Raw genomic sequence first — 72,089 nt, 5'->3', positions numbered from 1 at the left:
AGGCTGTGGTAAGCACATGGTTTCGGTCTATGTGAGACTGTGGTAAGCACATGGTTTCGGTCTATGTGAGGCTGTGGTAAGCACATGGTTTCGGTCTATGTGAGACTGTGGTAAGCACATGGTTTCGGTCTATGTGAGGCTGTGGTAAGCACATGGTTTTGGTCTATGTGAGGCTGTGGTAAGCACATGGTTTCGGTCTATGTGAGGCTGTGGTAAGCACATGGTTTCGGTCTATGTGAGGCTGTGGTAAGCACATGGTTTCGGTTTATGTGAGACTGTGGTAAGCACATGGTTTCGGTCTATGTGAGGCTGTGGTAAGCGCATGGTTTCGGTCTATGTGAGGCTGTGGTAAGCGCATGGTTTTGATCTATGTGAGGCTGTGGTAAGCACATGGTTTCGGTCTATGTGAGGCTGTGGTAAGCACATGGTTTCGGTCTATGTGAGGCTGTGGTAGGCACATGGTTTCGGTCTATGTGAGGCTGTGGTAAGCACATGGTTTCGGTCGCGGCTGAGCTGCTCTCGGTAGGCTGTGCAGGACATCCTCCCCCTCCAGCACCTTCATTCTCACTCGCCGCTTGGCGTATTTCCTGCCAATTTCCTCTGGAATGACGTTTGAATTTCATGGCTTCTTTCAACTTCATTTCCTAACTCTGCTGCGCAGTTGAACATCCTCATTCATTAAATAATAAGAAACTGAATATAATAACAATAATCCACTCGTCTTCCAACCTCCTGCATGTGGGTGTTTTCTACCAAAGTTCCAAAAACACATAGTTTAGGTAGATTGGTGTCTGTAAATTGCCCCCAGCAAATGACTGCATGTGTGGGTGGATTTACCCTGTAATGGACTGATATCAATAATAATAATAATCAGAGCATAATACAAATGAAAACTCCACAGTCCATCCATCCATCCATCCATCCATCCATCCATCCATCCATCCATCCATCCATCCATCCATCCATCCATCCATCCAGGTACAAATGCGTGCAGGGTTGCTGTTTCGGAGCCTTTCCAGTGGTGTAACTGCTAGTGATGTCACGATCAAGGGCCTCAGAAGGGCATGGATGCTATGACAGATTCAGGAAGCCAAGCACTTTGTTAGGGCCCCCTGAGCGATTGAAAGTGGCAACCCAAACAGGGAGTCCACGGTGGTCCGATTTCTGTCTAGCTGCGATACCCCAACGTTGCCACAAGGAAAGTGCATATATCAAGTCTGAACCTGACGGTGGTTATAAGTACTTTTCTACACCAAAGACCGTTTTCAAAAATTTGAAGTTTGGCGTGGATTTGATCGTGCGCAAAATCTAAGATCAAATCTGTGCATAAGAATGTTTTATAAATGAGGCTCCAGATATGATGTCCGAATAATTGCCCAGTATCAGGCAAACTAATACATCAGGTATCTATATTTTAATTTCATATAGTTTTTATGCATTTTTTGGGTGGATATGTTGAAACTGGGATTACAGTTAGTTCTGTACATGCCGTTGAACAAAAGTTATAAACTTCGCCGGTGTAAAGCTGTCTAAGTTTAAGAGACATTTAGAGTTCATAGCACTTGGCTGGAGGCCACAGACAGTGATGACCAAAGGTGTATTCCTGCCAGAAGGCAGGCGGCTGAACGTTAGCATGCAGCTAAACATCTGCACTGGCTTTGCGTCTCTTCACCTGAAGAACCACAGTGCCCCAGAGGATGCTGGGAGAAGCCATGCACAGCCATCTGCTGTAGCAGCGTTCCCATTTCCCCACATGCTGCCTGGCACTGGCTGTCATGAAAGCCCCTCTCTCTGCCTTTTTGAACTTATACTGTATCTCCCCTTCCTATTGCCTGGGACCAGCCCTCTGAGTTTCACACTGAAAACCAGATGTGAGCACAAGAACATGACGGAGATCTGTAGGAGAAGCACCCCCATTAACTTAGCAGAAACTTTTATCCAGGGTGACTCAGAGGTTTCGTGAAAGCAGGGTCAGCTAGTCCCTGGAGCAACTAGGGGTTAAGGGCCTCGCTAAAGGGCCCAAGAGTTAAATCAGTGGGATAGGACCCTGGGATTTGAACGTACAGCCTACTGATCACAGATATGGGAGCCTGAGCCACACATCATCCCCTGAGGAACTATGAATGTATGACTTAACGGTTTATCTGCTAGTTCATAAATGTTGTCACATGAACTCATTATCATGATGTACACCATCCACAGCATACTAGCAGCAGGACGCCGTTCTGCTGCTATACCAAAAGCTTCTTCGCTTATACCATTTTGGGTTCCTCTGTATGTGCACATGTCACCGGAGGCCACGACTCCCACCCAGGAATCCCTCACCCGTGCCGATAAACGTCACCAGAGCAGACCGGCAGCCACTGGGCCCCGTGAGATCCGCAGAGGCTGCGCATCACATTTATTTATATATTTATTCATGTGAGAGCGACTTGGGTGAGGCCAACTTCAAGTGCCGATGAAATATTTATTAAAAGGGTAACTAGACAAAAAAAGATCATTTAAAACATTTTGCGCCTTTTTTTTAAAAAAGATTTGGCTGTGAAGATTAATGCCAGTGGGAAAAGCATTGCAAAATTACCTTATGCATTATACAGAGACGCATAAATTTTATATCGTGTGGCTTGGAATAACTCAGGCGTGCTTGTAGCGCGGAGGAGCGGGAGAAGCATCACTGGATAATCCACTGTTTGTTTGAATGAGCGGACGTCAGAGGGTGCGGCATTATTCTCCTGTCGATCAGAGGCCCATCCGAAAAACCACTGCGACCTCACATCAGGGTTCAAAACCACAGCCTCTGTGCGGCTGGGAGCCAGCTATAGCTGCCCACTCTTCCGGCAGATTCCGCAATTTGCATGCTCGACGTACTCTGACCTCTCGTGCTAATGTATAGGTGTTTCCAGAGGAATGTCGCCAGTGGAAAAAGAGGAACTTGAACCTAACCAGCACGCATCTACAGGCACAGAGGAATGTTTAAAAGCACCTGGAGGGGGTGCGAGCAGCCGGGTCACTTACCGACGAGGGGAGAGTGAATGTTACATCACCAGGCTCCGCATCTCGGTGCCTGGCCTGCCGCTGACCTGGATGTAAGTCTTCATCGGGAGCGGTGGTCCCCTCGAAAGTGAACCACGGCCTGCCATTAGCGGCACCTTCACGCGGCCGCAGGTACATGGTGAGGCTGCTGGGTTGTACACAGTGAGACCCGGCGAGACCCAGTGAGCCCCAGTGAGCCCCAGTGATCCGTAAAGGCAGCCCTCACTCCCAGACCCAACACGCCACGACTGGTAAAGACACAGCTGGCAACTAAAGAGCTCTATTTTTATTCTTATTTATATATCTAAATCCATCCATCCATCTTGCTACCAACAGAGGGCTGCGGGGGTATATCTAAATATTTAGTTTGAGTATTTTCCATTTTGCTTTTTGAGGGAGGGCACATCCGGTCAGTAATCACTAGGTTAGACATCAATTACAGACTTATAGTGATTCCAGTGCATCTTCAATATGGAAGCGTCTTAATTTCACTTTCAAATAACGACGTCTCCCTGTTCATCCACACCCACACAGCAGGCCTCTCCAATTTTCTGCCTCTCACAACACAAGTTTAATTTCTCGTTTTCTCTGAAAGTGTTATTTTTTTATTGACCGTGTACGGAATGAGTCCGTAATATCCGAAAACAATAAAGACTGCATTTATAACTCCAGTAAGCCGTCAGAACAATATACTATAGGGATCTTCTTCTGTTCCCAAGGTTACCTGTTAGGATGTGGCGGTCAAGCATTACTGTCCATCGAATATTTTGGGTTTGCAATTAATGTGAGGTCCAAAAACGGACTGCAAAGCCTCAGCAGAAGAATGAAAAGACAGACTGGGGGAGGAAAGCAGACAGATATAATTAAGTCTGTTCATTAGACCAGAACACATTGAATTAGATCAGTGATGCTGACAGAAGTAAGTGTAAGAAAGTAAGAAGACCAGTGCAGCAAGGGTTAGGGTTAGGGTTAGATTTAAGGTTAGGGTTAGGGTTAGGGTTAGATTTAGGGTTAGGGTTAGATTTAGGGTTAGGGTTAGATTTAAGGTTAGGGTTAGATTTAGGGTTAGGGTTAGATTTAGGGTTAGGGTTAGATTTAAGGTTAGGGTTAGGGTTAGATTTAGGGTTAGGGTTAGATTTAGGGTTAGGGTTAGATTTAGGGTTAGGGTTAGATTTAAGGTTAGGGTTAGGGTTAGATTTAGGGTTAGGGTTAGATTTAAGGTTAGGGTTAGATTTAGGGTTAGGGTTAGATTTAAGGTTAGGGTTAGGGTTAGATTTAGGGTTAGGGTTAGATTTAGGGTTAGGGTTAGATTTAAGGTTAGGGTTAGGGTTAGATTTAGCTAGGATCTAAAACATGACGTTGAAGGCCTTACCTCATCAGCAGCTGATACTAAGTAAAAAAATGCCTCAGTTGGACCCTGACAGAGAGAAATCTGCCTTTGGGCCAAGAAATTGCTTTGTGTTTCCATTTTCAGAAACCTAGTTTGTTTCCATATAGAATTTTCATATTAGAGGAGCATTAAACAGGAAGCTGGCATCTTTTGCAGTAAAATGATTACACATTATGAAGAACGCTGTGACTAATGAACTACTACGAGGACCAGTACGTTAAAGTGATGAGCTTACGTTATATGCAGAAAATATCCTTATGAACTAATCATACTAATCACAGTCAGAGTGTTACAATGTACTGTGAATGCGGCATAAATCAGTTTTAATGAGCGTGTCAGTAAATCATCATTTTCATATTTTTGGTTATTGGGGTCCTCAGGTAGTCTCAGTGCCCAAAACTCATCGCTAGGACTAATATGGGACATTTTCACAGCTGAAGTATTTATTATTGAAACAATAATCAGTAAGAATCAGTAAGAACAACAACATCAGTGTAACAAATGTGTATGAATGACAAAGGATATTGAGCATGCAAATGATACGAGAATCATCTGTCACTGTACGGTCCCATTTTGTTTGCTAACACTATAGCAAATTTGAAATCGTAAAATTGGCACAGGATTCATCTTAAGCGTGTGGGTCTTGGATGCAGCCTTCATGAGAGTTGCACCAAAAGCTCCTGGCTAATTGCATTAACATGGCGAAAATTAATTACCGAGGACAGAAAATGGCAAGTTTCCACGTTCCTCACCATTCGGATGAATGACACGCCAGTTGTGACACACCAGTTGTCCCTGGCATGTTTTCGGTCCGATGAGGTCAGAGTAGGAGATGCAAACAGTCACCTCAGATGTCGGAGGCCTAACAAAGAAAATGACAATGAAATGCGGCAAAACCACGGTGGTAAAAACCACGGCAATCGCACAAACAAAACGCCTCTCAGCCGAAAGTCGCCAGACACTGCGTTAAGCTTGACTGACTAATTATTGCTTATAATTTGCGTTAGGATTAATTAACTAATTAGAGAGGAATGTCTGAGGGCGAAGTTATGGCTCTGCTTGTCAAGCTGAAGACTTTAATTATTCTGATATTTTTAATTATAATCAGCAAACTGAATAAGTCGCACCCTGTCAGCTGCGGCGGGAAGCGGGTGGATGAGGGCAGTTAGAGCCCACATTACCCATAATCCTCAGCAGCACAGGTCCGTCATGAGGTCAGCCTCGGCCTGGGGTTGGGGGGGGGGGGGGGGGGGGGGGTTTCAGTGATGCTTCCACAAACTGGGAGCTGAAGCTGCACCTATTAATGTGTCCCACTGACCTTGGGGTGGAGGATGCAGGAGTGTGACGGCAAGCAAACACTGTGCCCAAACCAGCATTTGCGACCTTGTCAAGGCTACTGGGATGATGCCTTGTGGCCGAATGTGAAACGCTGTATGTAAGGCAGACAGACACAAGCAGTATTAATGAATCTGCAACTAGTGACTTAGTGGTTAATACTTTCAGGTCCTGTCTGGGGGCTCTTCTCTGTTTTGACAAATCCTCGCAGGGAAAAGCACAAAGCTGCCTTATTACTGTTCCTGTTTACAGGTCCAAACCCGCCCTTCGAGTCCAGATTCAGCAGGGTGCGTGATTCTTGGGGGTATGGCCCGGCGTTCCGAGCGCCGATCGGAGGCGGGTAAATCTGCGGAGCGCCACAGAGAACCGGAAAGGTCAGCAAGGGCAGCGTTTAACTGCTCCCATCACATGGGGCAAACTTCGTAAACAGGCAAAACTAATGAGTGCATTTGGAGATCTTAGGAGAGTGCGGGGTGGGGGGGGGTGCAGAGCACAACAAGCCAAGCTGCACCTGATGGAAGCTGCTGGAAGACATCAAAGCTGGAAGGATTAGCGCTCTCACAGTGTTAAGAAATGGCCAGGGGGGATTCGCCAGCTTATTATCCACATGCTGGCTAATCCTGTTATCTGCGAAATATAGCTGTGTTTAGACGCAGCCTCCACCCCAGACACGCGGCAGTCTAATTCCACATGTACATGGCTCCGGCAAAGTCAATTTAGATCCCCGCAATCTATCAGCGCCCGAATAAAATTATTATTATTTTTTTTATATACGTATGAAAACTCGAATTATACGACTCTTTTGAGAAGCTCGGCAGGACCATGCACCCTCGTCCTTTTCCAACGAACCAGACGGATCGAGGCGCACGTCGTTCGGAGGCGAGGGTTGGAGAGGGAACCCGCTGACGTCCCCTGACACGTTTTCCTCTGGCTGCTCCCCGTCTATGAGGAATCACGGAGGCCTTTTCTCCTGTGACATGGGCGAATCTGATCTCCTAATTGCACTAATCGCCATCTGTATGGCTCCCTAAGTGTCTGGTTTCGTCGTGAATCACACCGCAGGCTCTGACGGTGGCCTCCGCGCTGACAGCCGCCTGTTACCCTCCTGGCTGTTACACTTTTCTTTTTCTTCTAGCACTTGACGGTTTACAGGGTCTGACCATGACTGTGTACAAGTGCTCCGGGCTGCGTATCCCAGAATTCAGCGGGGCTCCTTTGTTCCCATATGGGTGTTGGGCTCAGGGGCGGGATCTGAGATGCACAGTTTGCATCGGTAGGCAGCGGGCGATCCCAGACGCACCGGGGATGTCTGCCGAGCTCCGAGACGCTGTCTTTTACGCCGTTGTCCATGTTCTCAGGCATCATCGCTATATTTTTCATTTCTGAAGGCCCGGTAATGATCGTAAGCAGGCAGTCGGCCGAAAAATTAGGCTTTGGTGAAATGACACCGAAGCTGGAGAAACTGGATTTTCCAGACAGATAGAAATAGACTCGCCTTTAGAAGTCTGCAAAGTGAACAGTGACACATTTTTGTCAATAACAGCAATTAATTTCAGATTATCGCCCATCACAATGCATGGCTCTTTCATAATCGCTATGTAATTAAAGGCATCTATGTGCTGAAATGAATAGTGAATGTTAACAGAGTTTTAGCAGCAGTTTGAATAGTTTATGTGACTAAAAACTGGAAATGTGGGGCATCTGTTTGGGCAAGATGAAACATTAAAAGTGTGGAGAATGGAAACCTTCACCCTGGTCTGCTTTGGTCTGAGTGCCACATGTTTAATCTTTTGGGCTAATCTCCTGTCTGACCCAAACACTGTTTTATTTGTGCCCTTGTGCGTTACATAAACCAACCTAGGGCCACCATTGTGCCCCCACAGACTCACTTGTGTAACATCATACAAAATAAATGGATCATGCCTCCCCCCCCCCCCCCCCCCCCCCCCTGCATTTGCGTGTGAGCTTCTAATCAAAGTCAGTTAAGTCACTTTCTCTGCAAGTTAAACCCGATACTTATGAGCTTTGTCTGGAACACTCAGCAAAAATGAGAAGTGGCTGTCGAGCGCCTGTGTCATCTGCAGCACCAGGGAATCATGGGAGATTTCCCTGGGCCAAGGTTCTCACCAGGGAGACCGAGAGGACTTTATAACACTGAGCAGTGTCAATTTGTAGGGAGGGCATGAAGGGTGTGTGTGTCAGGGTGTGTGTCTGTGTGTGTGTGAGTCAGAGGGTATGGGTGTTTCTGACTGTGTTTGTGTGTGTGTGTGTGAATGAGAAGGTATGGGTGTTTCTGACTGTGTGTGTGTGTGTGTGTCTGTGTGTATGTGTGTGTGAATGAGAAGGTATGGGTGTTTCTGACTGTGTTTGTGTGTGTGTGAATGAGAGGGTATGGGTGTTTCTGACTGTGTGTGTGTGTGTGTGTGTGTGTGAGAATACCAGGACTCTGTGGCTGCAGGTTGAGTACAAGCACTGTATGCGAGAAGCCAAACGTATGCGAATAGTAACAGCGAAAACCACATGCATCTGAATGGAGTCACAGGTGGTACCGACGCCTCGCTGCGGTTTGCAGGAAGATTTTTACCACATTTTGATTGTCAATTTTCTTAAATTATTAAAAACAGTTTATACTGGATGGGTAATTGTTGCATTACATTATACTGTACTATGTATGTAACTGAAACTTTTCCGATGCCATTGTTACACAATTGAACAATCACTCCAGTAAATTAAGCTGTTCATTATGTTCTAAATATCCATCAACCAGGCCGCAAGACAAGATGAATTGTTCTACCGGTGCAGTGAGCCACATTTTAAATGTTACCCTCCATGCACTAAAGTCCATTACGGCCTGGGGGGGGGGGGGGGGGGGGGGGCGTATATATACTATATAGCTTCTGCACTGAACCAGCTTATTACTTTGTTTCTGGTGGTTTAACTCTGGTGTTGGCATGTAAGTTATGTAAGAAGCACTTAGATCCTGCACGTCCTTCCTGCATGGGCATGTATACGTTACAGCTAAATAATTGGCTAAATCATTAGGCTGGGCCATGTGCATCCAATCAGCGGCCGGAGATAAACGGCGCCTTTGTTTCTGGTGTGTTTGGGGAGGGCGGAGGGCGGCGTGTCTGTCCAGAGACATCTCAGGTGCTCTGCTCACGTTCCTCCGTTACATAACGTGGTGATTTTTAGGTCAGGTCATCCCTTTTAAGCTACTTCCTCCTCGCTGAATCGATCCTTTCAGCAGCGATGCCTTGGGGTGCCTTTTGTCAATTATAACCCCCACCCCCCCCCCCCCCGCCCCATTCTCTTCCCCGCGAATTCCTTCCCGAATTCGCTCCATATGACCCCCCTCTCACAGTGCTTTCTGATTCGCTGGCCTCCAACCCTCTCACTCTTTTTTGTTTACTTGGAATTACGATTATGTTTCACATATGAAGATGCCTCGGCCCCTTTGGTTGGTTCTCGCGTTCCGAAGCTGCCCGTTTGTTTTACGTTCTCCAGCTGCGAAAGGAGATCCGGTCCTCAAAAGACAGAGCCGTATTCACACTCTGATATCAAAAGCAATTATGCTCGTTGAAGGTACCATGTTATTGTTAAACGGTAAGATGCGGAAACCATGCATCTATGAGATGCGGCGATTCTTTAGCTGAGCCTCATACGTGATGAATCAGACTCAGAATGGTTATATTCACCATGTACAAAAAAGTACACGGAATTTCTTTTGGTGACAGCAAGGGCGTATAATTTATGCATACAGAAATACAAGGATACATGAAACAATCAATAGCATAAAATTACAGATAAATCACTGGATAATAAGTTAATAAATAATAATAAATAAACAAATAAAGGTGTAGGCGAAAATAAGGGCGATTCGTATTGCCTATTTCCAGTGAAGCTGTACTTACTGAAACGACGACATCCCATAGGATATTGCTGTCAGTCTCTTTATGTCTGCTTGATCGATACCTTCTTTCAGTCAACAGAGAAAATGAAGATTTCAGGATCTTTACATGTTTAGTTTTTACCAGCTTCTCGTCTGAGTCGTTATATTCTCAAACTGACAGCACTGCAACACATGCACTCTATCAGCCCTGCCTGAGCCCCTTATACGCGCCTCATTCCCTAAAACCGGAATCCTCAGAAGTCGGCTAAATCACCAGAGAGTCATCATCATTTCACCACGCGTGTGCCTATAGGGCAGAGCCCCTGATGTGCTAAATGACAGTTCAGAACATCCTAAATAGTTATATTCCTGAAAAAATGCACGGCACCAGTAGTTACAATGGATCCCATAGCTTCAGGGTCACAAGCGTTTGGCGAACTAAGCAGCGAACTCCGCGAAAGACTCGGATAAACTAAAAATAGGGGAGAAACTGATGAGTTGCATCCCCTTAATGCATCTGCTGTTTTCTGATGCTGTACAGTTAATGCCATTTAGCATGTTTCATTGAGTGCCATTGTTGCTGAATGATAGTGTCCCACAGATTAATGAGCTCTGTATTTAAAAATGAAACAAAAAACACATTATACCGGGAAACCGTCCAACTGCACTTCAGCTAAATAACCTACAGTGTCTCCGAAGTGTCACTTTATCGGAAAAACGTATTTGTGAAACTTGTTATTTCTGTCTTCGGATCTACGCTCTAACCTTATTCACACCTCGTTCCCTCGACTCCGGGAGTGAAAGAGAGCCTTTCAACGGGACGGGAAGCTGGGAATCAAGTGCCGGCATAGCATCGCCCTAAAAATAGGACGTGCCTTGTAAGGCACGATCCAAATTCGATTCAAATTCCAAGCGAGACCGAAGTGAGAGTTATCGCATTGTCACACTTGACAGGGTGGCATTGTGGGACGCGGGAAGGGGTGATGGCGTGCCGCGGTACTCCTGGCCGCCTGATTGTCTGCCTCTCCTTGAACTCGCAGACATTGTGAATCAATTGTTACTCCAACCCAGTGACGGTTAGCTACAGAGATCAAAAAAAGATTGAATTTCCTTAGTGCTACATGGCCTAGGGTATAGGCAACAGCGAGGTGTATTCTTCACATACTGAAGATGTCATGGACAATTTTCTGGCAAAGAAAAACATAAGAGGAGGACTAATCCAGGTTAGTGTTATCTTACATGTATGTGGAACAACAGCCCCCAGTCGCCCCAAGAGAAAGGGAACAGGCCCTTCAGAAGTTTACAGTCATCGTTGGGGAATAGCGAGTGGGCCCTGGCCTCCACTATGTGGATCGTGACCTTCTGGCAAACAAGGCCACCACACGGATGGGGCCAAGCAGTCATTAAGGGGAGACGGTCTTCAGACTCCTCCTAGCCGCTTTGGACGGCGATCCGGTGTGTTACAACAGGATGGCGACGGGTTACGTTAGCAAAGAAAAATTGAATTTGCCGATCGAATTAAGATAACGACGCGTGATTGCGGAGAGCTGTAAGTGAAATTGTTTCCATGGATTTCCATTTCATTCAAGTGACTTTAAAGCATGTTTACATCTGTACATGTTATTTTGGAATAACTTGAGTTTAATGTGTAATATTCATGCACCGTAGTTTCACTTTGATTCGATGGTGTTAATTAACCGGTGGTTATACGCTGTTTGTTAATCTATGCAGTGTTTCTTTTAAGATTGAGGACATTTATACCCCCTGCCATTCCCAACCTGTCGGCCTCCCCAGCACCTAAGACCTTAACAGACTCACGGTGGTAAACCACTAATAACTATACTATGCAGTGGGGGTGGTGTGTGGTTCAGTGGGCTCAGTGGGTCGTCGGTTCATATCTCAAGGTCAGCTAGGTGGTTTTACTGGTGAGCCCTTGAGCAAGGCCTCTCTCCCCCCCCCCCCCCTATTGCCTCAGGGATTGGCTGACCCTGCCTTCCAAAAAACGTGCATCGCTTTAGATGAAAGTGTTTAGTAATGTGATGACAGCTTCTCTGGTCCCTTGCTTTGTGTGCATTTTGATTTTTGCCAGGACGTGTTACTGGTCCGGAATGCGGACCGTGGGCTGACCTGCTCAATAAATCCTGAAATCCCAGACAAGGACCAGAGCTGGTGTGAAACTATGCATTTCAGGAGGTGTCTCGCTTCACACACAGCTAGCCTCTTCTGCATACTTCATTGACAGTATTAACCTAGCCTGTGTATACTGAGCATATCCAAAAGACCCGTTTAATAACGTTTATGTGTTTACTGTAATTTATACTAAGCTTTCCGCTTCGCTTGGGAAGAAAACTCCTTCAAATGAAAATGAAAAGCCACCCCTGGTTTGATTCCTGAGGCGAGATCCACGCCGGACCCAAGCTGTGGTTTGACATCCAGCCTCTCGCTCTGATTGGATAAACCGGAATTGGGGCTGCAGAGGCGAGGCCGGCTGGCCTTGATGATGCCCAAAGCCCTGACAAATGCATTACAAACATGTCCCAAGCCACGACGTGGAGACTTATTTCCAGCATCACGAGCCGCCTGTTTAACGCTGTGGATCAAAGCGAATCTTAAACGGGGCGGAAATCAATCCAGCAAGCGGCGGGAATCAGCAACAGCCCTTTCCGGAACACTCTGAGCGGATTTGCTGACTTCCAGTTGGCAGAATTTGTTTAAAATTATTGCTCAAACTTTAGGAATGTTATTTGAAACGGGTGGGAAAACACGAGGTAGGTGAACACTGGAAAGGTGCTTGTTCTTTTTAATGATGCTTATGTTGAGGATCGGGACGGTTTCTGCGTCTTACCGCACTCTGGAAGGGCCGAGCCTTTAATGATTGCAGAACAATCTGAATGCAGTTGAAATATTACTGATTTCCAGATGGTCTAATTGCAAACATTATCATAGCATACAGAGCATGCAGTGAGTAAACAATGAAGCACCAATCACAGAAGAGACAGCGGGAGGTTAGCTGTTTCAAGTGGGCACCATTTAAAACAAACTCTAATTAAAGCAAGACGCATCAAAGCATCCGTCTTTGATAGAATCATTTATTCAAAACACGGTGGCAACCATGCCTGAAGAGACAAAGAAGTTACTGGAAGAGAATAATATACTCTCCTGGCCAGAAAGTGATTATTTTCAAATCTAGGAGTAAGATTCCCAGATTCCCAAACTCTACCCAGCGTTCGCTATCACCTTCCCAGAGCATTTTCCCATAATGCAGCCAAGTTTCTGAAAAACAATATACTTTTATTACAAAGTCTGGATTTCATAAAAGCTACAGCTTTGTCCCGACCCCTCCCTGAGACCTGCAGCTGGCCCCCCGCCCCCCAATTTCTCTGTAGATCCCCAGCAGTCAGCATGTCTGTCCTGAAAGTCACTGTCCTGAACCATCATGAGGTCATTAGTGCGACTTATGACAGCGAGCATGACAATATACCCACAATATACCCACAATATACCCACAATATTCCCACAACCCCATGGTGCCACATTACAAGACCAGCGATGCTCTGTGAGCCTCACTCCCGTTTCTCGATCCTTCTGGGACATTTGTCTGTCGCATCTTTATTGTAATGAACACTGATGATCTGTGACGACTCCTGAAAGTTTTGGACAAGCTCTGTACCAGGAGTCGGAAGCCCTTTCATGTGGGCCACTCTGATAATGTGTTCTGTGACTGGATAACTGAGCCCAAATCCAAACATTTACCTCACTCTGAAAAAACACGTTTTGTGTTTGCGAATGTCCCTTCCTGAATGTTGTATAACGCTGCAGCGAGCTGCATCCAATTAAAAGTCTGATGCTTTCCAACCAAGGTCAATCAAGGCAGCACAATCGTTATGCTACATTTCCTTGAATTTCCTATACCTGCTTGTTGGGGGGGCAGGGGGTCCAGAGCCCATTCTGGAAGCTATGCATTTAACTAATACTGCTAAATAAAGCTGTTGTTTGTACATTTTCATCTTTTACGACTGAGTTTCGCTGTTTTATATTGGATGTTACGCCACAAGATGGATTGGCTATAATAGCTAATCATTGTAACTGAGTTAGCTCTGTTAGCTCTGTTAGCTCTGTTAGCTCTGTTAGCTATGTTAGCCCTGTTAGTCATGTTAGCTCTGTTAGCAATGCATGCATCCTATCCCACATTAGGCATATTGATTACAGGCAGGCAGGTGAGGGACAACCAGGAGGGGGTGTGCTAGCTATGTTTGGTCGGTATTATGGTAATACAGTATACTGTTCTATTTTGAAACCCCCCCCACCACTGAATGTGGAGCGACAGATTGCCAGGACATTGCACACCATTTGCAGGTGACTGTTGTCAACCTGTAGGAGACTCCCAGGTCTTCAGGGAGGGATGGGGTGTCTGGCCTTGTTAGACATGTTAGTGTTCTCTTTACTAAGTTACCCCCTTCCCCAGCACTCGCACTGGGGGACCTCAGTCTAACAGACCAATACAGGAAGGGAGCCTGACTCAATCTCGCCTGTTCTTAGCTTAAGGAGCTAGTGGAAACATGTTGTCATGATCATGCAGCAGTAGACAGACAGTAAGGAGGCTGCCTTTTGACCCTAAAACTAACGGCTGCAATTTTAAAGATACTGGGCTCTCTAGCTTGTTCAGGTTGTGGGTTCACTGCCCATCTGAGTGTCTATCTGCCAACGGTGGTTGATGCATCTGCCAGGGGTTCCTCAACCATCTTCACGTGTGGCCTTTGGGGATGAGGAACACACGTCCAATGGACTGTGAGGCCTGAGATGCCTGTTTGCATCTCTACTGCCTTTCTTCCCCCCAAGTTTCATCCACTTTTGATTATTTAGGGAATTATATACATATGCATAGGAGATCAGACCAGAAGGTTCTAGATCCCAATCCCAGGAGATGCATACAGTAGAACCCCTAAGGGTAGTGCTTAGTTCCAGTGAAATATCCAGCCAGTGTGAGATAAGCAAAACCGTTAAAATAAAAACCATTTTAGCATGTGAAGTTTAACACGAGTTAGGGTTGAGGTCCTCTAACCTGCAGGTTGCTGGATCAAGTCCCTACTGTAGTGCCCTTGAGAATGGTACTTACACTGATTTGCTGCATCCAAGCACATCCTAAAGCCATTAATTAAGCAACCACTAAAAGTAAGCACATCGGCTTTTGGCTATCGCTTAAACGAACATGCTTGCTGTACCTGCAATTTGTACCACTTCCTGCCTTCTCAGCCCAAGCAGATATGGCATTACGCAGATAAAGGACGTCGGCCTCTCCGGGCTGTTTGAGATTCCCTCTTTTTCTGCACGTGCACGGGTGCCTTGAGGGGAATACTCATAGTCCAGGTATCGCCAAGCTCTCATGTCAATTATTACAGCAATTTCAGATCCCCCGATTCTTCGGGGTATGTCAGACAATAAGGAGATTCCCACTGAAATTCCAAATGTACACTAAAGGCAAGAAGGAAAGAACTCTGTGAAGGAGAATAATACAGAGTAATTGTAATTAATATTTTTTAAGAATCGTTTTGTGATAGAATATTATCATGCTGACAGAGATAGAGGAAGAAGTGCATCAGGGATGGTCGGCATGAACTGGGAGATGTTTAATTCTCCAGAGTATAAATCCCAAAGAGGAGACACGTTATGTGGGAAATATTCTTAATTAAAATTCATGGATTACTTTAATTGTGGACTTCACTTTGAAAAGATATGTTGAATGGGCTTTCATTGTGATTGTTAAGTAAGAAACAGGTATGTGTCAGTTTCGAAACGAATAAATTCAGTGATTCATGTGTATAATATTAAAGACCAATAAACTTAATTGGCTAATCACCGTATAACTAATTTCAAGTTACATTCCATCATATCTGTTTTTTTTTAAGGAAGGAAGGAAGAAGCCGACTGAACTTTGCTGCAAAATAAGTCAAGGGAAAAATGAAGTACTAATTAAGAAAGCCAGGATTTTATGCAAATGACTTTTTGCTGGAGATATTCTAATGAATGTGCCCGGAGTCAATCGGCATGCGCTCGCTCGCTCGCGAGCTGACAGCTGGCTTGGAGGAAGGTCAGGAGGAATCAGGCGTGCGGAGCGTAATCCTTCAGATTGGCAGCTCTGCCCCCTGGTCTGTGCTTCATTATCTCCCAAATTGCTGTATTTCACAGAGATAATGATTTTTTATGGTCATGGACTTGAAGACAACTGCTGTATCCCCAGGGTTAGCATGCAAGGAGACACGGACGAGCTCCGATTCGGAAAAAAACTTCCCTTAGTGCCGAAAAAATAAAACATATTAAAATACAGCGTAAAACAAGTGTGTATACATATTAATATGGATGCGCATGCTGTTGTTGTAAATTGGAAGGAATCCACATATTTCATTTTATCGAAGTTTGCATAAACGACTAGCAAAATTCCGATGTAAAAAGTCATTGCACTCCATTTTATGTTAATTACAATAATTAGCACAGTGTTAATCAGATTTTACCTCATGCTGTGAGAAAAATGCATGTATGCTTACTTTTCGTGTTGAGCAGTTTGATTTGCGTTGAAATAAAAACACAGTAAGATCTGTCACCATGTTTTATGTTTGTGTGTCGCGGGGTTAACGGTATGTTCCGGATCTCTTCGCTTTCCCAATATTTGTATGTTTCTAGTGCTTTGTCATGGAAACACTGGTGGCAGATTGGCATGAAGAGGCAAAATGGGGCTTTCAGACAAAATGATGCATGTCTTCGCCTTGGTCTTGGTCTTGCTCTTCTGCAAGAGATCACATCTCATGGTGTAAGACTGCCCCAAATCGTACCTAAACGATGCAGGTTTTTGTGTAGCTCAATATCAGCGAGAGGCAGGTGGAACTAAGACAAAAAAATGTCAGCAGTATAATTCCTTTGTGTATGAAAGGGAATCTCCTACAGGACTTGACAGGAACCGGACAGATTCATTTACAAACTGTACATTTTCAGATTCCGGTGCGTGAAACTTTGTGTTTTGATGACCACTTCTTTAATATTGCATTTTAATTAGACTTAGTAAGAAGACACTTTTGTCCAAAGTGACATACAACTGACAAAGGTGACTTCCTGGAGCAATTGAGGGTTAAGGATTTTGACACTGAAATCACTCTGCCAACCCTGGGATTCAAACCAGCGACCTTCTAGTCGTAGCATAGTGTTCATGCCTGTGTTTATTTTTTCCATAGACTATTTGGAGGGATTTTAAGGTGTGCTGCTGTCAATCCTCCCATTCCACCACTCGACTCTAAAAGGTACGGCACGAACTGGAGCCATTGCTGGCTCTGAATATGTCCGTTATGAAAAAGTACACCCAAAACTTTCTCTTCCTGACAGCCATAATAGGGAATCTGTATGAATAATTTATAGGACATTGTTGTAATGTTCACACTGATACCTTCAGGCCAAGCAGCAAAGGTCAGCCATGGGAGTGCAGAGTGTAGCACATGTTAATGAGTCAGCTTGCATCCTAGATCCAGCTGCTCACGATCCAGTGAAGCGGCTGCTGACCGCGATCAGCAGCACCCATTACAGCATAAGCGGCAAGCTGACATAGCTGTTATTCGCTAAATCTGGGCACTGACAGTACTTTCAAGTTCTTTGGAGAAGTGATCTTGAACGCCCAGGGTTACGTATCATTAATGGAATCTCAGTGCTTTGTAAAATATGATTTATTTTTTAAATGTATTTGCTGAGCAAACAGATATAACCGGGGGGGGGGGGGGGGCATGGGTGTTTGTCTACACCCCTTTGTCCTGATGAATATTTGCAGAGGGGATTTAGTTCAAGTTCACTTGATCAAAGGTAGAAGCCTAGATCTCCTGGGAGGATAATTAAAAGTTCACCACCTTAATAAATTCATCACCTGCTGCCCTGATAGTTTCAGTTTTACGACAGGATATGAAATTTGACTAAAATGTTACAGGAATCAATTCTCAGCTGCAACCCTGCATAGTGACAGATCATCATTATTATCAACCTGCAGAACTTGCTTAGCAGTGTTCAGTAGAAGTTTTCTCAAAGTTGGCAGAAAATGTTCGATAGTGCTTCACATTACTTCATAATGCCTTCATAATGCATTCATAGAACATTCATAAGCAGCATGTAGGTATACCTTAACATCTGAACATACCTTAACAGCTTTAATATTCATTATTAACAAACATTATATGATAACAAGCATTATAATTATATCATATTTATTCATGTATATTAAAGCTATTAAGGTATGTTACATGGTTCTTACATTATGAATGCATTACGAAGGTGCACTAAATGTTCTACGATTGCACTATGAAAGTGCGGTTAATGTAAAGCCTTACTGAATATTCTTTATTTTTTTCATATTTTTGTACATTTTAGAAAGGGTTCTGTCAATTGTGGCATCATAACATTATTTTTTAACATAATTCATTTTGAAAAGTGTTGTTTTATAATTAAATTCTGGGAACACCAGGACACTTTGAACATTTCCATACCTTAATGATAATGTTCTGTAAACATTCCCAGAACAAAGAGTTGTTAGCTGGGTTAGAGCACTGGCTTAGCACCGTTCAGCACCATCTTAGCATCTTTCAACACTAGCTTAGCAAAGTTCAGCACTAGCTTAGCGTTCTTTAGCAGCACTTTAGTGTCCTTCAGCACTAGCTTAGCGCTCTTTAGCAGCACTTTAGTGTCCTTCAGCACTAGCTTAGCGTTCTTTAGCAGCACTTTAGTGTCCTTCAGCACTAGCTTAGCGTTCTTTAGCAGCACTTTAGTGTCCTTCAGCACTAGCTTAGCGTTCTTTAGCAGCACTTTAGTGTCCTTCAGCACTAGCTTAGCGCTCTTTAGCAGCACTTTAGTGTCCTTCAGCAATAGCACCCTATAATGCTTTAGCAGTTTTAGTGGTACCTCAGCACTGTTCATCTGTAGCTTAGCAAGCTAAGCTAACTGAATAAGACATAAACATAAGAGTGGTTCCCTGCTGCCTTGGTAATAATGGATGCGTCTGAGTTTCACCGCATGTTGGCGCCAAGATGGCGTTCTCTTCCGTCCGGGTGCCTCCGGTAAAGATGGCACATCTTTAAATGGGAATTCCTTCTTTCAGTGCTTCTGATTATTTCCTCCAATCAGCAAAGTTCTTGAGCAAGCCAGAACCTGGATGTGCCCAGTGCGGTCGTCTCTTTGTCAATGGGGCTCATCCACATACCCAAAAACCCATGAAAAGAGGGAACAGACCACAGGAAGAACCTCCTTAAACTTCCCACAGAACAATTCAGTCATCTGCTGAATCACGAGTTCCATTTCCTTTATGTTTTCACTAACAAATCCTGTGCTAACATATCCGTGTCTAAGGCCTGAAAATATATTTTTTTGTTACTGAGATGAACAGGATTGATAATCCCAAATTGATTTCTTGTTTAATTATTTTATTACATTATATTCCTGCTAGTGGCAGCGGTTAGTACTGTTGTCTCACACCTCTAGGATCTGGGTTCCATCCTCCGCCAGGGTTCCATGTGTGTGGAGTTTGCATGTTCTCCCTGCGTCATTGTAGGGTTTCCTCTGGGTACTCTGCCCCCCCACCAATTCAAAAAGCTGAGGCTGTTTGGAGTTACCAAACTGCCCATAGGTGCATGTAGGTGAATGACTGTGTGAGTGTGCAGGTGCTGAGTTGGTGCCCCCCATCCTGGGCTGTTCCCTGCCTTGTGCCTGTAGCCCCTGGGATGTGCTCTGGACCCCCCATGACCTTTAACAGGATAAATGGTGGGATAAATAAAGGGATATTCTGGATAGTTTGTGGGTATTCAGGTGTTGCATATTGTTGCATGAAATTTGGTTAAATCTCTCTCTAAGTTCAAAAAACTTACGCAAACGTTTTGTTTCTCAAATCAAGTCATTCTGAATCAAACCAAACGTTCTCCATGTAATAAAACAACGTGAATCTATATAAATGAACATTGTCAATGTACTTGAAAATTCTGAATCCAAATCTTTGATTCTAACAAAATGAACATTCTGAACTGAACTCAACATTCTGAAAGCAACAGAGCATTTAGATATGGGCATTTTTTACCGCCTGTAAACAAACGTTCAAATTTCAAAGACAACACTAATAGTATAAAGTGTTGAAGAGAAAAATACACATGCTGACACCTTTCAGTATTTGATACCCCTGAAATAATAAGGATTACTGTCTTATGATAATTTCACCATTTCTGGAACCTGAACCACAATTTCATTTGGAATCGGGTTCCAGTATGGGTGAACTGTCTCTTAACCACCTGCCAAAATAAAGACATATTTTTTAAAATATTGAACCCAAAGACATACACTTATTAAAACCTTTGAGGTATAAGCCACTTAGCGATGCGTCCTAAATTAAGCAGGAAATCAGTAAAATAATCTTTTCACTTCTTTTACAATACTTTGATCTACAATACAGACACAGAGTGGAAAATTGAACCACACTATAATTGCTTTGCCTGCAACAGATAAAGTGGTGTAACGAATTTGGAGTTGGAGCGATGGAATCAGCGACTCGCCTCTGGCGATTTCCCTTTTCATTCCTTAGATGACACGAATCTCCCATCATGCTCGAGGCAAGAGAAGCGGCTTTCAAAACAGCTATGTCAGGTCATACCATTTCACAAAATATGGAATTTGTTTTGTTTTCTTCACTGTTGCGATAATTACAGGAAGGAAAATTGAGATTTATGGGATTATGGGCAGTGCATCCTGCAGTTTAACTGCGACATAAAAGATGCATTTTGTAAATAAAGGACATTCAGCGTCTTTAATGCAGGGTAATCTCGGAGTGGCCGCCTCTGGACCGCAGAAACTGCCCCACGAACCGCGGCGACCCAAACACAAGGCAAACAACCTGGACAGTTGTATTTAGATGCCACCTAGGAGACAGCTGTGCTGAACCGTGATCAAAGAAAAAAAAATCATTATGAAGACAAAAGATACGTGAGATGGAGATGAGGAATGCTGGAATCACCTCTTTGTGTCCTTTATTGCCTGTTTTTGTGGAGAATTGACTCAAAAACAAGCTCCAGACTGTTTTGAGTTTGTAAATCCAATCATGCACAGTCAAGTGTTTGCAAAAATCTGAATGTGGCAGATGGTCTTAATAAATATTTTAATTAAAAAAGACTAATACTATTAATTAAATTTAGTGTTGAAGCACAGCACGTGCGATTGAGCTGAAATGATGCAAATTAAGATTCTTTCATTTACATTCTGGATGATGTCGCTTGTCATGAAACAAATTTCTAGCAGAACATCTATTCTTGCCACATAATGATTATTATATTAATGTGTCTTTTCCTGGCGCCATGTGGAAATACTAATGTCTTCTTAGCTCCAAATAACACTTCATTTCCTCTAGAATATAAAACATGACAGAATCTCCCCATGTTCTCTCTCCCCATGACCTTGACCATAGTAAGCGGTCAGAACATGGACGGATGGAATATTTACTCTATAGTTAACTCTTATGTACTCTTAGTTTACTCCTGCTGGCTGCAGCAGTAATTTCCTGACAGGCTACAAAGTGATGGTGACACACAGAAGGTACCGGCAGTTCTACTACTTGAGTTTTAATCAGCGTGTAAGTTAGTCTTTTGGCTCACAAGCTCACTGGCAACATCCTTGGGGGCAGCGCTGTGGAGAAGAGTCCCGAAGGCACTGAGGCACAGTGATGTGTCGAGATGGGATGCTGACGTAGTTGAATTTTCTTTTCCTGCATGCGCCTGGTTCCCTGGCGCAGTGCCATTGAGAGCTTCCTAACTGGATGCATCCCCACTTGATACAGGAACTGCACCACCTACAACCGCGGAATGTGGCGCGCCAAGCGGGAAAAATCATTGAAGTGAGCTTCCCTCCCTCCAGGATACAGTTACCAAGCCAGTGCCTGAGGAAAGCGAGGAAAATCGTCAAGCATCCCAGTCACCTGAGCCACAAGCTGTTCGCACTGCTACCATCGGGCAGGTGGCGCCGTATCAGGGCCCAAACCGGCAGACTTTGGGATGGTTTCTGCAACCAGGCCTTCAGAAATGCTGAACTCTGCAGCCCATCCTGTCATCCATATCCACCACATCCGCACTTATATTCATACAGCAATCCATAGTATCTGTTGCATTTATTTGTTCTAATCTGCGCACTATATATTATAACCGTGCCGCGTTTTATCATTTTTCTGTACTTCCTATTTGTGCTGTTTGTTTCACCGCTGCTGCCGCGAGACTCTGCACTCACCTATACTTTACGAAGTGACGTGACAAATAAGTCGATTTGACTTTGTCCCCAGACCTCGCAGGTCCCTTCTGGACACGATTTCTTCTGGACGCGTCGACGTACGGTAGAAATCAGAGGAACTGTGGGCCCGTGAACACAGGCGCCTCTCGGAGAGGCTCTTCAGGTCCCACACGTCACCCAGACAGCCGGCGTTAGCGAGCCTGAGTCACTGCATTGCGCAGTTCAAGTTCACCAACCCACACAGTGGCACTGGCTGGTAATTAAATGCATACCAGTGAGATCACCGACAGCTAATTTCAGCACAGAGAGTCTTCAAGGCCACTTCTCTCCGCACTGGGGGCATTTTTGAATAAAATCACAGTTATTAAAATGTTGTTATAAAGCAGGTCAAAAACAGGAGGATAATTCTAGCAAAATTAAAATGTATATTTGGTCATTCATATATATTCATAATCCTGGGTTATGTAACATATGCTTTAAAGAGTCTTTAGCCACGTTATTGTACGCTATTTTTAGATTAGCAGTTAGCATCAAATTGTTCATCGCAATTTCATATTCAATCTGCATAGCATAGAATGAGCAAATAAAAATAACAATCATCCTGTATATTCTACTGCGCTGACTTAGATAGTACATGTTTTAAGTTAAAATACGATGCAATGACAAGTTGAGCACATGTACTACTTTCTACTAGCTGTATACTGGAACATGCTCATCTATATAGTTAGAGTAAAACAAAGACGAATAAGATTAGGGTGGCATATAATGATGCCCTTAGAATCCTGTTGAACTATCCAAGGTGGGAAAGTGCTATAGCTACATGTGTGTGACTTCTAATGTTCCCACATCTCAGGCTCTACTCAGGAACCTCCTGTATAAATTTATATGTAGGCTAGCTGAGTCAAGGAATGGAATTTTTATGACCTTAATTCATCCTGTGAAAAGTGATACACAATATTCTCTTTTGGAAATGTTGGAATAAACAACTGTATGTTTTTTCATCTTTTTATGTTATGGTACAAAGGTGTTGTGTGTATATGAATGTGATATGTTTTGTATGTGTATATGGTAAGTTTGGACCTTGAGTCTGCAAATAAATGAATAATATACATTTTGTATTTCAATAAGTTGAGGTGCAGCAAGTTCCCGCAGACGAAGTGCCGTTGCTGTCTCCCATCCCAGGCAGCGTCAAGGCCGAAAGCGGGAGTGTGTCAGCCGGACAGGGGTAGATGTGAGGGAGGGAGAATGTGAAAGAATCTGGGGCCCAGAAGAAGAATAGATCAAATGGCAGAAGTCAGCTGAAGAGGTAAATCCAGGGGTGAGACTTAGCACAATGTCAGTTACACATTTGCCTGGGCCCCCTGAGGTTTGGCCCCCTGTTGGCCACAAACAGTCACAACACTATCTAATAAATAAACGTGTTCCTTATTTGGGAGATGCCGAAGTAGCATGTTCTGCTAAGCAGCTAGTAAATTATGATCGTCTGACTTCAGTCTATAGCTAATTTTTGAAACGTCTAAGGGAGGGTTAGGGTCCTGAAGTGACTGTTTGACTGGTGCCCCAGAGACGACGAGGCAGCCCCTGGTACGCCTCTCACTGGGGGCCGTTTCTGACAAGCTGGGAGGGGTAGATGGGACAGGAAGGTGAGCAGAAGACTGGCCACGGAACTGGAAACACTGGGATGTGGCCGCCATACAGCGGCCGAGAGAGCCGAGGTCAGTGTGAGACCTAGACGGAGGCACCAGACGGGAGGGAAGTTTCCGGAATCAAGGTGTCAATTCATTTGGGGCTCGGTACGTGCACTAAGAAGCCAGATAGAAATTTCTTTCAAAATATGAAGGAGGGAAGTTTGTTACATGTCACTGAATATATTACACTTACCACATTTACTTAGAAGCCATTAAATATTTGGAGGGAAACAAACTGGGAATCATTAACCAGGAAATGGACACTGATTAACATGAAGTGAAGCAAACACCCCCCCCCCCCCCCCCCCATTGCCCCCCCCCCCCACCCCACCCTCCTTAACATGTCCCGGAACGTGCCGCAGTGTGACGTGGGCCAGTCTGAGGACCTGAGGGCTGCGGAGAAGCGGTGCAGCGTTTAAGGAAACGGGCGTAGTTAGCAATCTCTGCGCATGAACGCCCGAGAAAACAAGAGAGGGTGAGTGAGGGGCCGGATGCCGTGTCCCTACCGCACAGCTGGGGGGGGGGGGGCAGGTTCACCTCACAAATTGCAGGATAATTGGTCAAGCGAGGCCCAATTGTGGCCGTCTCGGGGGTTGGGGGCTCCTGCCCCACCTTACCCACTTAGCTAATCATTTTCTTTGCGCTCCTCTTAATCAAAAATACCTAAAGTACTGTTGCTTAAGAAGCAGAAAAGCAGAGCTCGGCGTTTGGGGGGCAGATGCATCACATGCGCAGCGCGGATAGAGGGGGTACAGCGGCGGGGGCTCGGCAATCCGGCTGCCTGCGGCTGGTGTTTCCCGTCGGTGTCGTCAGCGGGGAGGGAATCGCGGCTGCGTTGACAGGAGGGCCCCCACTTCCTGCCTGCCTTTCTGAAGGAGACGCCCCAGAAAAGGCAAACAAGGCTGAGATGCAGGCCAGCTTAAGCGCTCAGTGCCATTGTGATGCTCCTCGGCTGCCCCGAATCCTTACTTTCCTCTTGCTGTTCGGATTGAGGAGCCAGAGATGTTTGCCTCAGTATCACTAAGAGCATGTAGGTGCAGCAATTAGCCCCCTTTTCCCATTGTTTCTGTTTGTGTTGAGCGTGTTTTTACGGCATTTCCTGTAAACTAGGTGCCAGCAGTAAATAAACCCCTCAAACTTTCAACCTCGTTCGACAGCAATGCGAACGCATTGAGACAAACTGGATGCATGTAAAAATGAGGCGAGGGCGGAAGAATTCAAGATGGGACGTTTTGCGTCTCATCAATACAGACGGTGGTGAATCTGCCAGGATACGTGCAAACTCAGTGCTCGGGTGGGGGCCCCTGGATCTGGAACTAGCATCACCATTACAGTGAGGGGTGCGGGCTGACAAACACCACCTGGGTTATTTTTTCTTTTTCCGGAACATTCTCAGCAGCGAGTCTCATGTGGCCTGCATCTCTGCCTTCACCTTACATTTCCATGCATTTGCAGGAACGTGTTTTCAGGTGTACGTGGAACCATCCACCCCAATTAGCATTCCAGCATGGGCTCCTCAAAGTGACATCCCCACCCCCCCCAAAGACCCCCCCCCGTTAATCTGTGCTCTCCCCCCTAAGGGCTTGCCTGACCTACTGCTCAAATTAACTCTGCAGATGCCTGGCGGGGGCCCTCGGATGGTGCTCGCCGATGTGGCCCTGCCCTAGTCTGACCCCCCCTGACCCCCCCACATTCCAGGATGACGTGCTGGCAGGTTTCCAGGCATGAAGTTCCTCCCATCCCCCATCTCAAGACGGCCGCCGTATCATGGTGAATAATCCTTGGTGAGTCTCGGCCTGCTGGGGGGGCGGGTTGGGGGCGGGGGGGGGGGCGGGGGCGGGGGGGGGGGCGGGGGCTAGCCCTCTGCCCTGACAGAGCTGCACTTAGCTTTAATGCACAGGCTTAGCGGGTTACTGAGCAGCACTGAAATCCGGCCAAAGGAGGGCGCTGTACAGGAGGTCACCACTTTCAGTCCTGTACTCGGTATAATAGTCACCTCTCTTTTGGGCTCTTGAGCAAGTCCCTAAAACCCCGCCCCCCCAAATCCTCCAGGGCTGCCCCTGCACTCAGACCCCAAGCTTCACTCTCACCTCTGTGTGTCTCAAAGGAGAGCATGATGGGATATGTGAAACGAAGCACTCCAATGTCCTCCTGCAAATGCCCAATAAAGCTTCAATCCAAAAGTGTCATTAGGACATCCATGATCCAATGTCACGTCGCGCCACCATCCTCTCACGTTACACCTTGCATGCCGCTTCCCAGTAGAGATGGCCGTATTCTACAAACCCACATTCATATTAGCTATTGGATAACTGCCACAAAAAAAAAAAAACATGAAAGCATTACGTTTAATTTACCACACTCAACATAAGCAAATTTAATTTAAGGCGAATCCTTTTAATAAATGTAGAAAATCATTACGGTGCATTTCCCTTGTGGGGGGCCAGCCATCCTTCCCAGAATCCGGCTGCGGTGCCCGTATCAGACCAACCCACAGCGGGCTAAATATTTATTGATCAAATGCGTCTAATTATTCTGAGTTCTGTTGCCTCCGGCTCAGGTTCTTTCTTCTGGCTTCTGTCCCCGACGGGGAAGGGGACTAGCAGCCTAGTGAATACGCCTGTCCTCCCCCCACGACTGTGCCCAGCCGGCAGGCCCGGTCCCGGCGCACAGCGGATCGGCACCCCGGCGTCACCGTGACAGGCGGGAGGGTCGCGCCAGATCGTAACAAGCTTTCCCCCTCATCCTCACCGTCTGTCTGACATGGCGGCCCCAGGGTGGAGGGGAGAGCGAGGCCGGCTCAAGGCGTCAGCTTGGTCACGTGGGTCCGTCTCCGTTCAATCAGTGCATTGGGATTACATACCCAGGGCCTGCCATGGACGGCAGCTAAGAACAGCTCCGGGATGAAATAATAACCGAATCTCTTGGAAAAAGAGGAGCGCAGATAAATAAAGAAGGCGTTACATAACTGCCAGAGTTAATTCCATTGCCGAAAATGCAAATGACACACAATGAGCCCCCTGTGTGAGGACGAGAGGAGGAAAGGGCTCCTTCTGACGAGATCACGGGGCTAATGTTCCCCAGCAAGCGACGCCATGCCGCATTTCGTCCAAATTAGACGGATAACAGATAATCGCAATTTCAATGTCATTAAAGGGCCTATTGGAAAATAAATGCTATTCAGACCTTATAATAAACATATGTAGATATTTCTGAGACGTTAATTTGCAGAGATGACGAGTCAAATTTGGCAGGAGCTCAGCCTGAGACTGGGAGGAGGCTCTCTGAGGCCCCAGAGGCTTCTGGGAAATCTCAGCACTGCTCCACCCGCACCCTCTACGTTTACAAGCATGCTTCTGCTTCATTGTAACAACTGAAGCTTGGGACAGGCTGCAGCCCCTCCCCTTACCATGACGTTGACCGGAAAGGAGGGGGGGGGGGGGGGGAATTGCCTACATTGCACTATATAGTGTCGTCTTCTGTTTATTTGTTTATTCATTGCTTGTTATTCAAGTGGGACTGTTGAGCTGGGAATTATTTGTTTTTATAATGTTACTGGGCAACAAGGATTTTCTTCCTGGGGAGGGTCCGTAAAGTTATCTGATCTCTGCAAATCAGATAGGCCTACATTCCATTACATCTGAGCTTGAACAAATCTGTTAATCATTGTTAATCAATGAGGAGCCTTAAAAACCTACCACAGTACTTCTTTGGTCATGTCGCACACGAGGCAGGATGGTAATTAAAGACTCTGAACCGTAAGTCCATCAACAGGACTAGCTGTTGTACCTTGAGGTGTCAGCGCTGTATAAATGGGTGCAGTTTGGCTAACGTCAAAATGAAGACACGCATGTTAACAGCATAATATATCAGATATAGGCAGAAAAACCAACCATGAAATATACGTGAGATACGACATATAGAGTTTATGGAAGCGCAAATGCTAAAAGGTGACATGTGCCTGTAAGTAAATCTACATTATATTTTTCATTTATATAATGTTTTCTTTAGTACATACTGATAGTATATTTTTGGCTCGTGTGACTTTTGCTATGAGGTGTCTTAAATGATTCGGAAAGGTAAATCCGAATTGCGTAAGAGTTTGTAGAACACATTAGTTACATTGCTTGAGAACTGCCTTTATGTCAATCATAATATACACTGAGTGGCCGGTGTATGGGGAACACCTGTGTGTTAGCGCCAACATGATGACCTCCAAACGGCGAATACAGAGCATACAAACAGGGTCAGAGGCTCACTTATAGCTCAGCAAAGCATTATAATGGTGAAGACCAAAGGAATAGTGAACACAGTTGGACTGTTAATGACAGACATGGTGGATGCAACGTCTCAGTACTAAGCTTCTTTTCGGGATGTTATGGAGTTTACAAGCGCAAAAATAAGAGCGATGTGCAGGAAGGCTTTGGTGATGTGGCTCAGCGGGTTGGGCCTCTGTGATGGTGACTGGAAGGTTGCCTGTTCAGAAGAGTTGCATGTTGGGCCCTTGAGCAAGGCCCTTAAATGCCCCCCCCAAATAAAAACACTGCATGGGTGCAAGATAAATGGTTGAGCAAGAGCTTCTCTCCCAACTGGGCGTGTGTGTGTGTGTGTGTGTGTGTGTGTGTGTGTAAATGTCTCAAAAGAGAGTTACAGTGCACCTGCACTAATCCTTACACAAATGACAAATAAGGTGGTTCAGGAGACACAGTGGGTCCTGCCTGATACCACATAGAGGTACCGGATAAGGCAGCTTATTTCACCATGAAAGGGTGGCGAGACCTCGTGTAGCTATGGAAACATCAGGGAAAGGCGACATCTGTGAACCTCGCTCACTGTCAACCCCGGAATAAATCCCCCCGGTGCAGGGAACCCCGTCCCCACACCCCCGCTCTGCGGAGCTGGCCCCCCAGCCGCGACTTTCCCGGCGCCAGCGCCGCGATACATTTTAAGCGATTTCAGTGAAAGGTAAGTAGGGCACAGACAGGGTGCTGCTGGAGCAGGAGGCCGCGTGACCCGAAGGCTGGTACTGCCAGTCCCATGGGATGCCAGGCTGTGGCGGGACTGGCCCAGTTAAGCACCCAGCCGTATAGCTGGCTAAGAAATTATTATTATTGCTCTTCGGGTCCAGGGTTCGAATGCCACCTCTCGGTGTGCGAGGAGCTGGCAGGTCTTCTGCAGTCCAAAATCATGCAATCAGGCTGCCTGGAGTGTCTGAACGGCCCATAGTGTATGACAGCGTTTGGCTGCCCCAAACCATAGCCTGTACCTGGGGCAGAGGCCCAGTCCCACAGTCACCCTGCATTCGATAAATAAATAAATAAATAAATAAATAAATAATAATAATAATAATAAGCTGGATCACTTCTTCTAGCTGCGAACTGCGGTTGACCCTAAAACTTCGCCTAAATTTGTGAAGGTGCCATTGGGATTTTCAAACATTGAGGGTAAGTGTAAGTAAATCATAACACTGAGAAGCAGTCAAGTTCACAATTAAACACACAATTTTAAGGGAGAATATGATTTATAATGTGCAGTAATGGGAAGCGGCTAGTAAAAACTTTTCAGTAGTACATCTGGCCACACAAACACACACAAAGAAACACACACACACAAGCGTTTGTATTCATATCATTCATATCTTGTTTGTATTCATATCGTATTTCTATGGCAAAAAATCCCAATTCCAACAGTGAACCACAACGTTAACCTTTAACCCAGCCTTCACCTTAACCTTAAGTAACCAAACAAAATCCAAGACTTTTGCCATTTTTAGTTAGTCAAAATAATAGGTTTTTATCATATTGTGGGGTCATTTGGTCCCCACAATGTAATCTGTACATGCCCCCCCCCAACACTCATATCCCAATGGGAAAGATGTAATTACCTAATTAGGCTGTCTTTCAAGTTTAAAACCTGCTTCATGAATAACAAACTTTTAAACGTTTTAAATGAATCGTGGCCAGATTTTGCGTGGCGAGGTGTGAATCTGGCGGCAACTGCGGATTTCCAGCCGTAATCCCAGCACTTTCCGGCACGTTCTGTACCAATCGTCTTTGACATCGCCGCTAGCCTGTGGTTTTCGTGGCTCAGACTCCACTCCACGCCTCTCTGATGCCATCTGGCAAAAGTTCTGTCATTAAACCTTGAGTTTGGTGCCCTGGGTCCAAGCGAACCTAACCTCACCTAAAGTGAAACACACACACACACAAATTATACAAACAACAGCATTGCTTTTTGCTGAACTTATTTTACTACAAATGAAACGAAGCAATTGATGACAGCCAATAGATTTCCCGCCTTATTTACGTTTTTGAGTCACAGAGCCATAATTCCTCAAATAATTGCGGTGGCCTTTGTTGCACGTTGTGTTCTGACGATCTAACCCACACACAAGCTTTGGCAACAGTAGCGAGTATAATTCTAATAATAAAAGTAATAAAGCGGACAAACAACAACAACAACAATAATAAAACCTTCGGAAAACATTTCATAAACCATCAGCAGGCAATTAGTGTAATCTGTAGGCCGTCAGGCTGCTGGGATCAGAGTTTGGTATTTGCTCGGGCTCGGCTGTACGTGCCCCGGAGCAGCGACCTCCGAATCATTATCTGTCTCTCTTATTACCCAGCCAAACTGGGCCCAGTTTTAAATAAAATATGCAAAGGTTTCTTAAATTATCACCCGGGGCAAGGCGGATTGCCTTTCGTGCTGTACATGTTGTTAATCTGTGAAATGCAAATTCTCTTCATCTTACACTCGGCCTTTATTAACTTTTTTGAATTTAAAATTCCACGAACAATGAGTTCTGTCAGCTTCTGAAATTATATTTTCTCTCTTCTTTTTATGTGCGCACGGAAGCGAGTTTAAAGCATGAAATTACCAGGGGAAATAAGAACAGTTTCATCTCTCTTTCACAATTTAATTGGCTGCTTTGCAATTATTAGTTTTTGCTGCTAAAGTATTTTTTTTATTTCTGTAACTGTTTCCTTAAAGCGACAGCATTCCTCTCGCTCCTTCCACCTCCTGTTGTTGTTTTTGTTTGTTGTTTTTGAGTGTGTTTGTGGGAGGGAGGGCGGGGTGGGGTGGGTTCTGACTACTCTGTTATGATGATAAGTGTTTTTGGATGACATCCTAAGGAAACTTTTATTTTCTCCATTTTTCGTTTGTCAGAGGCAACAGCTGTTCTGACATCTTCAAACGACTGCTGTCCTACACGATCCGAGCTTCAAATGCCACGATAAGCATCTAACCAGCTGCAGCAGCTACAGTCCTCCAGAGCGTGTCCCAGGATGCAAAGCGTGCAAGGCATGCCTGTGCAAGGTAACCCGAGGCCTGGCATGAAGCCGCCAACAGTCACACGCCCAAGCTGAGGTGACAGGGTCACGAGGGCCCCGTCACCGTGTCAGCACTGACATCATCCCTTTCATCCCCTGGCATTTTCAGTTAAGACAATCTTTTTTTCCTTCCTTTTTTTCCCCTAGCACCGATCTTTTAGTTAGCATTTAGGTTACATAACTAGCGTAAAACGAATCAGATCTAATGATAATATTTTGGATTTTTAATCATGCGTAAAGTTTTGCACAGCATGTTTACTGCACTTTAAAGGAAATCGTCGCAAATACAAATATTTTGTTTTGCTGATTTACGCATTTAAGAAATCCCCACAATGTTTTTGCGAAAAAGAAAGAAAGAAAAAAACCTACACATCTTTTCATGTTGCCGTCAGATATTCAAATGTACACTATATTTACATCTTAACAAAAATGTTCAGGATACCATATCTGTCACACATCTCTTATTTAATCTTTTACACTTATCGCCTTTAGGGATTGTATTGTAGGGACAGTGCCTTTTTTGATTAATTTTTCTCTTTTCGTGTTGCAGGTATGTTTCAGCATTCACTCCTATCAGGTAAATACCCCTGGGGCTACCGTTAAAATGTAGTTAAAGCAAAAGAAGAAAGCTAATGATCTGAGGACACTGCTCAATTAGAGCATCATTACCAGGGAGGCGATTAGCAGCTTAAATCTGATACTGCGCATAACACACGCAAAATGCATAAATCAAACGGTGCGAAAGAAAATAGTTACCGTGCAAGAAAAGCTCTTATCGTCGCGTATCAAAAGACGCAAAGGGGATAAACGGGGCAACCGCGCCGGCGACAGAAAGACATTTATTCAGGAACAGCTGCTAGGACATGAGCGCACATTACTCACCATCATGGTCATTGTCACCGCGCGCATAATGGACCTATAACTACTTTAAGGTGGGATGGCCCCTCCTGGGAGCGCCGAGCGCCTTTTTATGGCATAACCAGGTATGTCCTGGAGCTCAAGTTAATAGCTTATAGCATGCAAATGGACGTGATCTAATTTCACTGTCAAAAAGACTCTTCCGAGTTACGAGGAATTACTCATTTCACGCAAAAAAATATATCTGAATGTGGGAAGTCATAATGGATGGATGGATGGATGGATGGATGGGTAGATCTGCAAACGACTGGACTAAAAAGCCGACGATTCGGTCTGCATGTGGCTGTGGCGGGCGCAGGACCATCCCACCCCATTACTGTCAAAATGAAAAACGGCCATATTATGGAAATCACCTGTAAACTAATAAAACCGATTCAACACATGATTAAGGAGCGCTACAAATAAAGGTCTAACAGGTTATATTAAAACATAATCAGGAACACATAAGCAATGATGTTTCCAAAAGTACTGAAGGTTTTATTGCGTGTTAGACAATAATAAACATCTCACGCGCATCGTGATAATGGCGGAAAGACTGATATGAATGACCGGCTTCTGGACTTAGAAGGATTCCGGGAAAACACCGGGAAACTCTTTTGAAATCTGCTTTTCTTCGAGGTGCTGTTTCTGGCCATCTGATTCAATAAAATATTCTCAAGTGTGGATTAATGAATAAGAATTTCCTCTGCAAAAGGTGTCTTCTGTCTGAAATACTTCCCTACACAGTAGCTAATCCACACATTTTTATATACGATGTCCGTGTCCTTCATGAGTCACTATCCTAGAAGGTGAGCGACACTCAGTTCTATGTAAAGTTGGAAACAAACATGGACCTACTGAACAGTTTGATAGTGAAAATCACAGATAGTTCTCATTTTCTAAGTTAAATGCCAAAGGGAGTCTTTTTAAAAAAAATTAGATTAATATGTTTGTGTTTGTGCACATGTTAATATTATTAAATAGGTCACCACATGAACTCCTGAAGGTTTTATGTTTTATTTAGTATTCTTTTAAGCTTGTACGTGACTCAATGTGTAGAAAAGCCCTCGAAAACCACAGGAGCCGAGTGTTTTTCCGGAACCTTCCGTGTGCATGTTCTCCAAACAGAGTGGTCGGCAGAGGAAGGCGCCTGCCCTGTTATGTAATTCTGAACAAATACGCTCTCAGCACTCTTGTCCCGGTGCCAGAAAGACAAGGCTGCTGAACCACAGCAAACATGGGGCCAGAATGATTAGTCAAGACTCCAGAGGTCACGGGGTCGATGACCCTTGTCGGGACGTGGAATTATTCCAACAAGCAAGTCTGCATTTCAAGTAGCGTGTTTTTCTGTGATCGGCTAGTGAGGCCTGGCCTCTCGTTTTTCTCCCCCGTGTCACAGAATGTCACAGGTATATAATGCTGTGTGTAATTATTATCACACAAATACTACTTTTCCCAGTATTCGCTTGCATTGCTGACATATAGTAAGTGTTTTCAGTTTACACTATTTATACTACGGATTTACAATTGTAGAAAAATCTGAATTAATGATGTACTTATAAACAACGCAAGCGAAGATAGAGGTGTTTTATCATTTTTTTTGTGTGTGAGGGCGGTGTTGAGTTTGTAGTCATGTTTGGGAATCCCACAAAGTACTTGATTGCAATTTGCCTGCTTTCCCTGATCCTTTTTTTAAATCTTGGCTTTTATCTATTCAGCTGAGGGCGGCAGTTACACTCCAGCACCCCCGCCGGTACATGAACAGCAGCTGAACCCCACTGAGCACACCTGACCCGGGGAATCACCTGCAAAGCATCACTCTCTGGCACGCCTCCAAGAAAGCACCCTTTGTGCTCAGGTGAAACGCTGGCCCACGGTTCTGATCAATGTGTCTGAACAATATTACCTTCGCTTGTGATGACACTAAGGAATGGGGGTGGGGGGGGGGGGGAGGGGGTACTGACAACATTTCCACTAGTCAGCTCTCAATATAAAATCAGTCACTTTTAACTTCTTCCAAAAAAAAAATACACAGAAAAATTCAAATTTAAAAACAATGTTCCTACGATTAAGCCCTAGAAAAGGGCTGGGATAGATTCCACTTCAAAAGAAAAAAAAAAACATAATCTGTAACTTTTATTCAAAAATGTGTCGCCGCATTTCTCGGTGCAGAAAAGCAGCGAGAGCTAGACAGGAGCTGCTTCCTGCACGTTCGAGAGGCTGGTAAGATTACTGGTCCTGCCTCCATCATTACAATATGTTTTCTACAGTGACTAATTTAGAAGGTTAATTAGTTGTCTCAAGGCAATTTAAACCATTTTTTGAGAATAATAATATGGAACTAATGATAATTATAATAGAAAACAGCAGTGCAGAAACTGGAGGTGCATTTATTTATTCACTGGTCATTATTTTGTATATTTAATATTGTGTATATTTAAGCTTAATAGGAAATTGATATGGAATTTCAATTATATCACCTTCTCCATTTATTTGTTTAAGCAAAATATTTTAACACATGATTAGTTACAGATATGTTCATTAAAATTTAATTTTATTATCATTTTAAAGTTGACGCAAACTGAAGCAATGATTGTGTCTACAGTTTTGTTTAAATAAACAGGACACGTGCAGCATACTGTCTACAGTGCTTAGCCTGATTCACGTCTTACTAATGTCAGTCAAACCTTTAACATCTGTAATTGGCATTTCATATACCATCATTATTCAACAGCACCGTAAAGAACTCAGTCATATTTTATTCATGTCTTCAGATCAATTTCCATTTATCCAGATAAGGTATAATGTTATGTCATTTCAGCAGCAAACCTGTCTTTGTTTGAGCAGATTCAGTCAGGCATGAATGCTTTTAGGGAATGTCCTTTTTCAAATGATAGGCTTGCTTTCCATCATTTTTATTTGTCAGCTGGGAAACACTCCACCAATCAGAAAGCATTTATAAAATGTCCTTTCGATCTGTATGACTTGCTATGCATGTTGGCTGGTGCGAACTCCACCAGTTATAAAAAGTATATGACACATTTTGTTAAAATGATAGGCTCACTTTCCATTAGCAGGATTCGTCATGCGCGCAGGCTAGGACGCACTTCTCCAATCAGAAGGAATGTATAACACGTTCTTTCAAAATGATAGGCTCACTTTACAAGTATGGGATTTATTTTAAGTATCAGCTGAGATGCAGAGAGTGACACAAGAAGTGACACGGCAGGTGAAATCATACATCTTGTATGTCTTTGGGGTGCGAAAAGGTCCACACTTGGGTCAGGCCCCCATGACCCTCTGTTCCTCACCCAACTGGTTCTCGGGCCCGCGTTTTAACCTGGGCGGCTCCGAGTTGCACCAACACCCGATCTAATCAGCTTTCGAGCAGGAGACTCCTTTGGGCAGGCAGGTATGGGCTGGGCATAGAGTCAGTGACTGTTTAATTGGATCAGAGCCGTTTCCATACATACTACCAGGCACTTTTCTGAAAGCTTAGCCAGCGTGATAACATGCAACAAAAGGATCCGGTATTCTTCAGGCCTTCCCGCCCCAGCCTGGGGGGAGACACCTGGCAGAGCTCAATTAGTAACAGAATAGCAGGCAAGCTGACAGCGGTGATGAATCTGTCTTCATCCCTCTTCAGTCTGCGGTGCCTTCATCGTCCCGCTGGAAACTTCACCCACGCCTGAGCCCCACCAAGAAGGAGCAGCGTGGAGAAGGAGGCCCGTTTGGCTGCCGTGAGATGCTCAGCGGCGTGGCCAGGACACCTGGGCGGCTGCTTTAATTAAAAGGAGGCAGTGTACGTTCCGTTCGGTAGGCTCAGATCCACGCTTCCCAAATTACACAGCTTAAAGCATCGTGTCTCTAAACCTTTTATCCACTTGTACTTAATTCACCCATAAAAGATGAGTGTAAAGTACAAATACTTTATCGAGCGGTGAGGGATTTCGGGTTTAATGCACGTCATCCCCAGGCCTCATGCTCAGGACTGCTTTGTGCAACGATCATCTCTGTTCTGAGCCAGGGCAAAGAACGAAGAACAGAGGAGGGGAAGTATGGACTTAACCCACAACTTGACATGTCAGGGTTGTGAGATTCTCCAGGACAGGCAGAATGTGTTAAGCACATGCTGAAGCTGTTCTGTACAGTCACACCCCACCCTTTAAAAAGCACAGTTACTGTGGGGGGGGGGGCATTACTTCATGAAACAGGGAGTGGGAGGAGCCCCTTAATTCTCACAAGACTTAGTCGACATCCTTCCTGCTGGACAGTATGACAATTTGCAGAGAAGTAAAGCATGTAGAAATTCTCACCATGTCACACTTACTTAGCATGCACTTTTATCCATAGCGATGTATATTTGAGAAAGCAGGATCTGAGAGTACCTGGAGTTAAGGGTCTTGCTGAAGGGCACAACAGCAAAACCACTCCGCCAGCCTGGGGACTTGAACCAGCAACCTTCTGATCACAGGCACAGCAGCCTAACCCGTAGAGGCACACACCAGCCGAAGTTACTCTAATCTTGCTCCCCTGTGCATATAATAGTCAGATGCCAGGCTATCAAGTTGGAGAAAGACAAAGCTGGATATCTGAGTCTCATTGGTGTTACTCTTTCTGAAGCACCTTCATACTACACTTCACAACACGACCTTAATTTATTCAGTTAAACACAAAACGGTATATGAGTGGCATGCTTGGATCAGCTCGATGCCAGATCAGGCTTCGTGTAAAAGCCATCCCGCGTCACTGTGTGAGGATCACTGCCCTGTAGGATGATTGGCACAAACACCGTAACGCACACGAAGGTGGGGAGACTATAGCAGTGAGTAAACACTGTGATTTTTGTCTGGCATGCATAGTTTTTAACAAAACTTCATTTAGCCAGATTAGCCTGATTCGTGACATCCCATTTAAACACTGGAAAAGATTTCAGCAGTTCATTCCTGTACCATCAATGAATCGGTGATTACCATGGTAATTCGGCAATTTTGGAGTTGTTAACAAATTCATCCGTCAGTCAGTCTCTGTATTTCGATATAAATAATATATAAAGTATAAATACAAGAAGACTATGTAAACTAGGTCTGTAGTGACCAGTAAAAAATATTTTCATGAACTAATATATAATTATAGTAATATATAATTATATATAAATTATATTTTTTGTACATATGTAATTAATTTTTACTGTTTTTATTGAATTGTGAAAATTATAAATTTTGTAGGAAGTTACAGTTCCTGTTTGTGAATTTTGTCTGCGTTCTCTCTCAAAAGTGACCCCCCAGTTCTGCTTTCAGAAACGCGATGACCCATCGTGGAGTATAATTGTTGCTAATTAAATTATTTGTTATTCATGGCTTTTGTCTCACATTAGCATAGCGGAGTCGCGTCAGAGTGTGAGCTACGTGCAGTTTATGAATCATCGCAAAATAGATTCACTAATAAATTAATAAAGGGACTCTAGGGTTTCATTAAAAGGTGGCTGGAGGGGTGGCGGCAGGTTTCCACGGAGACCACAGGTGGTTTGCTTTTTTTTTTTAAACTAGTTTGGGCCAGATGATTTTTCACCCCATGTTTGCTTCTCTTACCTCAGGCAGAAAGTTGGAAATTTTAATGAAACCCCTGTTGTCCTAGATATGACTTTGATCAGTAGCAGAGCTCCTCGCCGGATCAGCAGCTGGGCATTCGGGTTCGAGGTCTGAGCGCAGACACCGGGGCTTCGCAAAACGGTGCGGCACAGATCCTGAGAAAATCTCTCTTCCCTGCCGCAGAAAAACACGAAGCGCACGGACATTAGAGAAAGCACTCGTTCTGAATTCTAGGGGAAAAAGAAAGACGAAAGGTTATCCATAATGAATGGACTGGCTTCCTTCTGAAAAAAAAAGAGGGAAAATGGGTTTATGCCACAGGGAAAGATTTCTAAACACAGCATTGTTCACAAACACTCCTACGTACCTAGAATTTAATCCATCCACTTCACGCAATGACCTGCAATCAATCCTTCTTGACTTCACCTCATTCAGCGAGCGCGTTACTTTAGTGAGTAATATCTGCAGCGTCCATATTCACAGAATATGATTTATAATTTCATTTGAAACGCGGTCCAGATAATTGTTTAAAGCTCGACCTCCTCATTTGGTAGCGTATCAGATGCTCCAAAGGCCATCCAGACAGATACTCAGAGCTTTTAAAAATGTGTAACGGGAGTCAAGCTCAGCACTGTAGGGGCTGTAATGTGAGATTTTTATAATGGTCTGACATTTGAGGAATGTTTTTCCAAATTGCTCTCCTACACAGTTTTGGAGGGAAAAGAATGATAACCGCGATGCATGGTACCCAATACCTCGCATGGGCACCTAACCTCTCCTTAAAAGTTTGCACCTGAATTATGAGGTCAGATAACTTCTTTGTTACCTTCGGAGCGTTTATGTGGGTGTCATTGATAGCTTGATTGCGACAATGTGGAGAACCGCTACTCGTAATGGCATCAGTTCGGTTTCCAGGTTCACCGTTCAGATGTCGTAATTCGGCTCAGAGGGCGAAAGTGGAGTCTGAGGGCCCCGAAACGTCACCCGCCCCTCTCCACACCCTCTATAGTGTGAAGAGCCGGAGTGAAATAAATAATGATGAATTTAATTTCACTTTAGGGACCGAATTAGTCTCTTAGTCATGGCTTTAATTGGGGACGCCTAATTGAAGTTTAATGCGATTCATGAAAGGGTTTTTTTTTTCATCGCGAAACCCAGTTCGCGTGGTGGGTTTACACACATTAAAGAATGCGCCAACTGGTATGTACATCAGACAACACGCCATCTCAGGATTCACTAATACAGCATTTAAGGATTAGGCTGAAAAAGCACAGGTTTGCTCAGCCTTGGTCACTGATATATTCTCTACGCCTTTCTAATAAAATCTCTCTCACAGGTGGTTTTGATTAAAGGCCATTTCTATCACTCCAGTAGGTCCAATATGTTATACTAGGGCTGCCAAGTCACACAGCGTGAAATTACTTAAATTTCAGGACACCTGTCTTCTGGCTTAGAGCTCAGTGTCGTCACAGGTGAATTCAAAGAGGTGGGAACTGCAGTGTGGACAACAATAACAACGACGCCAACAACGGCGGCAGCAACGGGAAGGTGCCATTTGCATGGGTTTTTAAAGCAGACGTCCGATGCTCCGTGAAGGTGCTCCAGGGTTCTCTGCCAGGACCGTAGCTTGCGGTTAAACAGCCTTGATCTTTCTGGCAGTTCTGTTCCCATCTGCATGATGTGATGGATCTCAAACTTCACCCCTGCCATTAATCTTCTCTAAATCTGCCTCCCGTTCGGGCCCGGCAGCCATAGGGAGTGGCGTGTGGGTAAAGGTTTGCGGAGGGCTCTTTCAGCTGTGGCGGCATTGACACATTGCGCTGTCAAATCAGAGAGCCTCTGAAAGCTTTTCCCCAAGGACGACTCCACTATTCATGTGTTTGGATAAATTTGGAAGAAATCCAGGTGGTGCTGAGAATGGTGGCCAAGTCTCAAAGACCCCTTTGAAGGCGAGGTGTAATTATCTGCTTTTTGTTACTTTTTTGTGTTGGTGGTACACGTCGAGGAATTTGCTTTATACCTGATAACAAGTGAAGATGAGAAGAGCGTGTCTGTCGCCGGATTCATCCGGGAGCCGCTGTTTTTGGGCCTCGAGTCGAGAGCCCATGATGCCTCGGCGAGAATCCTAAATTTTCTGTCTCATAAACTTCTGAGTGTGTGTTATAATATTTATTTAGACTGTAAAGAATTAACTGTCCCTGGTCTGTCGATGGCTTATGAATTAAACAATGAATTAAAGATGTGCGGATTGCCCGTGGTAAATATCAAGCCAAGCCCTTATGATCGCTGGAGCAAACGAACACGTCAACAAAGCGCACGGGGGGGGGGGGGGGGAGGGGGGGGGCTACCAACAATAATCACAATGACCATAACGGTGATGTAGAATCTGTTTCTTTTCTACATTTCACTGGTTAATTCTCTGAATATTTTCAATCAAATATAATCTCCTTTGAAGATTTTTTTTTATCATGTTTACTGTAATCCCACGTTGGGAAAGATGACATCATTCCAGTATTTTGGTTTCAGTTCAATGTTTAGGTGCAGCGTGCAGAAAACGATAAAGCCGAACTCTCCAAATGGAGAGTGCTTAGGGGAATTTAATCCCCAGTGGCACTAAAGGTACGAGAGGACCTGACCTTTCCATACGTGATTAATTTCTTTCATAAGGTGCTTTTTTAAAGTTAGTTTAACTAGGAAAACAAATGAAATAAAAGTCTTCTTTTTCCTAATAGATCTCCTCACCGCTGTTTCCCAAAGCTGCGGAGAGATGGGGTGCCTTCAGAGAAGACTGCTACAGGTCAGCTATAGCAGGACATGTCATGTCTTTATGGGACAGACGCCGGAGAATTCCCTGGTACTCCATTTAGTTACTGAGGAGCAAAAATAAATAAATTTTCACCCTGCCCCTATTTTGTTTTTGAGATGGGATTGCAGTACAGTATTGGGGACCAAAACTCACTCAGTCCAAAGAAATTGTCTGGGAAAAATCTGTGGACTGAGTGAGTTTTGGGAATCTGCTATTCAGCTGTGTTTTCCATTTTAGCAGCAACCAGCACTAAGAAGTCATTTTCTTAGCTTTAAAGTAGTCTTTGATTCGTAATGCCGGAGTTTACCCATGGAGCCTTTTTTTTGGGGGGGAAAAAATGCGCTTGAACTGCTTGTTCCTTTAAAGTTTTGGCCATACCTGAGAAAATAAATGAGGCCCTCTCCTCTCCGCCCGTCGCTCCCGGAGAGCGGAGGAGTGCGTCCCCGCTGAAGCAGCCCTGCATTGTGTTTCAGCCGCGTTGCTCTATTGTTCTTGCCGCTTATGAAGAGCTTCACTTCAAAGCTTCCCCGTCTCTCTTTTTAATTAAAATATGTGCTGGTATTTTGGGCAAAATAATAATAATAATAAAAATAGTAATTTCATCAGAAAGTCACAGATGAAAGTCAAACTGCCTTTTCCCAGGAATCCCTCAGATTCGGCACGAGGATCCTTTGTTCCCTAATTTCCTATTTGCAGATTTGCTCGGGTGAGAGCTTTTTCTTGGGGGCTAAAGCACCCCCCCCTCCCCGCCCCCACACACCTTTTCATCGGAGGCCGCAGGGCCCCTCCAGCACGCCAGGACAATGCAGGTATTTCAAGAGATGTTACAGAACAAAGCTTGTTAACTTTCATCCTGAATACTGACACTCACCTCATGTGCTGACATCACGGAACGGTACAATTTTTTTTTTTTTGCACATTTAAAATAGTACGACAAATAATGACTTTAGTCGTGATACGAAAAAAAAACAACAAAGAATTCTGGTAGTAGGCACAAAAAAATCCTCTCTGAGCGTAAACGTTCTTGATATATAAATCTCCCCGGAATGGTTGATGCTGCACTAAAGTGAAATAATGCAATCAGTGCGGAGCTGCTGGAGTCACTGGTGTCATCCAAACTATAACTTAAGTATATTTATGAATGAAATTTATTGGGCAGCTCATGTCCTTTTTGAATATACATTGTTATTGTACTGTAGCTCACGGTGTTTTACAAACGGAGTGTGATGTCCTATCATAATCAGCCAGCATTCGCCATACACTTCATTTAAACCCCAAATCGCATAAATCTTACAGACGCTTATAACACACTGACAAGGCGCCACTCAATGTTTCGAACCCATCGCCCCTCAGACGCCCTGATGTGGTCGGATGGATACACTCTCACCACATGCTGCGCCTGAGTTAATGCATTATGAATGTTGACAAGTGCGTGCGTGTAAATCACAGGGTGAACATTGGGGGGCCCCTGCTCAGCGCTATGACAACACATATGGCGGCGGTATGAAAAATAGATGGGCCGTGTTGGATGCTAACAGCTTGTATGATGCTAAAGCCAATTGTCTTTGAAAAATTTATGTCCTCCTTTTTTTTCCCCCCGTTACAGGAAGCCCACGTATCGGTCTCTGTGCCCATGACGCTGTCACATGATCTCAGGGCCTTCTGCTTTCCAAGGGCCATGCGATATGAGCCAGGAAGCTTTCACTGACGTTGGGGATGATAAGGAGAGGAACGGGACCTAACTGCTGGCAGTGAACTTTCTCCTGCTTAAATAGGGGGAAAAAAAGAATTATCCATCCATCCATTCATCCATCCATCAATCCATCCAACCACTGCGGAGAGCCTGGAGCCTATTACAGGCAGCCTAGGGCACAGGACAGGGGATAACCCTGGATATCAGAAAAAAATTAATTATTGATTATGTTATTTCAGCCACATCGGTGGCTTTACTCCACGACTCACTGACTAACTCAAGGCTTTAACATTTTATGTCTGCTATGAAAGATGTAGATACTTATTGTCACAGAGAAAATATGGGTCACCTGTATGAATTTAATTATGAGGCATCTATATACTGAAATCATTATGACACGATAAAGCTGGATTTCTGCTCGGGCAGATGGGGCACCACAAACCCACAGGACCCCAAGCTAAGCCCTGCGTGCTTTATAACAAATGCTATGCACATGCTGGTTAATTTATGTATTAAATTATAATGTAAAACATCATTCATAGGAAAGTTAACTATAAATTTTATAGATTAGCTGGCCATATAAAAAAGGGGGTTTTATTAACTGAACAGGGGCAGAGAAACAAATGAGATGACATGGGGTCAAATCAAGAAAGTGAATATGGAGAAGGACATGGGCAGACAGGTGGAGTGACATCAATGACCAGACTGGAGCTGACGAGACAAACAGGTACTTAAATACAAAGACTAGGGGTAACAAGCAACAGGCTTATCAGGACCCTGTTAGGATGGAGACAGGAAGGTCAGCCGGAAATGATGGGAAAGACGTAACAGTATCCCCCTCCCCAAAGTGTGCTGTCTGGGCACGGAGGATAAACAGGGGAGGGGACCAAGACGACTGTACGCAAGGGTGGACAAACAGCCCACACAAGCCCAGAGGGGCTCAGCCACCAGACAGGACAGGACACGCAGCACAACAGACATGGAGCAAACAGGGACTGGACCAGGGAACAAAGGGACTACATGAACACCAAATACCTGAAAATGGTCCCCACAACATCAAAATACCAGGGTTTTTTCACATTGTGAGGAACATGTCGTCCCCAAAATGTAATATGAACCTAATCCACACACAGGCACAAATGTATGACTAACCATACAGACACACACACTCAGACACACACACACAAATGTATGACTGTCCATACGGACACACATACTCAGACACACACACACACAAATGTATGACTGTCCATACGGACACACACACTCAGACACACACACACAAATGTACGACTGTCCATACTGACACACACATGCACACAGAAAGACGCACACACACAAAGACGCACACAGACACACACACAAGCACACAGACACACACATGCACACAGAAAGATGCGCACACAAGCACACAGACACACACACAAAGACGCACACAGACACACACACACAAAGACGCACACACAAGCACACAGACACACACACACACACACTGCTGGATTTCCCCCAGGGTGTCACGTTGCCTCTTTGGACACTGACATCCTTATTATTTTTACCTGTCCTTTAAACATCTCATTTAAAAAGCTCCTTGAGCAGGTTCCCGACACTGAAAGCTATACGAAGCACCCACCATGTACAATGACAGCCTAAACTTAGAAGCCTAGTTACCACCAGGTCACATGACTCCATCACATATCTGTTGCTAACAGATGCCCCCCCCCCCCCCCAAATGCAAGGAGGCTTTTTGGTGCCAAGAGGACTAGGCACTATTCCATGAAGTGCCGTTAGCCTGGCATGCCCCACCTGAAAACACACACACACACATACACAGTGCTGCTCTCATCCTGAGGTTCAGACCTCAGTCTGCCCCCTACCCCCCCCCCCCCCCCCCAGGTCCCCGGGACACCTTGGCCTCCTTCTCCAGACGCAGAACATCTCTGCCAGGCCGCTGAGCCCTCGAACCCCATCCCTCACGCCTTTCATCCGTCTCTGCCCAGTTGATCTGAACAGGGGCTGCTTGTGCAGTATAACAATGACTAATTTAACAGGCACCCACTGAGCGTTAGGAGGACAGACCAGTTCCATTGTGTACACGTCTAAGATGAGACAGGTGGGCCGTTTAAAGAACAAATACAAGCTTTTAGACTATTTACTTAGAAGTACATTTTTATTATGTACTTTAGCTGTAACACCGGGGATGTTCTGTGTTAGCAGTTGTCTGCATATCAACATGCCATCGCAATATGAATGCGCTCACTCACCGTGGCTCGTTAACCTGCTTCCACTTAATGACATCTGCACGCATAGGGGACTCTAGAATTCGTTCCCAGGGGGGGCAAGGTGAGATTTTTCGAGGGGCGGGTGCACGACCAATGGGAAGGCTGGTCCCCTCTATAGATTTGTCATTGGTGATCGTTGGTGCATTTAGCTATTCAAAAAGGAAATACTTTCAGCCGCTCGGTACTCAGGTACCCTAACCTCCCCCCCAGCCCCTCCTCAGACCCCCCCCCCCCCTCGCATGGTCCTGATGCCGGATCCAGATAAAAAAATTTGAAGAAAAAAAAAAATAGTGAATGCATTTACTATAACGTATTATTACGCATTGATATGACTGACACAAGCTACATGTTCAAATATAATTAAATTTAATTAAACTTCAAATAACATTCAAATAGCATTTTAATGTGACGAATAGGGTGAAATGACCTATGCATGTCAGTGGACAGCTGGCTGTTTAGGAATGATAGGATTTTAGTGGGGATTCCTCACTGGGTGGCTGGGAGGGTGAGAATGCCTGTGATTGGAAGGGCTTCTGTCCATATCCCAGGGCCGGCGGAGTGACGTCATCATCGGGCCCCTTGAGCGACACCCTTAATGCTCATTTGCTCCAGGCACCATCTGACCCCACCTTCTCAATTGTGCGTCGCTCGGGATAAAAGCATCTGCTAAATACTTACCGAAAACTGGACATTTTCCAACTTAAAAGAACATTGCGGTCCAAACGCAGAGGCGGAGCATCTTCACAACAGCAGAAGAACATGGCGGCGGCGCGGATGGCCCCGTGTGACCCACGCGGGGCGGGAAACGTCGCAGGCGAAAGGAGCGAGCTCCGAGCGGCGGCGGCTTACTAATTACAAAGCGCCACCTGTGGTGATGTTGTTGAAGAGCGGGCGAGGCTGGCGGGGTGATGCCGCAGCACCAGCAGCCGCCCCAGCTGCCACGGTGATGTATAGGCCTGATGCGGGGCAGATGAGCGATTAATTAGGTCTGTCCCAAAACGGCGCCAAGGGGGCACTTCTGTATGGCTGACTGAAGATGAGCGAAAGCCGCATTTGTCTTCATCCTTGGTTAAAGGCGTGGAAAAATAAAGATGCGATTGATTTGACAAACCTTCAAGGTACGCAGCTTGCGTTGTTTAGAAGCGTCAGTAGAATCAAAGTGAAATTAATTGGTTCACAACAGACAATAGATTCTTTCGTCTTACCCATTATAATTCTATCTGTTATGATGTTGCCTTAGCAAGAGCCAGTGTAAATGAAAGGACCGCCCCTTTAATGTTTTTCAGTTTGCAGACACAAAAACATTAGCTTTCAATCATATTGGTTTACACCCGAGGTGTTCAGGCTGAGAGATTATTATACACCATGACACCAGCAAACTGCATGTGCGTGCTTTGCCTGCATGCCGACACGCCATCGCAATATCTCTCGCAATACAAACATAGCCATCGCTGACTTTACTAATCAACCTGCATCTTTGTCAGCCCCCTAATTGTTTTCATTTATGAAATATGAAGGAAAGTTCCGGTGTGAGAGACACAGGGGACGCCACACGAGTACGTGCCACTCCAGGGATAGGGCGAGAAATGCCTCGCAGTACAAAACGTTTTTCGTTCCCATCAGCAACACCAGCTTGGCCGTGTGTTTGGGAAAGAGTGATATTTATTTACTGCCGCTTAACCTTCTCAAATGACTCTTACTAAGGCTTTTATTTGTGAATTCGAGGTTTAGAAACCCACTCGACCGGGTGTGATCACGTGAGAATATCAGTTCTCGGCTTGTTTGCGGATAAACGTGGGGTTTCATTAAATGACAGAATTTATCTGCAGGTATGTTTATAAAGAAGGTGCAGAAAGCAGAGACCCTGAGATATTGAAAGAGGGGGAGAGGCTGATCTGCCCCGCGCCCCCCCCCCCCCCCCCCCGCCCATCCCCTCCCCGCTCACAGCACCAGCCCTCTGGGTCTATTTTGGGTTTCATTTCAATAAGAGGCAGTGCTTCGGCGATATTGTTTCTCGGGGCCAGGCTGGAACATGGCCGGGTGAGGTGGCTGCGATATTGCAGGCTATCGGGAGGTGTGTGGTCACAGTGTAGCTCGGAGCAGACATTTCAAGATCCTGTATATCAGGGCGCCGATTGAAAAGCCAAATATCCATGTTTGCTTCAGAAATGTATTCATTTTACATAGTATGTGTACACAATTCACCAAATATACATATAACTATGCACAACTTTACTGGGTCCTTTTGAGAGATCTTAACCGTACCGAAAAAAAAATGGAGAAAATTAAAAATAACGACATAAAAGAAAGAAAATTATTAATCAACGGCAAGTCGAAATGAATGCCAAATCTGTACTAGTCAGTAAGACAACCAAATGAATGGCTGCAAGACAAAAATCCCTTAAGCTCAATTTCATCAGTAAATGATGTCTTCTGAGTTCATACTAAAAAAGGCACAAATCATATTTTTACCAAAAACGTCATTATACAGCCTAAACGATCTTACCTAACAGAGCTCTTAATCTTAAGCGGATCAATTTCAGATTGGAAATGTTATAGTTTTGCGTTTAACAGCGTTCAAACTGTTGTGATCTCAAACATTCGGAAGCGTCTCTTTATCCCGTGATTCAAAATGTCATAATTCACCGTTAATATGTCTCCTGGTCCTGACAAGTCCAATCTCTTTCCTTTATTTATTTTCACGAGCGTAATAAAAGATTGTAGCTTATTGTCCCCGAAGTCCATGTAAAATGTTCAAACGGGAAAACGACGGTTTCCGCACAATGGGCCTCCCTGCGATGGAGATGAAATATTCGAGGCGGGAGATATGGCAGCGCAGGGAGGTTATTAAGCGAGGGTCCTGCACGCCTCACTGCGAAGTGATGTATTCCTGCCAGGGACCAAAGCGCCAGAATCCTCACGTCATAATTCCCGCTTGTTCCCGGGAATTGGCTCTAGGTGTCTGTCTGTCACCGGAATTGACAAGAGCCCGTGGCTGCTTGCTGCTGAAACGCTGATCTTGAACTTCTCATTCTTATCCCGAAAGTAAAAAATAAAAAGAAGGTTCTTGGGGGGGGGGGGGGGGGGGGGGGCTGGTGTTAACAGGGGGGGGGGCATTGGGTTCATTAACATATTGAGACTGAAGTCAGCGCTCTGTGGCGCCGTGGTGGCAGACATTTACAAGGCTTCCTGTCCTGTATTAATTTGTTGCATCACGATTCCAATGACAGACAATGAAAACACTGAAGCGGGGGCTCACCTGTGACGTCAATTCACCTGCACACATAGGGGGCGCTGTGCCAACTGTATGGTGTTTGCCTTCCGTATCTTGGCTGAAGTGGATTTCAGATCTGTGCCCCACCCCCCAGGACACCAGGCCGCTTCTCAGGAATAAATTCCCATCAGCCACTGCGGCTGCTTGTGGGGCCGCTCATGGTCCTGCGGTGGTGAGTTTAGAGAGACTCTCCTGTCTGTCCGTCAGCTGTGCGATACGCAGCTTATTACTGGGAATTACTGCCCCCATGTTGTTTCTCCCCCCCATCCCTCCCCCACAGTCTGGAAACACGTCTGACCTTTTCAGACGGCCAAAAGTGTCAGTGTTACCGGCAGCTTTCCGGATCTCTTCATGATGGTTGCGGAACTGCAAAGTCGGAAATTGTAGACCGAAGCTGAAATCGTAGACTGAAACCGAAATTGTAGACTGAAGCTGAGCTGAGACCATAGCAGGATCATGGTTTAACTGGGTTTCTCCCTCATCTGTGGCTCGCGGACATCACCAGGCTATTTACCGAAACGGAACAGAAACACGCGGCTGTCTGAGCTCTCTGGTGCTCAGGGTGCTCATGTTCAGTGTGCTTAAATCACTCCCACGTGAAAGTGAAAAACGTTTCTCATCGTGCGTGTATCTGTCCAGCAGCGAGCTCAAGTGTCTCTCTGCAGACGGAGAGGACCGCAAGGTGTCCCCACCTCCCCGCGATGGCCGGTTCTGCTCGGCGGGACCGTGCTCCGTGTTTTTCCTACCTCCGCCGTCTCTTTCTCAGTCATATTCCTTATGAATGAACCCACTCGTCTTTCCAGGCGAATTTCAGAATCTCTCTACTGGGAAACCATAGGCTCTCTCCTTTTTTTCCATTTCCATTTTTTCCCCCAGCTTTGGCCAATTAACAGCAGACTTTTTGGCAACAAACACATAATTAATTGAAACATTTAATTAACCATTAAAAACCAGTGGTAATTAACACCTTTCTCCTTCCCGCTCCAAAGCTGTGGTGGAAAAATCTATTAAGGGTTTAAAGCCGTCTCTCCTTGTCTGACTGGAACCTTTATTCTAACCCTATAAGCAGATTGAGGGACTAGCAAGCAGCCGCACAAAACAGCCCCCAGGTATGCGAGCACAATGCTCCTGTGTGGATCTTCACACCAAGGCCAGGGCCTCAGGCAGACTTCTGCCTTCCACAGGGGAGCGACTTTCAGCGCCGGCTCCGCATCCCTGGATTATCCCCACAACACCAACATATCATCTGGCTTTAAAAGCGCAGCCCCTCTGGCTAAAGCCGCATGCTAAATTCTCGGCGTCTCTTATCCGCCGGTTCAGCCTCCTCGTCCGCCAGGCCGGCCGCCTCCGGCTCAGGCCTTCTCTGGGTGAAGCACCGGCCTGGATTAGCTGCGAGCCAATAGCTGAGGGGCAGGATTAGCGGCCCAAGCCGTACTCTAATGCTGCCTGCCTATAATTAATGGCATTATTAATAGTCTACCTAAAAAATTCATTAAAAAATCCATTAAAAATAAATGTGTTTTACATAAGACTTTGCCCCAGGTAATAAAAAATTGAGAAAGATAAGGAAAAGAATTGATTGTTAGCTTTCAGGTCAGCAAAAGACTAGGCCACAGTTCAATCAGTTTAAATTAAAATGCTGCTAAATATACACATTCATGTTTTTTTTTATTCTGAAAAAAACGACAGCAAACAACAAACGTACAGAGCCGGATTTCACACCTGAGCAGGACCATGGCGAGCAGGGTCGACGCTCTTAATGAAATCATCCCGCTTTGATTTGTGCGCTCGTTACAGCGCTGAGAGATGGTCTGTTTTCTGTGCTGCGGCATGCAGATGGAGCGTGTCGGGAAGAGCCAGCCAGGCTGCTCCGGAAATGCGGCCGCGCAGCCTGAAAGGTCGCAGAAACACACGGCGAGTTTAGCAGGTTGTGGACTGCAGAACGGCGCATTTCGGATGTGTGGCGAATGCTTGGACCAGAACCAAGAGTTCATTTGAGGCTCAAGTCAAATTGCCTCTTTTGAGTCATTAAAGCACTTATTTCTGAACTATTTTTGAAACTGCAAAGTCAATCATTGCCCCCCCCCCCCACCCTCCACTCCCCCCCCCCAACATGCCTGTACACATATGATAATAATGACTAATAAGTGCATTTGAGAAGGAATTTCGTGGAGAATAGCTTCTGGGCTTTTGGTCTATTTCCGACGAAGGCTCCAACCACATCTTGTCATTTAAAATCATATTAGTTTTAATGGGGGTTGCCATTTTCGAAGGTAATATTTGATTAATTCTCCATCATTTGCAGAGGAAACCTAACAGGAGATAATTAACAATCAGCCCCAGTCACCTGATATAGGTGAAGCACAACTGAGGGCTTCAGACACAGCAGTCCTAACACTAGAGAAACATACAGGGGTATTTATGATTAATTACTTACACCAAACTCAGCAACATGGGTATGCCCCTTTTCCTTATAATGGTAATAATTTGGGCAGAAATATTGTATGGAAGTATTAAAAAGCATATCAAGTTGTTGTGTCTGTTTTAGTACTGAACAGTATCTAAGAATAATGTGTAACGAAAGCTTCTGACACATGGACGGTTCTTAATAATGTTTTTTTCATGGCAATGTGTTGCCCGGTGATCGTTTTCATTCCTCTGAATGGTTTATATTTATGTTTTATTGGCTTTTTGCCAAATTAGCCTTAGTGGATTTGCTCAGATTTCAAACAAACAAACCGCTGGAAATATAGATATAAAGGAAAAAAAAGTTTGTTTTGCTCCTTTGGTTTAAAAGTGCACTACAAAGGAAGTACAATGCTGTTATTTCAAAGTAGATTTGGAATTTCAAACACCAACCCTAAGGACCCTGAACAACGAGGACAGAATAGCAGACTAACATACAATTGAAAATCAATATTTTTAATGAATTAATAATTTTATTAAACACACCGTATACAGATATATATTTTTAAATATTTTAAATGTATTTTGAACTAGAAAAGCCACTTGAAATTACATCATCTGCGGCGTCTATAAACTGCATCATGTACTTTGTTTACCATATTTGCATATACCAAACAGGGCTAACTGACACCGAATCGCATTAATGACCTATAACTGGAAGTCTATTGTTAGGATGAAACCACAGCGGTCACAGAGACAAGGTTAGACAGACGGTGTCGTATGGGTAGTCACAGCGATCACTTCAGATCTGGTTGTCCTGGAAGAGATCAGCATGTCAACTTCTGCAGTCAGATCTGCCTACGTGGAGTAAAGATCTCATTGAAAAGAAGAAACACTCTATAAACGGAGATGGGTCACAGGTTAGGAGGTACAGGACAGAACATTCTACAAACACAGAACAGTCATAGGGTAGGAGGTACAGGACAGAACATTCTACAAACACAGAACAGTCATAGGGTAGGAGGTACAGGACAGAACATTCTACAAACACAGAACAGTCATAGGGTAGGAGGTACAGGACAAGAACATTCTACAAACACAGAACAGTCATAGGGTAGGAGGTACAGGACAGAACATTCTACAAACACAGAACAGTCATAGGGTAGGAGGTACAGGACAAGAACATTCTACAAACACAGAACAGTCATAGGGTAGGAGGTACAGGACAGAACATTCTACAAACACAGAACAGTCATAGGGTAGGAGGTACAGGACAGAACATTCTACAAACACAGAACAGTCATAGGGTAGGAGGTACAGGACAAGAACATTCTACAAACACAGAACAGTCATAGGGTAGGAGGTACAGGACAGAACATTCTACAAACACAGAACAGTCATAGGGTAGGAGGTACAGGACAAGAACATTCTACAAACACAGAACAGTCATAGGGTAGGAGGTACAGGACAGAACATTCTACAAACACAGAACAGTCATAGGGTAGGAGGTACAGGACAAGAACATTCTAGAAACACAGAACAGTCATAGGGTAGGAGGTACAGGGCTGAACACTCTACAAACACAAATGTTAGCACTTTTTTATTCAACAGGAAAGTCAATTTATCAAAAACCTGAAAGAGAGGAACAGTTATTATTAGTATAGGTGATTGACGTACGGCCGCGAATAGCTAGTTTGACTTAGATGGGGAGGTGATTTTCTTTGCCTGCTCATCAGATTAAATGTATAGGAGCTGGGCGTGAGGCTGGGACTTTCTCACAGGCTTCTCAGGTTATGGACTCAGGAGGACAAGGACCTAATTCAGACAAAAAGCCTGCAGGGTCAGACACCAAAGACTAGTCCTTTATAGATTTGACCACCTGCAGGTTCAACAGTACAGCGTGCTAACCAATCACACTGACACGTAGCGCCAGGTGGGGACACGCTGTCATAACCAGCGGGTCACAGGGGTGCTCAGCTAAGCAGCTATGCATGTATCAGCAAAAGCAGCCCCTGGCGATGCACAATCCCGGCTAAATCTCCAACACCGCTGTACGATTTTTCGACTCATGAAAAAATTCAGTGGGATTTTAGCTCTCGGTCTGCCTCGCAGGGGCTGCGAGTTTGGAATATAAACTTCAAGTAATCCGGAGTCTGAGGTGAGATAGCCAGCAGACATGTATGTATACATATATCACAAAAAACATCCTGTTTTATACATCAAACTGCACACAGACACATAAATCTGTAGCGGCCATATTCAGAAGTATTCACGCAGATGTATGACCAGCAGATGTGTGACTTTAGTATTTTATCTGCTGTGAATAGTTTCAGAAACATCTAAAAACATCATTTGGTCTGCTTGATTTGCAGTGCATTCGGAACTAAGATATCAAAAGTCCAACGATGGTAGATGTGGTAGCTGTGTTTTTGGTTTGGCTGACCACTGCTCGTCCTGTACTCCACTGGTCATGTGACATCATCGGAGCACCAGCAGTGAATCTGCTGGAATGTAACACCTTCAGACACATGACGGTGGCCCAGAAGTAGGGGTGTATCGATATGCTAGGACGCCACCACAGACGTGTCCTGACCCACTTAGATGCCCGTCGCTGTCCGTGCAATTAGGAGAAACTCATCCCGTATCTTGAGGTCATCGTCGTTTAAAACAGCTATCTGGACACTGGAGGTCGATTCCGTCTGGATGTACTCCATCTTCATATAGCTCTGCCGGAAAAGTGACAGATTCCGGATAAATCTGACACTCCTCCTCCATTCATCTCTCTGCAGAAACAATTACCTAAAACATGCTCACTTCACGGTCCATTCAGTTTGGATTATCGCAGTGACCGTCCTGTGAATGACCGTGTGACCGCTCTCAGAATCTACTGAGTGATTGGCTGCTCTCTGCCAATTAGCTTAACTCTAGCGGTCGCCACTGCCTGGAGGCAAAAGAGTTTTTACTATTTCAAATCGCTGTCTATCAAACCAGCAGCTGGGGAAAACACACCAGTTAATCCCATATCTGTTTTTTTTTAAAATAAGTTCAGGTTTTTCAGATCTGTTTCTGAGTGTGAACGCCGAAAGCCATTGCAGCGAAGCCCCAGATTGCATCCAATAAGATCATGTGACCTGACATAACCCCGCCCCACTCAGATCGTTTACTAACCGGAGTGTCTGAAGGATCCCCAGTCTGGCCAGGCCTCATACTGGGCGAACATCTGTTAGCTTCCCACGCGGTTTTGTGCCGGGATCAGCGTACCGACACGCCCTGGCCCTTGTTCTCCGGCGGACCCCGTGAAATGTGAACACATGGAGCCACTCCCACCACTGGCCAGCACACGCCAGTTCTTTAATTTCAGAGGTCCAAGCTGAGACTCAATTATTATATCACATTTATTTAGCAGATTTTATTTTATCCACAATGACGTACATATTTTTGAGAAAGCGGAGTTGAGGGCCTTGCTCAGGGGCCCAACGATGACATTGCTCTACCGATCCTGGGATTTGAACCACCAACCATCTGATAACAGGTACAGCATGCCTTGAAACAGCATACAGTTCTGTGACCCTGACTGAACTACTGAGTTGATATATTATAAAACTGGATTTGCTGATGTAAAATGATAACTGCAGATTATTCCTGTACATTAGTCCTCAGTTAAGATCACATCAGAAATAATGCTTCAGAAAGGGGGATTCGAGAAAATTAATGAAACACAATTCAGGGCACATAATGGCCAGATTAAAGGCCTCTAAATGTCCAGGGGTGCCCCACACTGGTGGGGGGGCTGCGTGGTGCGCGGCTGCCTTTAGAGCTTGCTTCTCAGAGATCTGCACTTCCGCACCCATTACTGTGTCTAAATACACGCTCTGAGCCCAGCGTGCGTCTTTTTAAGACGTGACACGGCGCGCATGAAATCATCCGCCTGTCCACCTGAGGCAGGGAGTGTCTTTATGGAAATTTGAAAGAGAATCGCAGGGATAATGTCATATTTGGGGTCTGCGCTTGTGGCTGTGTTCATGCTCGCCGTGACCAGGCTTGGGAAGCCGCTCCGCATGCTAATACCCACACAGCATCAGCTGGGCACCACAAGCAGGACAGCCTCTCCTAGGGGGCGCCGCTGAGTGGGAACGACGCCCCGACGAGGTTCACTCGCAGGAAAGGCATTTCAGAGCTTCCCTCACCAGGTAAAGAAGAGAAGAGACACGTGGATGGACAGCGGGGGGCACAGCCAGCGGGTTACTGAACACAATGCAAGTCAATACTTTCAATGTGCTTATTTGCCAAGCTCCGCCACTTACCGACCACCCCCCACCCCCATTTTGAGAAGAGCCTTCAGCCCACATCTGATCTGACTGCTTAATGATGTGGTGTAATTCCCTACTCCAAACCACTGACACTCCCCACGTGTCTGTTCTGATTATACGCTGGACCCGCCCCCCCGAATTGACTGCCCCGTCTAAGAAAAACGTCTTTATAGGTCACTGCCGATGCCATGTGGAGCAAAGGAAAACGGACCAGGCCGACCAATCAGAAGCATGTAGGTCAGCGACGGTCAGCCTGACTTGCTTCCCGCATGGGTGTCCTCATATGGACCGGCCCGCCTTATCTCGCTCTCACTACGCTCTCCCAAACGCACATGGTGGTTGGCAAACAGACCCCCACCACTGAGTCTACAGCAAAGGTGTGGGGGCAGGGGGGGCAGGTCAGGGACATTTACAGCACTGTCAGCCGTAGGACCACGTCACCTACAGTGTTTATAACCACCAGCCCCTCTACTCAACACATTTATTAACACTCATACGTGGATGTTAATTAAACTCAGTGTGTGAGTGGGGTGGGGGGAGGGGGTGCATGGCTCATTGGGTTAGGACACTGAGATCAGGTTACTGGTTCAGATCCCAGGGTCACCATAGGGCCCTTCACTCTAGTTGCTCCAGTGACTGGCTGCTGCGTGACCTTGCTTCCTCCAGAATGTACATTGCATTGGCTAATAGCATCTGATTAATAAATGAACATTTCTACCCGGTGCTGCAGTTTGAGTCTGCAGAAGGTCGAGCTCTACCGGATGTATTTATCTCACAATGGCGGTGCATGGGTAGGGGACCTTTCAAAACCTTTTATACACACCATACTGACATAAAATCATAACAAAGGCATCTTCATGCATGTCTGTGCCTCTAAGAAATGAATGAAAGACAGTTTCGTTTAAAGTGGACAATGTGAGGCACGTGGATGAGGCCAATAACAGTGTTTTCTTTATAAATTTAAAATGATAAAAGACACATATATATAAAAGTATAGCACATGCATATACATATATTAGTTTTTACCTGGGGCAGCCCCATCACTTATAGTGTTAGAAAGGCACCTCATCACCTCAGTCAGGCATTCAGACCCAGAACGTACAAGAACAAGCTAATCAAAATATTTTTCACATAACAGTAACCATAAATATTTAGTATAACATTTTACCTATTTTAAATAACTTGTTATAATAAATTATTATAACTAGATGTCTGCATCACAGAAATATATCACGCTGATTATCTAAGTGACAATCTATCACAAATTACCAGCAAATAAATACCGACGTAAACAGAAACACCTTCACCAGGATGGAACAAGAAAGGCATCGATCATCTTGTCATGTAGTCACCATTATCACGTTTTTCTCCAGGATCACTCTTACTTTTTAGATATGAAGGACTAAGCATAATTACGATCTGGCATTCTTGCATAATGATTACACAGATAATGGATACTGCTGTCATGTTTAGCAGCAAGTGAGATTTGAATGAGTGACAGACTTACAGCACTTGCACTTACAGATGCGTGACGCAGCTTTCGCGTGAACTGAAGCTCCCTGCCAGCGACAGCGCAGCATTGGGTTGTTCTGACGAGTTGAGCTGCCTCTGGAGACTTGCTGTCGAGCCTTTCTGCGCATGTGCAGTTCCACCGTCTTGGGGTTAGGGTTAGGTTTTAGGGGTTAGGGTTAGGGTGATCGATTAGCACTACGGTAGCCTATCTCGAAGTAGCTCAACTCTACGCTGAGGCTAGAGAGATGCAGGTGATTAGCAGCAATAGAAACCATTCTTATTAAACAGCTAATTTGTTAACAGTCACCTGCAGAAACAGCACTGCATACCGCACTCGTTAAACGGCGGCGTTGCTGTCAGTCACATAGTTTAAATAAACCAGCTACACCCATCGGAAATTATATTTGATGGGACGTGTTATCGCCCCTCCGCTTTCATCGCGCGGCGATTGTGATTTGTATGCTTCTGTTCCAGCACATTAATCAGCTTTATTTTCCGTATCAAACCTCCCCGTGTTTGTTTTGTCACGGCGGAAGCTCAGCATGTTGTCTTATGTTAATTATACTTTACCTGTGATCGGACACAGGCTTTAACCTGCACAAAAATTACAACCTGGCACCAGGGGAATGATAATTAAAGTTAGATTAACTGTCCTTCCTGTTTTCTCTTCATCGCAGCCCTTGACACGCGGCATTGATATGGATGACGTAACCCAACTTTCTATGCCGGGGAAATATATTCGTTATTAATGAAGGTGTCACTTCCCTAATATGGGCTCAGTAATGGCTGACCAGTAGAGCAGGTTTTATAAAACAACTACGTGCTTAAATAACATAACATTCACAGTTATGTTCATAGGTTTTACATATTTGAAAAGGTTCACATAAAATTTTGCTGGGGCCAGTTAAGACTGAAGACATTAAGCTGATTGATGTTTAGCTGTTAGCGCGAACGACCGCATTTCCTGCAGCTGTGAAACACCGCGTCGTTCAAAATGTGATGTACATTAATACTTTATTTACCAGGATCCGATGAGTGGTACTAATGTTAAAAATTAAACTAAGCTAAAATGTAATTACAGTGAGTTTGGATTATGTTCACACGTGTCTAAACGGTTTCCTTTTTTATTTACTTTTAAAACATACTCATTAATTTTATTGGTCTACAGAAAAGTCTTTCAAAAACCATCCCTTTGATAAAACGGCTATTTAAAGTTAACAACGGCAGACAAATAGCAATTATATCCAAACTCACACATGACTGGAGTAAGTAAAATTTTACGATTATATGTAAAACTCTTAAGGTTAAATAAGCTAGGTAAATGTTTGTTTTTCCATGGGAGAGAGTCCACAAAGAGTGATTAACCAACATCCTTTAGGGAAAAAATATGTTAGTTTTTTAAATAATATAAAACTCATAAATATTTGCACATTTTACAATGCTGTAAGATAAATAATAAAACGGCAAAAGGTCTTAAGGTTTGTAATCATTGTCAAATCGAAGCGCAGTTATGAGAAAAGCCCCGACAAAGGCACACACCTCCACAAACTGAATGAGACGGCCTTCAGCACACATTCCAGGGAAATAAAAGCCAGCCTTGTCAGCTCTGGAAGCTAAAGGAACATCACAGCACTCAATAAAAGCTTTAACGCCACCCGGACTGTTTAAGGACCATCTGCCCCGTCCCCATTAATGTGGTCACTTCAGCTCTATTGACTGTCACCTGGTACTGGGCTCACAAAGCTGTGTGTCCATTCATTGTATTGTGTAGGCCCCGTGCCCACTGTGCATAAAACCGATAGTCTGCTTCCTACACATTCTCCAAATTGTGCTCATTTAATGTGACTCTGAAAAGCTCACTTGAGCCAGCTCGTTCCAGGGGGGGGGGGACCATAAATGTCCACAGCTGATGTGGTCCCTTCTTCCTAAAGCAAACATCGCTGGAAGTGGGAGTTTCCGTCCATCCCCTGCACTTCCCTCAAGAAAAACGCGAGGGAATGCAGATCGTCACCCGCATCAACAGCCGGCCCCAATATGGACGCCATCGAGCGATGGCGCCGACAGAAGGTAGTGTGTGCGTTAAGTTACCCTCTGCGGTGTGGATCTGAATCCAAGCGAACTGCTGAAGTTACACATGTGACTTCCTCAGAGATATAAATTCCTCCACTCTGCCTTCCTATCGCTGCATTTTAACATTTTTACACATTGACATTTTTTACAGAAAACAGTTCTAGAAATATCCCCTAAATGCAATATACATATATTAGGTAGCTGCCTGCGATTCCGGAATTTGTATTACATGCTGTTCACATTTCATGCCTGTTCACAGAACGGCAATGTACAGCTTCAGGAAACATGACAGAACGCCGTCAGGGGTCTCCCTCAGAAATGTGTTGTGTTAGTATACCTAGAAAATCACAAGAGAGGCCACAAAGCAGGGTTTAAAAGAAAAAGATGGTTATAAGAATTATTAAAAAAATTAATTAAAGCAGGGTGTCTGATTTAAAATGTGCCAGAAATGGGTGTCATTTATTTGTTTTTAAATTATCATTATTTTATTGATCAAATATGTGTCAAATGTTTTTGGGAAATTTGGGACTGGTGTGTTCATATAGCCATACGTGTGAAATGAGTCTTCAGGCAGGAAAACGGAGCTTCACGCTGACTTCATCACCGGAGTTCGGGGCCGAACATTTCAGCTCCCTGTGGTTCCACGTCTTCATTTCTGGTGGGGGAGCTGCTGCACAGGGCCGTGTGGGGGCCGCTTCCTGCAAACAGGCTTCTGCTGCACCCTGGTGCTGTGAGAGGAAAATTCTACTAATGGCAGAAAGGGGCTTTTGTCACAGGACACAAACGTAGCAACAATGGAGCCAGAATCACCAGAACACTAGGGCAGGGGCAGGGGAGCGGGCATGAGGGTGGGGGGTGCGTTACGGTCGGGTTCTGGGGGCAGCTTTTGGGCTGGGAGCCCAAACCCAGGGACCGGCGTTTCCTTATTATGTAAAACGGTCATTGTGCTACACAATGGAATTGGTCACACATTCCTGCGCTGTCCCTGGGTCACCGTGAGCCGGCTGGCATGGGGGGGGCACGGGGTGCTGCTGCGAGCACCTGCCCCAGCACAGCACCGCGGGACGGCCCAGGCGTGTGCCCCCCCTCCCCCCACCCTAATCTGTCATGTTTCACACAGCTTGTTTAAGAGGCTGGCCTCCCAAGAGGTGGGGGGAAAATGGGGGGATGAGGGGAAGGGGGGGGCGATGGGGGACAGGGGGTGATGGGGGACAGGGGGTGATGGAAACAGGGGGACTGGGGAGACTGGGGGAGGAACATGGAACTGGAGACCCAGGGACAGGCAAATGGGGACGACTTAGTTACAAGCAGAGAAATTACACAGTGCACAACAGGTAACATTATTATTATTATTATTATTATTATTATTCAGTTTCATCCAGAATAAGTGGTTGGAAGATGGATGGATAGGTAAATACTTTACACTTTGGATACATTAATGTTTTACATAAGAGCATTTTCTTATTTATGCTAAATAATTACCAAAAAATTGCACAATAAAGCATTAAAAAAATATTTTAGGAAAATGGCAGTGAAATTTCAGAAAGTGTCTTTTCTCCCCCATAATTCTAAGCACATGTGCCGAGCCCATATGTCACAAAGCAGCGAGATACGTTTCGGGTAAAATAGTCTTATGGCGCTGCTGACCCATAGCCCATAAAAACGGGAAAGCACAAGGTGAGCACGGATCTGCGCGGAACGCCTTTTCCGTGCCTCGGGGCATCTTGATTCGAAACATTCCAAACCAGGAAATTCATGCTTCCCCACTCAGATGTTTTCATTTTCATAATAATGGGGGGTGGGGGGTAAACAAAGAGATGTAAGAGATGTGATGCAGATACTTTAAGGGGAAAAAGGGGCGATAGAAAGTGAGAGAGGGTAGAGGGAATGTTGCCCCCATCTCACGGGACATCAGCCCGGAAGAATGGGAAAGGGCGCAGGGAAGATTCCCAGGATGCCTGTCAGCTATACATGGGACAGGATGGTCCCAGATGCTGCGATCCTACAGTAAACAAGCAAACAATCCCTGTTGCTGTGTGGCAGGACAAGTGGGGGAGAGGTGTCACTAGATGGCATCATTCTGACACGGTTAAACTGCCAAGCTGGATAAATCATGGACATCTGCTCGCTCCCCTCTGTGTGGCATCAGGGGACGTCTGAGGATGTATATTCTGTGGTGTCCCCTCACTGCTGTCCCCTCTGTGGTGTGTTCTCTGTCCCCTCACCGGTGTCCCCTCACTGCTGTCCCCTCTGTGGTGTGTTCTCTGTCCTCTCACCGGTGTCCCCTCACTGGTGTCTCCTCTGTGGTGTGTCCTCTCACCGATGTCCCCTCACTGCTGTCCCCTCTGTGGTGTGTTCTCTGTCCCCTCACCGATGTCCCCTCACTGCTGTCCCCTCTGTGGTGTGTTCTCTGTCCCCTCACCGGTGTCCCCTCACTGCTGTCCCCTCTGTGGTGTGTTCTCTGTCCCCTCACCGGTGTCCCCTCACTGCTGTCCCCTCTGTGGTGTGTTCTCTGTCCCCTCACCGGTGTCCCCTCACTGCTGTCCCCTCTGTGGTGTGTTCTCTGTCCTCTCACTGGTGTCCCCTCACTGCTGTCCCCTCTGTGGTGTGTTCTCTGTCCTCTCACCGGTGTCCCCTCACTGCTGTCCCCTCTGCGGTGTGTTCTCTGTCCTCTCACCGATGTCCCCTCACTGCTGTCCCCTCTGTGGTGTGTTCTCTGTCCTCTCACTGGTGTCCCCTCACTGCTGTCCCCTCTGTGGTGTGTTCTCTGTCCTCTCACCGGTGTCCCCTCACTGCTGTCCCCTCTGTGGTGTGTTCTCTGTCCTCTCACCAGTGTCCCCTCACTGCTGTCCCCTCTGTGGTGTGTTCTCTGTCCTCTCACTGGTGTCCCCTCACTGCTGTCCCCTCTGTGGTGTGTTCTCTGTCCTCTCACCGGTGTCCCCTCACTGCTGTCCCCTCTGTGGTGTGTTCTCTGTCCTCTCACCAGTGTCCCCTCACTGCTGTCCCCTCTGTGGTGTGTTCTCTGTCCTCTCACCGGTGTCCCTTCACTGCTGTCCTCTCTGTGGTGTGTTCTCTGTCCTCTCACCGGTGTCCACTCACTGCTGTCCCCTTTGTGGTGTGTTCTCTGTCCTCTCACCGGTGTCCCCTCACTGCTGTCCCCTCTGCGGTGTGTTCTCTGTCCTCTCACCGATGTCCCCTCACTGCTGTCCCCTCTGTGGTGTGTTCTCTGTCCTCTCACCGGTGTCCACTCACTGCTGTCCCCTTTGTGGTGTGTTCTCTGTCCTCTCACCGGTGTCCCCTCACTGCTGTCCCCTCTGCGGTGTGTTCTCTGTCCTCTCACTGCTGTCCCCTCTGTGGTGTGTTCTCTGTCCTCTCACCGATGTCCCCTCACTGCTGTCCCCTCTGTGGTGTGTTCTCTGTCCTCTCACCGGTGTCCCCTCACTGCTGTCCCCTCTGTGGTGTGTTCTCTGTCCTCTCACTGGTGTCCCCTCACTGCTGTCCCCTTTGTGGTGTGTTCTCTGTCCTCTCACCGGTGTCCCCTCACTGCTGTCCCCTCTGCGGTGTGTTCTCTGTCCTCTCACTGCTGTCCCCTCTGTGGTGTGTTCTCTGTCCTCTCACCGATGTCCCCTCACTGCTGTCCCCTCTGTGGTGTGTTCTCTGTCCTCTCACCGGTGTCCCCTCACTGCTGTCCCCTCTGTGGTGTGTTCTCTGTCCTCTCACCGATGTCCCCTCACTGCTGTCCCCTTTGTGGTGTGTTCTCTGTCCTCTCACCGATGTCCCCTCACTGCTGTCCCCTCTGTGGTGTGTTCTCTGTCCTCTCACTGGTGTCCCCTCACTGCTGTCCCCTCTGTGGTGTGTTCTCTGTCCTCTCACCGGTGTCCCCTCACTGCTGTCCCCTCTGTGGTGTGTTCTCTGTCCTCTCACCGGTGTCCCCTCACTGCTGTCCCCTCTGCGGTGTGTTCTCTGTCCTCTCACCGGTGTCCCCTCACTGCTGTCCCCTCTGTGGTGTGTTCTCTGTCCTCTCACCGGTGTCCACTCACTGCTGTCCCCTTTGTGGTGTGTTCTCTGTCCTCTCACCGGTGTCCCCTCACTGCTGTCCCCTCTGCGGTGTGTTCTCTGTCCTCTCACCGATGTCCCCTCACTGCTGTCCCCTCTGTGGTGTGTTCTCTGTCCTCTCACTGGTGTCCCCTCACTGCTGTCCCCTCTGTGGTGTGTTCTCTGTCCTCTCACTGGTGTCCCCTCACTGCTGTCCCCTCTGTGGTGTGTTCTCTGTCCTCTCACCGGTGTCCCCTCACTGCTGTCCCCTCTGTGGTGTGTTCTCTGTCCTCTCACCGGTGTCCCCTCACTGCTGTCCCCTCTGTGGTGTGTTCTCTGTCCTCTCACCAGTGTCCCCTCACTGCTGTCCCCTTTGTGGTGTGTTCTCTGTCCTCTCACTGCTGTCCCCTCTGTGGTGTGTTCTCTGTCCTCTCACCGGTGTCCCCTCACTGCTGTCCCCTCTGTGGTGTGTTCTCTGTCCTCTCACTGCTGTCCCCTCTGTGGTGTGTTCTCTGTCCCCTCACTGCTGTCCCCTCTGTGGTGTGTTCTCTGTCCTCTCACCGATGTCCCCTCACTGCTGTCCCCTCTGTGGTGTGTTCTCTGTCCTCTCACTGGTGTCCCCTCACTGCTGTCCCCTCTGTGGTGTGTTCTCTGTCCTCTCACTGGTGTCCCCTCACTGCTGTCCCCTCTGTGGTGTGTTCTCTGTCCTCTCACCGGTGTCCCCTCACTGCTGTCCCCTCTGTGGTGTGTTCTCTGTCCTCTCACCGGTGTCCCCTCACTGCTGTCCCCTCTGTGGTGTGTTCTCTGTCCTCTCACCAGTGTCCCCTCACTGCTGTCCCCTTTGTGGTGTGTTCTCTGTCCTCTCACTGCTGTCCCCTCTGTGGTGTGTTCTCTGTCCTCTCACCGGTGTCCCCTCACTGCTGTCCCCTCTGTGGTGTGTTCTCTGTCCTCTCACTGCTGTCCCCTCTGTGGTGTGTTCTCTGTCCCCTCACTGCTGTCCCCTCTGTGGTGTGTTCTCTGTCCTCTCACTGGTGTCCCCTCACTGCTGTCCCCTCTGTGGTGTGTTCTCTGTCCTCTCATCAGTGTCCACTCACTGGTGTCTCCTCTGTGGCTATGAGATTTGGGATCAGAAAGGTCCCAGCTCTCCCAAAGAGCACTCTTCGGGTTTATATTATTCATTTTTTATTTTGCTCCTCAAAATTATACAATGACAATGTTTAAAATGACCTAAATATGTCCACATATAGATTTCTAACTTGCAAGTTTTTTTGTACTATCTGTATTTGGTTGTAGTTAAATATTTTGGAGCAGGGTTACATGGATTTGGATGGAAAAAAAACATTGACACATATAAAAATAATCCTGTAAATGAATTACGAAAAATTCATTTTAATGCTTAGCCGGTCGCAACCTTTGTATTTACTTTTATTTGCTTATATTTTGTATTGGTTCTCGTACTTATTTGTTTAGGTTCTACATATTACAGAGATGAAATTGGCTTTTAAAACACCCGTTTTGTTCCTTTCATTTAATTTCATTTCATTTCATTAAAATGCCTTTAAAAATTTGCAATGAATAAAGAAAAGCAGAGTGAAAACAGCTTCTCTATAAGAACAAAGACAGCCATAGCTATTGACGAAAGAGCGTTAAACAGCCCGGCGCCTGTCACTCCCCCGTAAAAAGTCCCGGATGCGCTCGACCCAAACGCCAACGGCATCACCACACCACACAGCCGCCCTCTAATTGTCCTGAAATATTGCTACATTCCTCGCCCTGTTGCCAGGGGCACGCCTCTGGGCTACATTAATATTTCTAATAATCGGGCCTCTCTGCCCACAACTTCGGCCACCGCCCCCCACAGCTGCCCATGTTTAGCATCCTGTAATAGGATTTGCTGTTCATGGGATAAAGCTCAAAGCAGTTACTGCCGTCCCAGGAAGCGCTGATTGATCTGGCGTTGAGGAAATGGACTAGAAATCACCATTAACAGGTACGTCTTGGAAGGCTGGGTCGTCTGTTACACCAATACCACTATTAAGTCAGCAAATCTAATGGGTGTCTAATTGGCATATATTTCCCTGTTGATCCTTCCTTTACTCAGTCGTCAATGGAATTGGACGGCTGGCCTTTAGCTGTGTGAGATACTTAATGAAGTTTTGCAGATGGTCTCAAACAGGCAAATCTCACCCACGTGTTAATGAGGTATACCCTTAAAGGGATGTATGTTTTAACCAGTAAAGGGGAGCCTTTCATATTTGACTGAAAATCCACATCAGTCATCACAGAAGATTTATATTTTTGCTGTTTCTCAAAAAAATATAGATGACAATTATCAATAAATTATTTTAGTGTAATATTCATATTTTTCTATGTGCAATTCTTCCAGATTGCAAATAAGCTCTTTTCAGTTGTATTAACAGAAAACCTTACTAGGGATTTAGATGTTATTCTTTGGGTTCATAACTGATTAAACCAAGAGTTTCTTGTTATCTGTGTGTGTGTTTGAGCATGTGTGTGAGTAACACGGGGACAATGGATGGAGCAGTTGGAGGAAACGGATCCCACTGGATCCCACAGAATCCCACTGGATCCCGCTGATAGATGCACTGCTGATATTTTTGACGGATCCAGTTACTGATCCAGCCAACAGACACTGTGCTGATCCCGCTGATGCATGTAAAGCTGATCCTGCCAACGGACCCCCCGCTGATTCAGCCAATAGAAGCACTGTTGATCTAGCTGACGTTCGAGCTGCTGATCCCACTGATGGACTGATGAAGTTGGCGGACACCCTGCTGATCCCGATGATAGATGCGCCACCGATCCAGCCAAAGGACACCCAGCTAATAAATGTGCTGCTGATCCAGTCAGTGAATGCCTAGCTGATAGATGCTTCACTGTTCCTGCAGAGGACACCAAGCTGATTCAGTCAACGGTCACCTTCCTGATCTCACCGATGCATGCCCAACTGATGGATGCCTCGCTGATCCCGTCGATGGACGCCCAGGCGATAGACACCCAGTCGATAGATGCCCTGCTGATCCTGGCAATGGGCAGCCAGCTGGTGTATGCCTCGCTGATCCTGCTGATGCACATGCCACTGATCCTGCTGACAGACGCGCCGCTCATCCAAGCAGCACATGCTGCTTCTACTGCGCTCAGATCCTGTGTGTTCTGACTGCTGTCAGTTGCTGGCAGTCTGGTTAATTTACCTGAAAATCAGATTTGTTTCATTTTATTACTGTGTTTTCAGGGCGGCTGATGGAGGATCCTTGGGAGAGAGCTGCCATTTAGCAGCGGGTCATCGCTGCTGCCGTCTGCGTCCGCGGGGCCTGTTCTGGGGCCTCGTCTCGCCTCGGGCCACTTTGGGAAATAAGATTAGCAGCAATAACTGCTCCGACTGCTTTGAATAACAGACACAACTGAGGGAGCATAAAATTAGCATAAACACAACACCAGTGTCCCTCAGAGGAGATGAGGATGGCAGAAACTGGAAAATTGACTGAAATGGAGTTGGGGGTCTGTTAAAATGTGCGATATACATAGGTAAATGTAATCTTCTAATAGGAACGTCACCAGATATGGCAGACGAGTAAAAACGGTGCTTGCTGTCAAGGCAACTAACTGATAGACTCTCCCTTACTGCGTATTTGTGTCAGGGACACAACAGGTTCAAATAAAACAGAACATATGGACATTTCTCGCATATGCATAGAGATCCATGATAAAAAAAACCATGTCAGGGATTAGGTAAAAATTATGTTAAACAAAGGAATCAGCGTAAATATTCCAGACATTACCTGGTATGTGGTGGGAATAATTAAGCAAATATATAGGATATTAGACTCTTCCAGAAGACTGGGACTCCTCTAATCCGAAGGGCTCTGAGGGTTTTCACTCCACTGTTCCTCATTTACTGCAAACTTGTGACTTGTGATGATTACGAGTCGAGCCTGGTGAGTCTTCGTACGTCGCCTGCGGCGTCTCCAAAAGAGAATTTCGCAAAACCGGGTCGAATAATCACTTAACCAGCTTTTTTTCTTTAGTCCATGCTGGGGCTAATCCGCCGCTGGTGGACGCGGGAAATGCAGGAACGCATATAAAGCCAAACTTCCGAAAAAGAGCACTTTTCTGTCCATCCCATGAAGATAATTTCCTCATAACAAGATTGGTCCCTTTAAAAAAAGGGACCCTGAAACTTTAAAAAGACTGCAGGAAGCAATGCCTTGGAAAGACATTTGTGCAAAACAGATTCGGTACCTATATGTATAAAGCCAAAGGACAAAAGAGGTGTCCCCAGGACCGTAGGGTTGTGTCAGAGCCGGGGCCCAGTGACACAGATCCATGCGTGATTCGATTAACGCTGGCAAAGGCGATATGAAAACCCCACAGATTACCACTGTCATCCTCAGTAATCACATTTATTCATTTCCATTTAGCGGAGCCCTTACCAGCTAAACCATGAGGCCAAATAAGCAATAAACACAGGGGAAAGAAATTAAAATGCTGATCCGTTTGCCACGAAAACAATCAAAATCTCATCTTTCTCTAGGCTCCTCGTTCATCACCCAGACAGGCCCCAGTAGGCGCCACACCGTTGTCCGGTTCGGAGGCTCGTGTTATTGCATGAAAATGCGTAACGTGGCATTAGCGATCCTGATGGCATTTTACGTACATGCAGCCCCATCGCTGCTCTGGCGGAGACATGGGGAGTCATCTGAGCTTATTTGCCCACTTATCAATAACATCTTTGATATAATTAATAAAATATTAAATATTCCAATCAAAAATGTAGTATGTTCAGTCAATTAAATGACTCTCACTATGTCGCTAAACTGCTAAGTTGCGAAGTAGCTAGAACATAATTATAACTCAAGTATGTATCATCTGCTAGAGGAAACAACAAGAAATGATCTAAACACAAGGCAATGAATAGTTTTTGATTTAGCAGTTTAGACGAATGTCCTAATTATCTAATTAACATGTAGGCTGAGGTCAGGCTTCCGTATGTAAGGTGAATGCAATAGAGATGCAGTAATAACCATTCGATGTGTCCCTCCTGTCAGACCCCTGAAGCCTCATGGCAGGGTCCTCAGTCACAACCGTATTGCAAGGTGTCCCTCAAGGATCTGACCTGGGACCTCTGCTTTTCTCATATTATACTCATACAATAAGATGCCTGTCCCCTTACTGTGGTTACTCCCAAATATAATACATTTGCAGCACCCAACCTTCATTCTGTCCTTTGTTCCTCTGCTCTCCTGTTTTTCCAGGTTATTGTTGTCATAAATGGGCTCTTGCCTTCATGCTCTTTGGCCGTGTAAAATGTCATCATTTCACTTCTGGTCCACTCCGATGCAAAAATCCTGGCATTTCCAGAAAACTGCTTGTTAAATTCAAACTCACAAATGACAACATTCCCAATAGCTGACGTACCGCTACCAGCAAGCACGTCAATGTCATTGAACAGCCTGTCTAGCACATCAGACATGTAAACAAGCATAGATTACCAGCCTGGCTGAGTTCTTCCTGACACTAGATATATATTCACAGCATGCAGAGGTTTAATGTACATAATGCACCCAGCTGACAGCAATTTGCAACTTACATTTATACACCAGCAGTGAATGCATGATTTACTCTGATCTCCAGCTGACATCTTCCAAGAATTCCTTGATTTATGACTCCAGAAGACGTAAATGAGTTCTTGTACATTTTAGCACATTTTTATGGGTTAACTACAATTGAATTAATAATTCAGTTCATTTCATCAGCTGTGATACTCATCTGATTTAATCATAAATAGTTAAAACAATATCTATTTCATTCTTTAATAGAAAAAAATCTAATCACACGACAAAAGAGAGCTGGAAGGCCTAGGAGGGATCCTTCAGGGGGGGGGGGAGGGGGTCCCAACTGAAAAATGAAGGACTCGGTGATGACTGCCACAGATTAGACACTGAAAATGAATATCTGAAAACGGTCACTTAAACTGGAAATGCTCATAAACTGCATGTTAATGACCTTAATTAATAAAATCACTTACTGTATTTGAACTGATGCATTTTAATGGAAGTCAGCTTGAGATTAGGATGGAAAGGAAGGAAGGAGAAATCTGACCTCATCATGGACAGACATGAATCTGGGTGGGACTCTGCTGGCTTTGCTGGCAGGTACAGTGGGTATTGTCAGCTAGCACACTTGCCTCCTTTCGCCATCATGTCCGAGGGATTCTCCATCTTCCTGTTTTCTGCTGTACATCAGCTCAATACTCATGCAAGTTGTTAGTTCTCTATGCTTCTGTATTCACTGCCTTTATATTTCGTCCAATTCTACAGATATTTCTGAGAAAGCGGAGTCCCTAGAGCAATTGAGGGTTAGGGGGCTCGCACAAGGCAAGGGCAGTGAAATCACTCTGCCAACTCTGGGATCTGAACTGGTGCCCTTTCAATCACAGACACAGCATCCTAAGATTCACTCATCCTCACGTTCTGTGACTCGATGATTCATCACTAATAAATACTTTGTAAGCAGGACCCTGGGAGCATGTGTGGTGGAGACCATACTGTGCCCTTGACCATCAGAAGAGCACAGGGTCTCCAATTAACACCTACACTGGCTTTGAACGTTCATCCCTACCTGGTGCCATGTCTATGCGAGAAATTTTGATAAACAAATGATTTTATATATTTTCTTGCATATCAGATAAAAGCTAAACTGATGGACAGCTGCTCCGGATTCATTATTCCGCTCCTTTAAAATCAGTAACATGTCTGTCTGGTCCAACCCAAGTGTCAAGATGAACATTAAAAGCCTTTATGACAACATTGCAGTGAAAGCCCCTGAAAAATTTACACATGTGTTTTCAAAAGCAAGTCATTTAGAGTGGGGATTCTGATGACTATGGACCAGAATGTGAAAGAATTTTTTGGACCGGGGAGGGATCAGTGGTGGTGCTGGTGGATTGATCAGGGAGCCAGATTGCCAGATTTAATAAGTTTTCACCATGGGTCATAAACAAAAGGTGTAGCTTGGAAATAGACACTTTATTTGGGAAATTAATCAACCCATCCCTCAAAGCCCCTTACATTCTGTGGCCTGGTGGAATACAGGCCCACGGGGTGGAATATGGGGTTGGTAACCCCTGATTTAGCGGATTAGTGATCGGCTGTCTTCAGGTACGTCTGAGGTCAAAAGACACCCACCCCCAATTCAGCTCAGGACCACGGGTGTAGTCAGAGCTGGTCTCCCCATCCAAATCCGCTAGGAGTGCTCTGTGTGCCCTCCCAGGCTGAGCAGCCCATGTATGAGCTCCCATTGACAGACACTGCTTTGGGGATCTCTGCTGGCTCAGCCCTCCTGAGAGCACTCCTACATTTTCATGTATGTCTGAATATAACGTATTGCGATGCCCCATTTGCAGATATTTCATTTATTTTTTTTCATTTCATACTAAAGTGTATTCTTCCTTAAGAGTCACTTGAAAGCTTCAGTCCTGACACATTCAGCTCATATATATGTATGTTTAACTATTAAAATATATATTAGGCATTTCAAGTATGCTGAGATTATTACACAATATCTTAATTTTTTTTTTGCTAGTGTAACTTACTGCCGTGATAGATTTCAAAGGGTGCACTAAAGGGTAAAAATGCATTAATGTGCAACTCGGAGAGCTGGGCTTGTGCGCGTTAGCTAGCGCGAGATTCGTTTTTGAACTTCTGCTGCTATTTTTGACAGGCGGCTCCCAAGGCGGCTAATGAAACAGCGGCGGTCTCCGTTCATCTCTGACACGGGGATTCAGGGTTTGCCGTTTCATTGCAGACGTCCCAGCGGCCCGCTGATCACCCGCAGTCACTGTCAACCCTGGTGCCCGTGTCACCGCGGTCACGCTGCTGGAGGACAGCCCCCCCCCCTCAGGTGCAAATGGGTCCCTGTCAGAGGACGGAGGCATGACCCTTTTTGTGGGGCTTCATGGTGGGGACCAGGTGAACTTCCCTGGGGGCTGAGAGAGATCATTCAGTGTGGAAGGAGGGGCTCGTGATGAGGAGGTACCTCCACGCGGTGCACTTAGTGGAATGAGAAGCACGTTCAGGCACGTGGGAAGGCAGCCCGGGGTCCTCAGGGAAGCTCACAGACTCCACCCTCCTTGTTTGCTGGTGTGTTTTTCAGGTGTCTGCTCTCATGAAGAAACATGTTAAAGTGTAAATGAAGGCAGTCTAATTTGCAATTTGCTTTGGGACTAATCAGTCAATCAATCCATCCATCCATCCATCCATCCATCCATCTATCTATCTATCTATCTATCTATCTATCTATCTATCTATCTATCTATCTATCTATCTATCTATCTATCTATCTATCTATATAACCCCCCACAAAATAAAATTCCCAAAACGTTACATCCATATCCTTCACCTCAGTTATAAATATCACCCGAAAGCAAAATGTCACTGTTGTTTCAAAATTTGTCATTTCTTTTCACTTTACATTAACGAAAATACTTGATAAAAAAGAACAGAATAATGTGCGGATGAAAAATGTCTAACCCCCTCCACCCCCCCAGTAGCCCTGGGCAGGGCTGTGACAGCATTTGATTTGCTATGTAGGATTTGGAGGCTGGATTAATATAAGTCACTCACGGCGACGTTCAATAAAATTTAATTTCTCTGATAGACACCAGTCTTATGTCACTAGCAATCGAATGGGATCCTTCTGATTTCCTGAGCGTCACTGTGAGCGAAGCAGTGGGAGTACTGGAGACTGTTTGTTTGTTCTGGGAGTCCCGGGGTATAGAGGGACCCCGGAGTAGAACACGATGGTCCTCTATGGGGTTTGCTGCACCGTGGTGTCTTCTATCCTATTTAGAAGGGTTCGGGCCTATGTGGCTGAGATCAGAAGGTCATGAGCTTGAATCCCATGCTCGGTAGAGAGGTCATATCTCTGTTGGGAACTTGATCAGGACCCTTAACCTCCTGAAAAATGGTCCTGGGGCGCCAACTGGACAGCGGATCCTGGGCTTGGACCCCAAGTTTCACTCTCAGCTCCATAGGTGTTAGAGCTTGACAGCACATGCGAAAACAAAAGCAATGGAATGTACCTGTTCTCGTATTTGTATAAATGGCAAATAAAGCATCATTTCATTCAAATCAGCTTCCAGTCCATGCAGGAATGACCATAAACAGAGCAAGTGGCAGAATTCGGTGTTTCTCAGGATGGGGTGCAGGTCAGCTCTGCAGCTGATCACGGTCGATACCACGAGAGGTGCGACACCAGTCCGAAATACCAGTGTACAAAATGAAAATCAGAGTTTCTTTCGGTCAGACAAAGTTATAGTGGCTAACGTTTAGCATCTGACAGTATACCCCATAATATTATAAAATCTTAGGAAGGCAGAAGAATTTCGATCTGAGCATGGTGTTTATGACACAGCTGACTGATGTCACATGAACGCACAGAAAATTGTTGCGTGATGAAACTAGCGAGGCTAAAAACGCACTTAAAAGGCCAATGAGGTGAAAGCACCCCCCCCCCCCTTCGGTTTGTATGGTAGATCACAGATAGCCCAACCCTGATGCCTCTCTAATGGGGGGACAGCAGCACATGTTCAATGCCAACACACAGGGATGCTGCAGTATGTTCTGCAACCTCCTGAATCGACTAACTATTTATTTCATTTTCAGAAGACTGCAGTGGGGGGGGGGGTGACTTTGAGTGGAGTCACAGAAACAACAAATCCGCACATTTGCTACACTGACACTAGATCCTTAAAATGCAGTGCTGTGATTGGACTGTGCGCCTGCGACCCCCAGGCTGTGGGCTGACTGTGCTGACTGTGCTCTTACTCTGGGTGATGCAGGGAAGCCCCGATGACATCATGACACTTTGGATTTCCATAATTCTGCACCTCGCCCCCCATCCACTCAATTTGGTTTGGTAGCATCACCTACCAGAAACAAAAAAAAAACGGGCTGGAGAGAGAGAGAGAGAGAGAGAGACAGAGAGAGAGACTTTATTTTCAGAAGGATCTCTCTATTTATTATTTATCACAGAGCAGCAATCAGCTCGCGCTCTGACAGCTGCAGAGGCACGAATGAAAGCAGCGCGGCGTCGGGCGCGGTGAGGAGTGCAGCCTCCCGCTGTGGACCGCAAGACAGCAGCAAGTCAGCACATATTAAAGGCTCACAGCCAACATCAGACAGAATGGGTCTCTTTGATCTGGCTCCTCCACAGGAAACTTGGATCTTAAGAAAATTGTCAAAATGTAAATT

General features: G+C 45.4%; 4 long non-coding RNA genes across 7 annotated transcripts in view; 2 read left to right on the top strand and 2 right to left on the bottom strand.

The window, feature by feature from the left end:
- LOC125715218 (uncharacterized) overlaps nucleotides 1–10,443 on the bottom strand; it is an 11,717-nt gene extending 1,274 nt beyond the window's left edge. The window contains exons 1-5 of the long non-coding RNA XR_007383968.1: nucleotides 10,413–10,443; nucleotides 9,670–9,733; nucleotides 5,176–5,285; nucleotides 4,406–4,450; nucleotides 1–3,869 (exon numbers count right to left, since the gene is read on the bottom strand). The exon at nucleotides 1–3,869 is cut by the window's left edge and continues 1,274 nt beyond it. This is a non-coding gene — a long non-coding RNA (uncharacterized LOC125715218). The remainder of the gene's footprint in view (nucleotides 3,870–4,405; nucleotides 4,451–5,175; nucleotides 5,286–9,669; nucleotides 9,734–10,412) is intronic.
- Nucleotides 10,444–23,954: 13,511 nt separating this feature from the next.
- Nucleotides 23,955–42,467, top strand: LOC125715216 (uncharacterized). 3 transcript variants are annotated; one of them, XR_007383965.1, is made up of 8 exons: nucleotides 23,955–24,086; nucleotides 25,228–25,395; nucleotides 30,782–30,931; nucleotides 31,496–31,522; nucleotides 33,561–33,700; nucleotides 35,489–35,644; nucleotides 40,166–40,230; nucleotides 41,846–42,467. It is a non-coding gene; the product is annotated as an uncharacterized LOC125715216 (long non-coding RNA). The 3 variants fall into 3 exon arrangements; XR_007383963.1 differs by having other exon boundaries at nucleotides 40,166–42,467; XR_007383964.1 differs by having other exon boundaries at nucleotides 35,489–35,658; nucleotides 40,166–42,467.
- A 7,972-nt stretch (nucleotides 42,468–50,439) lies between these two features.
- On the bottom strand, nucleotides 50,440–56,724 carry LOC125715215 (uncharacterized). The gene is made up of 3 exons (XR_007383962.1): nucleotides 56,284–56,724; nucleotides 55,724–55,856; nucleotides 50,440–52,617 (listed from the first exon to the last, which is right to left on the bottom strand). It is a non-coding gene; the product is annotated as an uncharacterized LOC125715215 (long non-coding RNA).
- Nucleotides 50,851–51,401, top strand: LOC125715217 (uncharacterized). 2 transcript variants are annotated; one of them, XR_007383966.1, is made up of 4 exons: nucleotides 50,851–50,963; nucleotides 51,013–51,109; nucleotides 51,206–51,302; nucleotides 51,352–51,401. It is a non-coding gene; the product is annotated as an uncharacterized LOC125715217 (long non-coding RNA). The 2 variants fall into 2 exon arrangements; XR_007383967.1 differs by adding an exon at nucleotides 51,110–51,205 and having other exon boundaries at nucleotides 50,955–51,060; nucleotides 51,255–51,302; nucleotides 51,352–51,399.
- Nucleotides 56,725–72,089: the final 15,365 nt, after the last annotated feature.

The sequence above is a fragment of the Brienomyrus brachyistius genome, chromosome 19 (genome assembly GCF_023856365.1).
Source record: "Brienomyrus brachyistius isolate T26 chromosome 19, BBRACH_0.4, whole genome shotgun sequence".
In the NCBI taxonomy this organism is placed as follows: Eukaryota; Metazoa; Chordata; class Actinopteri; order Osteoglossiformes; family Mormyridae; genus Brienomyrus; species Brienomyrus brachyistius.
This window is presented reverse-complemented; position numbering and strand designations above follow the sequence as displayed.